General features: G+C 41.9%; 2 protein-coding genes across 2 annotated transcripts; one reads left to right on the top strand and one right to left on the bottom strand.

Moving 5' to 3' along the window:
* Positions 1-24,264: 24,264 nt before the first annotated feature.
* Positions 24,265-52,520, bottom strand: EXOC5 (exocyst complex component 5). The gene is made up of 18 exons (XM_059850571.1): positions 52,360-52,520; positions 47,682-47,773; positions 45,205-45,352; positions 44,643-44,837; positions 40,433-40,497; positions 39,961-39,989; positions 39,706-39,815; positions 39,178-39,222; positions 38,929-39,069; positions 37,759-37,841; positions 37,102-37,311; positions 35,789-35,936; positions 33,524-33,632; positions 32,722-32,842; positions 32,244-32,330; positions 29,913-30,021; positions 28,370-28,585; positions 24,265-26,622 (listed from the first exon to the last, which is right to left on the bottom strand). The coding sequence occupies exons 1-18, from the start codon at positions 52,384-52,386 to the stop codon at positions 26,434-26,436; spliced, it is 2,124 nt and encodes a 707-aa protein (XP_059706554.1). The 5' UTR covers positions 52,387-52,520; the 3' UTR covers positions 24,265-26,433.
* Positions 52,521-52,536: 16 nt separating this feature from the next.
* On the top strand, positions 52,537-62,564 carry AP5M1 (adaptor related protein complex 5 subunit mu 1). The gene is made up of 8 exons (XM_059850573.1): positions 52,537-52,688; positions 57,212-57,857; positions 59,193-59,420; positions 59,882-60,021; positions 60,738-60,823; positions 60,925-61,040; positions 61,282-61,378; positions 62,394-62,564. Exons 1-8 carry the CDS (start codon positions 52,621-52,623, stop codon positions 62,474-62,476), a joined length of 1,464 nt encoding a protein of 487 aa, XP_059706556.1. The 5' UTR covers positions 52,537-52,620; the 3' UTR covers positions 62,477-62,564.
* Positions 62,565-72,089: the final 9,525 nt, after the last annotated feature.

Genomic DNA, 72,089 nt, shown 5'->3' with positions numbered 1-72,089 from the left:
CATTTCTGTGGGAACAAGACCACTTACATCTAATTACAGTTTCTGCTCAAATTAACAGGACAGAAATGACAGCAAAAAAAAAAAAAAAAAACCAAAAAACACAACAACACCAAAACCAAACCTGAAACAAACAAACCTACCCCAAAATGTTCTCAGGACTAACTGGGAAACTTTTTGCTGTCATGGCTTGGGAAGCAGTTGATGCTTTCCAACAATGGCTTTTAAGTGGTTTTAAGTTCATGTGAACTGATTGCCCAGTTTGTCTCATTGTTAAATTGTTAAAGCACCAGCAAAAGGGAGAGAAAAGGGAGAGTTCTATCACAGAGATCCCCTGCTTGTGAAAGATTTGTTAAATGGCCATGCAGTCAACAGTGGAATTGGGACCAATGTGGCATAAAACATTGTTTTCATTATTAAACCAAATGCCAATTGCACCTTACAGTATTTTCTGTGGAACAGAACTTCTACAAAGCCACATTTTCCCTGGTGCTGCACAAGGATTGGAACAGATGTGTGGAGTTTTATACATGAGCACCTCTGTCTTTCCCTTCTTTGTGGGGAACCCAATTCCACCCAAGGGTAAGAAAATCTGCAGTTCCAGGTGACATTCAGGCCACCCATGTCCCACCCCTTTCTTTGCATTCCCTTTAGCATTAGGATCACATCAGTTGGCCACTGGGTGCTGAACATTTCTGCCCTTCAAAGCCCACAGCAGCTGGATTATGTCATCATCACAGAATCAGGGAATATCCTGGGTTGGAAGGGACCTACAAGGATCATCAAGTGTGGTGATTGTGAGGTCCCCAGGATGAGCTGAGAGATGAGAATTTGACTCCAAGTTCTCAGAAGGCTGATTTATTATTTCATTATATTATATGTTATATTATATTATATTATGTTATGTTATGTTATGTTATATTATATTATATTATATTATATTATATTATATTATATTATATTATATTATATTATATTATATTATATTATATTATATTATATTATATTATATTATATTATATTTATTATATTATAGTATAGTATAGTATAGTATAGTATAGTATATTATAGTATATTATAGTATAGTATATTATAGTATATTATATACTAAAAAAAAAACTATAGAAAGAGAAAGGATACATCAGAAGGGTAGAAAAGAATGAATAATAAAACCCCATGACTGACCAGAGTCCCGACACAGCTGGACTGGGATTGGTCATTAAGTCAAAACAATTCACATGCTGGGTAAACAATTCTCCAAAACACATTCCAAAGCAGCAAAACATGGAGAATCTGAGGCTTCCCATCTTCCCAGGAGAAGAAATCCTGGCAAAGGGATTTTTCAGAAAATATCACGGTGACAATCAAGTCCAACTCCTGGCCCAGCACAGGACACTCCAAGAACCCCTCCAGAATGTGCTGACTGGTCCAGTCACAAAATGGAAATGGAGGGGAGAGTTGAGCAGGGAGATTCCTTCCCTTAGTGGCTCCAGTCCCATGAGGGGTCTCCATGTCCTGCTGGTGAATCAACACCCAATTCAGGCTCCCTCCCTGCCAAACAGCTCATGAAATCATTCTGTGCTATTAATCATTATTGATTTATTTTCCTGGTCCAACCTTGGGTAGTTGCTGTCTCTCAAGTCTCCATCAATGAGTGGTAGATGAAACAACTCACACCATTCCAGAAGAAAGGGGTTAAATAAACAATTATAGCTTGTCCAGTCAATGGAAAATTCTGCTCCTTTCTTAAAAACTTCCTCTTTCATAGCTGACTTTCAACAGACCAGCTCCTAAATTTTCCAAGTTGTTTCTCCCCCCAGTTTCACAGTTTTAAAATTTTGATAGCCAGGCCCAGATCCTGACTTGTCCCAAGGGGCAAAGTAAAATCACAGAAACCATCAGACATTTGTTTTGTATGTGCCAGCTGACTACAGAGAAAAAATTTTACAAGCTGCAATGCACAAAAATTTGACTTTTCCTTCCATTTCAGCAGCAGAGCCCTTAAGACATACCAATCAAAGTAAAAATCCTTGTCTGGAAATATGGTCTTCACCTCCCACTGGACAGACCTTAAAAAACATTTCAAGTCTGAGGTGAATAAAAGAACAGGAGGAAAGGTTATACAACATGGATCTAGACCAATCTGTAAGGAAAAATAGGAATTACCTTTAACTGCAGCTTTTTTCACCTGTCCTGCCTTTCCTTCAAGAGAAAAGAAAAGCTCTCCATTTACTCCCACTTTCATTTTATGTGCTTTTTAAACAACTAAGCATAGTTCTTGTTCCCTGGATTTAAACTCACACTGGTAGTTCTAAGAAGAAACCAATACCTATGAACCAGATTTAAAATAAAAAAGAAAAAACATTTATCTTCAAGCTGCTAAAGATTCAAAGTTATTTTGTAAAGGACTAGCTAAATGTTGACTTTTTTCCTGGTATTAAAATACAGAGGATATGTACATGTATTTGTATAACACAGGAACAGGCAACAATCAATTTGAAATCAGATTGTACCATCTTAGTCTTTTCCAGAAAAGAATTTTTTTTTTCTAGCCAAATATTAGGGATATAGTCAGTTGGTTCCAAGGAGAAATTCCTGAAATAACAGCCACTAAGTTCACAGATTCAAAGTTTTATCTAGAGGGAACATGATAGAGAACACGCAGCAGAGCAGATTTTTCACTCGAGACTCGTTCCAAGAGCTGCAAAGCTTCAAGAGTTTCCAAAATGTAGGACAGAATTCCTCAGGTTATTGCCTTACACACATGTCCACACAGCCAACAATTAAAAATTCACAAGAACATCTTGTCAGATGCCTCAGCATTGGGTTTGCTTCTCAGTCTGAGCCTAATCTTACCCTGAGCATTCCTTATCTCAGGAGGGAGAGAGACTCGCACTTAAGATGGGACTGGGCAGCAAAGTCCCAAGAGTTCAAGTCCTGATCCTGCTTCTGAGTTTTGAAGGACTTGTGTAATCCCTCCAAGGTGCAGCTTTCCCTGTGGAGAATGGGGATAACACCACTTGCTTTTGGTTGCCTGTTCAGTCTTTCCAAACCCCAAGTTATTTAGAAAACAGTTTCTCAGCATAAATTTACCTTTTGCTTTGTGGAGCAGGACTTCCAATGCCATTGGAGCCCTTAAGCAGTGATAGTGAAAGCTGGTGAAACAGTGCCAAAGGAGATCATGGTGTGCCCAGCTTTTCAAGCCAGGTTAGTCAAAAAACCCTCCAGAATGTTTCAAACAAAAATGTTCATGTCTTGCAGTACACAGTTCAGCTACATTATTTCTTCCCAGCAGGATTCATCAGATAAGAGCTGCTGCTTCTCTCACCCTGGCACAAGGCTCCTGGGTCTGAAGGGATTTAACCTCTGATAGAAAGCTTGAGCACCAGGAAGGCATCACTGAGGAGGGGAGACAGTTTAGTGGCTCCTACCATGACAAAAGCTGAACTGTATTGCAACCAAACATTGATTGGCCTGATGGAGAGGCTTCAGGATTGCATTCTCTAGCAAAAATCAGCCAGGTGTCAGGACAGGTGATCACAGTAGGTCCCCTTATCTCACAAAAATTTGGCCAATCCACTGTGGAAAATTCTCAGCTCAGTCTCGTGAGCAAGCAGTGATTTCTTATTGTATCAACACACTGAATCCCAGAATAGTTTTGTGTGGAAGGGACCTTAAAGAACACCCAGTACCATCCCCACCATGGTAGGGACAGCTTCCACTGTCCCAGGTTGCTCCAAACCCTGTCCAACCTGGCCTTGGACATTTCCAGGGATCCAGGGGCAGCCACAGCTTCTCAGTTCACTCTGTGCCAGGACCTCTCCACCCTCACAGGTCATGCCAGGAGCAGCCTTTAGGAAGCCTTTGCAAAATTCTGAGGAACAAATACCCCCCAAACGCTGCAGGCCATTTGGGGAAATTCTTTTGCACGTGAGAAAAAGGGCTGTGGTGTTTGGAAGAGTACAGCCTGCAAATTGTTCACCCTGCTCTGCTAAGCCTCCTAAATGATCTGGAGGTATCCCAGTTAAGCAGAACTGCAATCCCTAATAATAATAAGTGGCACTCATTGCCACTAAGCATCGTTGGGCTTACATGATTTCCCTTGTAGATGTCTGGATTAAGGGGTTTTGCCAACTAAGCACCTCCTTTTTCTGATTCAGCGGCGTCTGCGGAATCATACGTATCTCACCACTTTACGTATCTCAAATGGCAAATGGAAAACAGGCTGGGTTTGTGAAAATAAAAATGCAGTTTATCTCTTGCACAAGTTTTCAAAGCACGTGAGCTCCTGGGGCACGTGGAGTACATTTCACCCCATCCATCCATCCCTGCATTGTGTATACAGAGCTGTTGCCACATTTCTCTTCACAGAGAAAAACAAGGCACAGTTCTTCCCAAGGATTTCTGAGATTCACATTCTTTGAACCTCAGAGAAAGGGAAAACACAATTCTTATCACTTGCTGTGCCTGTGCTGTGCCAAAGTAGAATGCAATATGGAGATTGTTTATCCAAAGTGAGGATGTTTCGTTTCCTTGGCCTATCAGGGCCAAGAGAGAGTGTGTGTATTGGGACTGTAGGGGGACAGTCACGAGATTCTGTGTAGTGTGAGCAAGTGTGTGCAGAGTGAGTGCTTGGCAGGTTCAGTTTATATGAAATGTACACAGTATAGTATAATAAAATAATTAATTAGCCTTCTGATATCCATGGAGTCCTCCTCATCATTCTCTCTCCCCTTGGTCGGAGTCGCCTTTGATTTACAACACAGAGAGGCCTCACCGTGCACTTAACCTGGTCTGATAACATTCTTCTGAGCCAGGAATCTCGTGCTGAGCCCCGGTATAATGTCAGGGCACAAAGGAAAAGGGGAAAGAAATAAACAAGTCAACCCCAAATCCAGGCACCTTGAAGCAGAGCTCTGAGAAAACCGTGTGTCTCAATGGAGAATCCTAAGGCTGGTACATTTTGGCGGCGCTCAGAGTGAGCAATGCCCCTTTCACTGGGCACTCAAAGCTCTAGAGTCACATCTGTTTGTGCTGGCGTGAGATTGGCACGCTGCTCCCAAGGATGAAAGCTGGAGTGGTGGTGCCAACCTGCTGGGAAAAGCATGGCTTTCAGGATTTTTGCCTTTCTTTCCTTGTGCTGCAAGGATTCTCATGCAGTGCCAAGGCGGCGTGAGAGGCGAGCGCCACAAGTTTTCTTTGGAGGATGAGGGGAATGGTTGGAAAGGAGGAGGAGGAGGAGGAGGAGGGGGTGAGGAATGTGGTGAGGGAGAAAAGCATCGTGCGATGCCTCAAAAGGTTTTAGCTTTTCTATTTTTCAGATTCTGTGCTGCTTTAGTGTGTAAGTTTAGGCTTCATATGAGGGGATGGAGAGCTCTCTGTACAGAGCAGGGAGACAAAACAATTCCTTCTCCAGCTGGGGACCAAGGACAAATGATCCAAATCTCAGGCCCAAGAGCACAAACAACGTGGGCTGAAGAGACAAAACAAGAAGAAGGATGGGACTTCATAACCTAAAGCTGTAATTTGACAATTAATTGCAATATTCAAATGGAGCAGAACTTATCAAAGTGAGAGACCCCATGACCTGTGGCCCATTTTTGTGATCATTTTGGTTCACCTTGGGTGCAGCCCTGGCTGGGCTCTTGTGCTGCCCAAGGTGGATCCATTGAGGCCTCCTAATAAATCCCTACTTTAGCTCAGTCTAGCCTCTGCTCTAAGTCAGCCTTCACAAGGCATCAGTGTCTAAAAGCTGAACCTGTCACAGAGTTCTTTCTTTTTTGGTGATGACGAAACAGGTTGGCAAATATCTGGACCACAGATGGCCACGAAAGGTTTGCCATTAACTTCTGCAGAGGCAGCTCCTGTGCCTTTGTGCCACGTGCCCCCCAGCTTTGGGTGGGAGTGGGCCTGATTTAATCTTCAAAAATTGCTTCCTTTCAGGTAAGGCAGATCAAGAGTCTCCTCTCCAGACTGCCTGGAGAAGAGAGGGCTCAGGGGTGATCTCAGTGCAGCCTTGCCCTTCTTGCAGGGAGCCTACATGAGAGGGGGAGAGGGACTTTGGACAAGGGCCTGGAGTGGCAGAACAAGGGGGAATGGCTTCAAACTGCCAGAGGGCAGGGCTGGATGGGATATTGGGAAGGAATTTTTCCCTTTGAGGTTGATGAGGCCCTGGCACAGGCTGCCCAGAGGAGCTGTGGCTACTCCTGGATCGCTGGCAGTGTCCAAGGCCAGGTGGGATGGGGCTTGGAGCAACCTGGGATAGTGGAAATTATCCCTGCCCATGACAGGGTGAAACTAGATGGTCTTTCAGGTCCCTTTCCAACCCAAACCATTCTGGGGTTCTGGAATTCAAGGATCCAGGGTCCCTGGGATTTCCTGACAGACCAGGCTGGGTGGGACAGGGCTCTGAGCAACCTGGGGCAGTGGAAGGTGCTCCTGCTGTGGGCAGAGGGAGGAACAAGATGGCCTTCAGGTCCCTTCTGACACACCTGTTGGACCCAATTCAGGCACTGATGAATCTGGGGTTGCAAAGCCAAGCCTGCAGGCCCTTGGTGCCATGAGACTCCCTCAGCTCATGTGAGAGCCTTGGTGCCTTTGTCGTGGACAGGGAGAGTTGGAGGCTTCTCAGTGTGGCTGAAGAGTCATTTGCAGCTCATGCTTAAAACAGTTAACACTGTTAAGAGTGGGGTGACAGAAGAATAGAATAATTCTGGTTGGGAAAACCCCCTAAGATCATTGAATCCAGCTGGTCCCACAGCACTGCCAAGGCCACCACTGATCCATGTCCCCAAGTGCCACATCCACAAAGCTTTTAAGTCACTCCAGGGATGGGGACCCCACCACTGCCCTGGGCAGCTGTGCCAGTGCTGGACAACTCTTTCTGTGAAGAATTTTCCTACTATCCAAATGAAACCTCCTCTGGCACAGCTTAAGGCCATTTTCCCTTGTCCTGTCCCTGTTTTCTGGGAGCAGAGCCTGACCCCCCAGCTGTCCCCTCCTGACAGGAGCTGTGCAGAGCCACAAGGTCCCCCTGAACCTCCTTTTCTCCAGGCTGAGCCCCTTCCCAGCTCCCTCAGCTGTTCCTGGTGCCCCAACCCCTTGCCCAGCTCCACTGTCCTATTTGCACTTCATTTCCAGGTCAGTTTGGATTAATGGGAATTCATGGTATGGGCCAGAGTTTGAGTTCTAAAATAGGAATTCATCCAGGAATACGTGTGAGACCCAGGTCTCAAATATGACTCCCTGAACACCAAGTGGAAAGCAAGGCCAGGAAAACATTGCTGCACCTTGGAACAGCAGGAAAATAGCACATGGCTCATGAGGCCAGAACTCAGGGAGGCTTTCAGTGCCTTCATAAGGGAAGATTAAAAAAAAAGCAAAAGAAAAATAATTTGGAGGACTGAGATTACAGCTAACCTCATTCTTGTGCCTTGTAAAATATCTGAGAATAATTAAATCTGCTCCTTTTCTCTAATTAGCCTTGTGTCTCATTAGAGCAGTTCATTGCCATGTCTTTATTTACTTGATTTATATCTCCTCCACACCTTTGCCTTCCCTCTTTCACCTAATCTTAACATCTCTCTTTTCCTTCCCTTAAAGCTCTTTATTTTAGTGCTTTGATGTTATATTGGCTTCCCCTTGACATGTTTTGTTTAAAAGAAAAACAAAGACAGAAAATCTATACACAAAACAGAAGTCAACTACATCTTGACAAATCAAGCTTTTAAAAAGTCAGAAAAAGCAGATTTAGAGATGAAAGCTCATTCTTAACCCAGCTTCCTTCTTCAGAGACCTTAATATGATCTCTTTATGTAACTGTTTGCCAATTAATTCAAAATATAATGCAAGCTGCAATTTTGCTTAGAGACACGCATTCATTAGGGTTGGGGAAAGTATATAGTTCTCAGGCTTTGATTGATTTTTTAAATCTCATTGAGACATACAGAACAAGACATCTTTTAAAGACATCAATTGTCCAAACAGCCACGGTTTACATCTACAAATTTACAAGAAACAGATGGTTTGCACATGGGTGGAAAACAGAGTTATCCTAGAAGAATGGTAGCAGCCTTTAATCTGAGAGTGATGACAAGTCCTGCTCAAGTTATGACCTACATTTGGAGAAAACAGCAGTTCACCATCAGAGAGTTTGCCTTTTCCAACACACAGAGATCAGATTCCTGAACATGGAAGATCATAACCTGTCAAAGCTGCTCTGGACACTCGTAGTTATCACTTCCACCCCCTGGAAGGTGCCCTGGGACTGCACCTATGGCATGAGGACATGTGGCTTTACAGGCAGACAAATCCCTAAAACCAGCCCTAATTCAAATAAGAAAGTTTTTTGCCCCTTACCCAATTTATTTCTCAATTCAGCTTGAGAAATAAACATCTTGAGGAGACAGTGGCTGCAGGGACAGAGGTTTCACAGCTTTCCTGATTTCACACCTAAACAGTGTGGCTACCCCAACTTTGTCCATCTGATCCTTTCTGACATTCTCTGGGATACAAGGAAAGATAATAAAAAGCTCTAAGCTGTGGAATACATTCTTGAGGTTCACTGGCATGTGTTCCAGGTACCCAGAGTACTCATTAAACAGGAAAGGGTTTTACTGAGCTCATCAGGTTTAATTGTCAAGGATTCCTGAGTGGATTCAGGAGTCCCAACCTTGATGCCTTTCAGATCTCTCCACTCCTGACTTACTGAGAGTGATTTTCAGTCCCTGCTCTGCTTTGCCTCCAACAGCAGCACTGATACAGGGCAACGATGCTGCAGCATTCAGCTGCAGATGCAGCCCAAGATCTCATAAAAAATGGAGCCCCTGCCTAGAAAAAAAATTGCAGGCACCTAAGTCCTGGTATAAACCAATATATTCTCTGCATTTTTCACATGTAAGTGATCTGAAACATCAAAACTCCTACCCAGGCATTTTGGGCACATCAAGTAAGTCTATTAGTGCATAGAAAACTGAAGGTAAAATAAATGCCTCTTTGAGCTTTATCACCCACAGGATTTGTTTGGAGACCACACCAGCTCAGCAGGCATAAAAATAACCTTCAGACTTTACCACGGTTCTGAAATACGTGACAAATTATGCTAGAAAGGTACAATGACACCTCTTGTGACAGAGCTCTCTGAGTGTGGCAGGACTCAAACTCCTTGTGCCACAAATCTCAGGTGAAACAAGCCAGGTGGAAAAAGACAATCTCTTGACCATGAGAGGGGGGTGCAAAGCAAAGAAAAAGAAGAAAAAGGAAAGCATGTGGCTCTTGGGTGAAGGGGTCAACAGCTGGCTCATGGGGTAGGAGAGCAGCACGGGGCAGCAGCATGGCACTGATAGAATATCAGACACCAGATTATCATTTCAGGGTGCAGGAGCCTGCTCTGAGGTTCCCACTCAATGCAGAAAACTATCAGGGGGGTGACTTTAGCAGAGGAATAATTGGATGCCAGAAAACAACCTGTTCCATCACAGAGTGCCCTGTGCTGGCCCAAATCTGATTCCGTTGAAAATAAAAGAAAGAATTCCTAAAAATCAGCAAAACCAATAAAAAGATGACAGTATAGATAGGTTCCTCAAGGGTCCCAGACAATCAGCATCCTAGTCCTGTCCTCTTTGCACAGACAAAACTACTGAAGGGAGGAATTTGCTCTGTGACAGAGCGTGCTGGAAGCATGCCCAGCCCACCACAGCTCCATCCCAGTAGTTCAGCGTGGAGCCCCCGGTGCTATTCACCATCAAGAGAGTGAATTCTATAGCCCCCTGCTTCCCCCTGCCCCTCTGGCAGCCAAATTCCTACACTGGCCTTATGCAAATCCAGCCCAGCCCCCCTGCTCCCCACTCCTGAGCCCTGTGCAATATTTTATTGAGCTATTGTTTCTCCAGGACAGTACAGAAAACATCACGTATTTTTCTCTGCTGACAGTCTCAGACCACAAAGGAAAATATCCCTGCCCACACAGAGGAGGTCTGCAAGCACACAGCACGTGCAGCTCAAGCTGTGTCCAGGGAAATACAGGTTGGATATTAGGAAGAAGTTTTTCATAGAAAGGGTGATAAAGTTCTGGAATTGTCTGCCCAGGGTGGTGGTGGAGTCACCATCCCTGGGTGTGTTTAAAACAAGACTGGATGTGGCACTGGGTGCCAGGGTTTAGTTGGACTTGAAGATCTTGGAAGTCTCCTCCAACCCAGTGATTCTGGGAATTCTTAGGCCCCATTCCTGGTGCCACAGTCCCACAAGGTCTGGCACACCAGTCACCATCCAGGGCAGCCTGTGTGCCCAGCTGGGGCTACCCCAGGCATTGTCCCAACAGTGGGAGCCCCTTCCCAGCTGGCTGTCAGCTTCTCCAGCACCCAAAGGACAAAACTTTGCACCCAACTCCATCCAGCCATGGGCCTGCCATGGTTTCCAGGCAGCTGTGCTCCCTGCAGACCTGGGGTTCTGTCCTGGGGTTCAGAAATTTCACATGGGAAGGCTCTGCAGAGGGGTTCTGTCCCTGGGGTTCAGACACTTCTCATGGGAAGGCTTTGCAGAGGAATCTGCCCAGGCTGGATCCCTGGGCTGAGCCCAGTGGTGTGAGGTTTAACAAGGCCCAGGGCTGGGTCCTGCACTTGGGTCACAACAACCTCTGCAGCTCCAGGCTGGGGGAGAGTGGCTGAAAACTGCCCAGAGGGAAAGACCCTGGGGTGCTGCTGAGTGCAGCTGAACGTGAGCCCAGGTGTGGCCAGATGGCCAAGAGGCCAATGGCACCTGGCCTGGAGCAGGAACAGAGTGTCCAGCAGGACCAGGGCAGTGACCATTCCCTGGGCTGGGCACTGGCAAGGCCACAGCTCCAATTCTGGGGTCAATTTTTTGCCTCTCACGAGAAGAAAGCTGCTGAGGGGATGTGTCCAGAGAAGGGAATGGAGCTGGGGAAGGGACTGGAGCTGTGGGGGCTCAGTCTGGAGAAAAGGAGGTTCAGGGGGACCTTGTGGCTCTGCACAACTCCCTGACAGGAGGGGACAGCCAGGGATGGGTACTGGGCTCTGCTCCCAGGGAACAGGGACAGGATGAGGTGAAATAGCCTCAAGTTGCACCAGAAGAGGTTTAAATTTGGTGGTAAGAAAAATTTCTTCTCCAAAATAGTTGTCCAGCCCTGGACAGGCTGCCCAGGGCAGTGGTGGGGTCCCCATCCCTGGAGGGACTTAAAAACTTTGTAGATGTGGCACTTGGGGACGTGGGTTAGTGGTGGTTTGGCAGTGCTGGGTTAACATTGGATTCAGTGACCTCAAAGGCCTTTTCCAATCGAAATGAATAAATTATTCCCATGGCATCAGACTCTTCTGGGATCCTGTCAACTCCAGGAGATGGCAAGTGTGGCCAAAGCCATCTCAGAGCTGTGCCTGCTGAAGCAGTTCACTGGTCCAGCAACATTTTCTTTTCTCCCACATGACAAAATAAAAAGCAGGAGAGAATTATTCGTCAGCTCAATCCCTGTGTTAATCTAGTTGCAAGTATAATGTGATTTCCCTCCTGCCCCAGTAGTAGGTATTGCAACACCTTACATATGGATCATTTTAATCTAATATAATCTGGCTGGCTAGAAAGAAGGTTTCCCTCCACCACAGCTGCTTTTGATTAATGCTAAACATACATGCAAAGCTTCAATCAGCAAGAGTGTGCATCTTAGCTGCTCTGCATTTGGTAAATCAACAGTAAACCCTAGAAAATGCAGAAGATGCTGCAAAGCTTTACATGCTTAAGTTATATCCAGCTTTTTTCCCCCCCAGATGTTTCCTCTCTTTGCCATTTCTAATGTATCATATTTTATTACTACTTTTCTTTAAGCAAAATTGATTTAAAAGCTGCTGATCGCAGGAGGTAGGAAATGTCAGCTCACCTTTACAAAAAACAAACTCTGGGCAAGTGCTCATTAACTGCTTTGTCCTCTTTATTTTACATTCACTTGCTGCAAACTTCAGCAAGAGGAGAAGCATTTCTGCTGGAGCTGAGATCAGGCACAAATGTTATAATAAAAACACAAAGCCAATAAACGATAGCTTTTTTATCACTATTAAATACAAACATGTACTCTTATTTTACTATAATTATCAAACTAGGATTAATATAATCTTGTATATTGCTACCCTTCACGGTGAATTAAATTATGTAAAAAGTCCCCCACCAGTATTCTTACCCAGCAAGAAACATTTTAATTGTAAATTTCCCTTTTGGAGTCTTTAAATGACACACACACACGCATTAAAAAAGGCCACGACTATGGAAGCTGTGTATCCACTAATCTGTAAATAGACTCCCAGTCCAGGACTCATCTCTGAAATGTGGCATCAATTGCACAGGCTCCCATTTAGTTTTAGTTGAATAAAGCCACACTAGATACGCAAATAACATCAAACTTGCCGGATTAGAAAGGGGCACCTCATACTCTAAATCATGATTGTCAATCATCACCCAGGATTAAGGGATATAGTTTAAAAATCTAAAAGCAAGCACTTCCTTTTAACTTCTGCCTACTGTGCGTTTTGGATTATCGCCCAGAAGCAGCATTACTTGAAACAAGGCTGCCTCCCTTCTGCCACCGCCGGGAAGTGCAGCTCTGCCACCTCCTCACCTCGGCTCGGGCAAAAAAACCTCTCAGCAAAGCATGCAATTTAGATTGGAGATCTACTGCTGGCTGTGATTATATTTATAACTCGCTTTTCACTGAAGAATGGGGGGTTATTTTTGGCTTAATAAGTGCTTTCTGAACACAGTCCCCATTCTTACCACAAAGATGTAAGGCAGTTAAAAACCAGAGCAGCTGCTCTGTTCTTCCACAGAGCTGGCAGCCTCCCTGAACCACCGACTTCCCGGTGAAGGGTTTTGAGGGAATTACCTGGAATGCATTTCATTGTGCTCCTGAAAGCAGAGCAGCATCCCTTGGATAACTCACCTGTCCTGGGCAGTCACACTCAGCCTTCCATCTCTGTTCCCCACCTCTCCCTCCATCACTTTCCCCTGGTTGAGCTACAAGTTGTGCAAAGTGAGAGCTGCCACTTGGAAAGCCTCTCCTTGGCTGTCAGAAAAGACCATGAGATAGGGAGATTTGGTCAATAAACATTAATATTGAGTGTGCATGTGAGCTCAGTGAGCTGAGCTCAGGTTTGGGACATAAACCAGGAATAATTTGTGGGAATGATTAAGAGAAGTGGCTGCTGTTTGGGCCCTGACTCATAACTGATTACCTGATTTTCCAGGTTTGTGGTTTTCCTTATCTGATGTAAATTCAGGCCATTTCTGGCCTTTTGGTTGTTTCTGCCCAACAAGTGTGCTGCCAACTGATGTACCTGGACATGCAGGTTCTGTTGGAGAGCTGGACATGGATGAAGAAGAGAAAGTACACAAGAAATGGGGCAGAGAAGGAACATGCACAAACAAGGACCTGTTTGCTCTGTGTGAAGGCATTTCCAGCCAGCATCCTGTGTTTCCATTCCCCTGGCTGCTACCAGAGACAACACACATCCCATCCTGTTCCATAAAAACAGGATTAAGTCATCTTGCACAGCTCATTGAAGCCTTTTTCAAAATCAGTATTTTTGGAGCACCTTTTTAACTGAGATGGTCACCAGGACCTGGGGACAAGGGTCACACCCTCACTGATATGAATTCACAGTTGCACTGACTCCAACTTCACTTCCAAAATCTAAAGGAGTCAAAGCTCTTGCCCCTAAAGTGCAGTTTATGGCTGCAAACTGATTAAAGAAAATATACACTGGTTCTTTAAGCAAGAAGGGGAAAAAACTCAGCTAAGGCTAATCTTATCAACATATAACCTTTTAATCAGATTATCGAAACAACATGTTAATTTATGAAAAGTTCAGCATTCTATTAAATTGCAAACAACCTAGTGAATTGCAACCCAACAGGCTGCTTCATTGAATTCATGCAGCCACTCCTGGCAAAGGCATTCCAAATTTGAACTTAATTAATATTCCTACTCCTGGTTTCCATAGTTTCTTTTTAAACATGAGTACCAGCAGAAACTGGCAGTAACTTTACCCATATTCTCAATAATAACCCCCCTCTGGCTGTCAATATGTATGAAAGGAAAAATTTTTTGCATACCCCAAACAGCCTGTCATTTTCCTGTCTTTTGTCAAAAATATGTTGGCAACTTTTTCCCCCTCTTTTTTTGCTTACACAGCTTAAGATGCTTAACTGTTTCTCAGCTTGGGTTGGGAGTGAGGCACCTTCCCTCCTTGGAGCATTGACCTCAAATGACAGCCACATTGCAAAAGAATCCCCAAATTTAACAGAGGTATGGGGGGGACGACTTTCCTTGGAAAATCAGAATGTAAGTGCTAAAATGTTTGAAGAAGTATTTAATATTTTTCATCCTTCCTTTGGAACTTAAAAAATTACTTGTCTCCATCATGGAATGAGAACTTATTACTCTAAATACAATTTAAAGTTATTTTTCTATTCCTATACAAGCTGAATGTCAGAAACACAGAGCAAGAAAGCCTCACTCACCATGTGGACAGAAAGCAGGAGAGAAGCACAGCACTGAATCCCACCTGGGCATGGAAAAGGAGGAAAGGGACATTCCCAGCAGTGCCCTGCTTCCACAGGGATCTTTCCAGAGGGCAAAGCCCCTCTGCAGCTCCACAACACCTCCCTTTCTGCATGATGTGGTCCCCAAAACCATCTTCCACTGTTCACCAAAGGACAGTGGACACAACTGGACACAACAAGGCAACCTTGGGCTGGTTGTGACACCTATTTCATTCCATCAAGGCTGATGTCAACCACAATTTCCAGGATTCTGCAGGATAAGAAGCCTGCCTTCAGGGTACCACAGTGCAAGAAGGTGATGTCTTATGCTGTCATTCCAAATTCTGCTGTTGCATTGAGTTCAATCATCCAGGCTCTGCTAGCAGTTGCCTCCTGTGTTGCCAGACGGAGAAACTCAAAGCCACCTGCAAATCAGGAGGGGACAAGATGACAAGCAACTGTTTGACTGGTGAAGATCCTATTCTTGGAATAGTTCCTGCCTATCCTGCCAAAGCTGCCTTGGCTGAGGAGTGTGTGGTGGCTTGGGAGGAGGGATGAAGAGAGGGGAGGGAGTGCTGAGGATCAGAACTGCCTCCAGGTAAGGTAAACCCAAGGCAGAGCTGAAAGAGAATGGCAGGTCAGATGGAAGCACCTTGGAAGAGATGGAGGATGTCCAGCCAAACCCAGGATTTTCTTCAGAAGGAAATAATTTCTCCTTGATGTTGGTGTTGGCCTTCAGCTTTAGAGACTCTCCAACTCAGGGAACTGGTTTTTAAAAAAAATAAACAGATCAGGAAGCCCAAGTGATCCTTTGATGGGGCAAAAAGATGTTTTGTGGTTTACAGCTCACAACACAGAGAAGGGCAAATAGGATGGCTGGAAATAACCTTCCATGCTGCACAGGGGAGAAAAAAAAAAATCTCTTAATTCTTCAGCTGCACTGGGAAGGGCAACAGACATTATTTCTGTTATGGCCTGATAAGCCTTAGCTAGAAATGGATCCTGGAAAACAAAAGGGTGAAAGCAGTGAGGACATGTGAGGGCAGGTCATAAGCAGAGCCCTGCAGGAAAGCAGGCAGGCATGAGGTGCACCCCAACACTCTGCCTGAGCAGCTCTGAAATACCAAAAATCCTGAGAAACCACTCAGCCCCAGCATTGCAAAACTCTACCTAGGAAGGGAAGATCACCATGAAAAAAGAATCAGGATAGAGACTTGCAAGGGGAACAGGAGAAAGGCCATTGCTCCCAGAAGCCAGGGATGGAACAGATGGATGGCATCTGTAGATGGTCTGGGCTGCAGCACAGCTGAGGGAGCAAACGGTCAGAGAGCAGCTGCCACTCAGGCAGGCAGGGCTGGGACTGGGGGAGCACAGGGACAGGGGCCTGTTCTGCTCTGCCAAGGACCAGCAGGTGTGCAAGGACAGAGATGCCAAGCAGAAGGGAACCAAGCTAGAAGAAAACTCATTTTGTTTGAAGTTAGCCAGTGTCAGATTAAAGGAATCAAAGACTTGTTTAGAGTAAAGCAAGGAGAAATAAAGGAAGCGTTTTTCAGATTTCAGTCCAAGCCTTTTGTCCAGTTTAACCTCTTTCCTCTTACTCCTCCATTTGCTTGTTTTCTTCATCAGTCACAACAGAATGGCTCCTCCAGAAGAGGCTCATCCCTTGGCTTTGTGATCACCAAAGAGACCAAGACCAAAGCAATTTAGGCAGCAGTTTTCATGCCTGCACCCCCCTAACGTGCTCCTTCACACAGCACTGCCATGGGAGATAAACCCCTGAGCAGAGCCACAGCAGCCAGAGGGGCTGTGCAGCTCTCTTAAAGACAATTCCTGCCCACAGAAAGGAAGCATTTGCCTGCCATCAAATTCTCTGCTCTCCAGGCTTCACCAGACTTAGCAGGGAAGAAAAGTCATCTTGAGGTTCTTCCTGTCAACAGGGAAGACGGAATCCAATGTGCCACACGAGCTGAATTCATTACAGATGGTTTTCAGGGGTCAAATGAACAAGTGGCCATGGCTTTCTTGGCCTCTGAAAGTAGGTGAGGTTATCTTAGGCACTCATTTTACTCATTTAGTCATTAGGCATCTCATTTTAGCTGGTTTAAACGAGTGGCTTGCATCCCTTCAGAAGTGATGAAGCAACTGAGACTCTTCTAGGAAGCAAATCATCTGTCCTACTTTAGTTCCACGCCAGGATGAATCAGACTTTGAAACAGATCCCTTCTCTCTCAGTCCATGATACAGAGAGCCTGAACAACAAGCACAGTGCCCATTTCAACTCACAGAGTGGGAATTTGGGGATCAGTCCCCCAGGATGCTTCCATGCCTGGGGAACTGCTCCACTTTTGCTTCTTTTGGCTCCAGTTCTGTCTTGTGTGGCACTGCAGAGGAGCTGTGTTGTCTTCTGCAATCTTGTTCCATCACAGAACTGGCTCTGTTCCATTTCCCCTTGGAATCCACATAGTTCAACATCCAAAAAATAACTACCCACTGAATTAAAACAAAAACTTTTAAAATGTTGTCACTCTCCCATAGCTTTCTCAGCACATCTAGTTCTTTCTGGGTCTATTTTGTACAGGGAATGCTCAAGAAGGAGAGCTGTTCCTTGTCTTTTTTGGCATGAAGCAATTTTCTGGCACTGACAATTAAAAGCAAGTACACTCCAACTCAGAGCTGGAGACAAATGTAAGAGTGTGTGTGACAGCACAATTGACACTCATACCATTTTTTTTTTTTAATCAAGTTGACAGACTCTTAGGAATTTCTAAGAGCAGACATTTCCTGAGCCTGATTAGGACCTTAGTGAGTCCTGGAAATAAAACCCCGGGATGAGCTCTCTTCTTTAGCTGACATTCCTGTTGATTTCTGCCCTCGCCACGTGACTGAACCCTCGGCGCTACCATTGAATCATTATTTCCTGCCTTCTCTTTTTCAGCTTGGCCCCTCATGTTGCTAAATGTGCCATTTTCCCATGAAACAAAGCAGAAAAGTGCCCACCTTCCTGTTTCTTACCTCACATGGTGGGTCTGAATGGAAAACACCAACATGGAAGAATTACACGTTGTACAAAGAACGGCTCCGGCTTTCTCGAGGGAAACAAGCCCAGCTTTGGATCACTGCTGCACAAGGAATTGTCCCTCCAGTGGCCTGATCTGAAGGTCTCTTCTGGAATAATGTCCTAGAGGGAAGCTGACAGCTCGCTCTTGCCCTCCCCTCTCCTCCCTTCACACAACCAGCAGCATTATTTTTACAGGATTGTTGTTTGTAAAGACCAAATAAAGCCATTTCCTTTAAAGCAAAGCACCTTCACTGTGTAAAGGCTTCAAAGAGATCTTTGCCCATCATTACAGGGACTACTACAACCTTGAACCTATGTGTTCTTGTTTCCCCAAAGTCACTTTAATCTATTTTTCAATTTGCAGAAAAGAGAAGTCTCTTCTTGCTAACAAAAGCACCACCTTAGCACCCCTGTCACCAAAAAATTAAGTGCTATTAGCTAAAGACACTCAGCTGTCTGCTCTGAGTTACACACCAGTCATGGTAGGTTTTAATTTGATTAGTGATTGGGCTAAAAGCAGCTAAATAAAAATTATAATGCCCAAGAGCCACTTAGACTTGTTCAGACTCTTTAAATACCAAATCCCTTCAGCAACATAACATTATCTTTATAGACAAAACTGAGTTTAAAAGTACAAATCTAATTGATCTCAAGTGCATTGGAATTACTATATTTAGGCATTGGATTATGCACTACAGAAAGCCTCATGCTATGCAGGCAACAAAACTAATTGTGGGAAGACAAAGGTATGTGTCTAACGTGCTTATGGACTTTTAAAAATTCATATTTCCATTGAAGCTGGCAAAATTACAGCTGCTCACACCAGCAGTGCATTTGGCACTGTGCCCCATATGTTGAGCAAACACAAGCCAGCTATTTCTGGTCTCCTTCAGAAGACCCGGACTTCAAGCTCTGTCTCAAAATTACTACTTAAGGCTTTCACTGTTACAGGAAGAAAAAAGTAAATAAAAAAGCAGCAAGCTGACTCTCAACAGCTAAGCAAGACTTTTCTTCTCTTTAGTCTCAACCGGGGACTCAGTTCACACAGACATTTATGGCAGATGCTCTGACACTGAAGAAAGATGTCTTTCCACATTTAAAGAAGCTTTTCAAATGTAAGATGCTATTTCAGAACAAAGGAGTTGCCTAGACAAGAGGAAGGAGCAATCCATCCCCACAGCCACTTCTGAGATTGATATATATCAGCATATATACAAAAACCAGCCCCACACATACAAAACAAAGGGTACACAAGTGGAGATTCACTAGCCCAGTTGAACTTGTGTCTGGCTGGTCAGGAACATTCCTTTAAAGTCTTCAGATGGATGCAGGGATTCTGGCTGCTTTGAACTGCTGCTGCTTGCAATTTAGTTGCCTCCCTGCAGACAGATTTCCCCAGGAGGAAAAAAAGCAGCAAAATCCATTTTTTCCTCCCCCAAACACAATTCCAGATCTGCATGTCAGAACACAACAATTGTCAAGAAACACTGGCAGACAACATGATCCAAGATTACAGAATTATTTTAGTTGGAAAGGACTTAAAATATCATCTCATTTCATCCCCTGCCATGGCAGGGACACCTTCCACCATCCCAGGTTGCTCCAAGCCCCATCCAACCTGGCCTGGAACACCTCCAGGGATCCAGGGCAGCCACAGCTTCTCTGGGCAGCCTGTGCCATGGCCTCAGCACCCTCACAGGGAACAATTTCTTCCTAATATTGAACTTAACCCTGTTCTCTGACAGTTTAAGATATTCCTCTAAAACTTAGTGGCTCATTGCTGTGCAGAATTTCCTGCTTATCCCAGAATGTCTCCTCTCGATCCTTCTCTATAAAAGGAGATGCATTCACTGGTTAAACACACTAACTTTACCCACAGAGCCTTCCAAAAATGCATTAAGAAGGGAAAACAACAAGCAACATAGCAGAAGACAAAATAGATCTTAAAAACAGAAAAAAAACCAAAACACCTGAGCTTCATATAACTCAGAAAAATCCACTGAAGGAATCCACCTATTACAAGGGGCTGGGCTGGGTCTTGGAGATCTTATTTCAAGCTTTTCCCTGACAGGCTGGAGGGAGAAGGAAAGGATTTGGAAAAGAAATTCCATGGAAGAGCAAGAATCTTTCTAGGTTGAAAGGTGTTTTGTTGCTGTTTTTTTTTTTTTTTTGCTTAATGAGAAATTAAAACCACACATGCTGGGAAACAAAGTTGAGTTAAATTTAGCCCAGCTTTACACATTTTAACAATTCACTCTGCTGTCTGTAAAACACAGCAATATAAATATTGCTATCTCTGTTAAAATGAATTATTGACAATTTTAATACATGTTGCACAGTACATATTAATATAGAAAAATACATGTTATCAGCAGTGCAATGTTGACCATGTACTAATCCATTCCACCTGCTCAAATATTAGTGCAAATAATTATATATTTGTAATGCATCATTGCTGTCTAGTTTGAATCTCTGCCTCCAGAATAAATGTCTCTTCTCTGAAGTTGTTTGCTATTATGAGTAAAATGTTATATATTCATACTCAAATTGACTTTGGGTGGATAAGTAAAATGAGCAACCTTCAAAAATCCACTTGCCTAAGACTTAGCAAGTCGTTTTAATGAATTGTTTACAGTAAAATGGATGTTACAAAAATGTTTCAAATGCAAGCTGGTGTTCACTGGCTTCTCCACAATGCTCAAACATCAGTTAAATATCAGTGGAGGGCTCACAATGACCATCAGCAACCCAGGTGAACCTGAACTGTTTATCCTAACACCTGGAGCTTGGAATTGGCTCTGGACACATCTTCTCTCCACAGTCTCTTTCTTTAGAAGCAAAGAGAGGCCCTTGATGAGGCTGAACCCCTGACAGAACAATAACTCCTGTCCCCAACAGATTGATGCTGGGCATTCCCAATTTCTGGAAAAATCCCTTCACCCAGGATTTTTCTCCTGTGAAACTGAGAAGCCTCAGAGAAAAGGAAATCAATAATTATCTGATTGCTTCTCCTGTGTTTTGCTCCTTTGGAATGTGTTAGGAGATTATTTACCAACAGGTGATTGTTTCATTGGGTTCTGGTGTGAGTTGTTTTCACTCTTTGGCCAATCAGGGCCAAGCTGTGTTTGGACTCTGGAGAGAGTCACGAGTTTTCATTATTATCTTTTTAGCATTGTGTAAGTATTCTTTCTGTATTCTTTAGTACAATTTAGTTTAGTATTCTTTAATATAATATAGTATCATAAAATAATTAATTAGCTGTCTGAGAACATGAAATCAGATTCATCATTCCTTCCTGCCACAAATACAATATGATGCCACCATGCAAAAGCAGCTGCACATCCAAGACCTGCCAGGGCTCTGTTGTGCCAGGATAAACCCTTGGGATGGGGCTGGGAAGGGGCCAGGGCTGCCCTGAGGAGATCCAGAACCCAGATCAGCTGGGGTTCAGGTGAATCCATTTCAAGGGAAGAGTGGTGCAAACAGCCTCCTTTGGGGAGGAGAAACAGCCCCAAAGCTTACAGAGCCCCACTGTGCACACAGAGGGGACAAATGGAAAGGGCCAACACCTCTTAGTCTGTTCTCTCCTCTGTCCTTGCTAAATCCAGGTCTGAGAACAACAAAACACAGCCTGAGGGGCTTTCAGCTGCAGCCACTGCTGATGAAAGCCCCTCAGGACTCAGTAGCCTTGCAGATGATTTTGACTTTCAACGAGAGAGGGGAGGTTTTACACTTCAAGAAGAAAAATTTTAAAATTTCAGCTTTCAAAGAATGCTGCACATTGGGAGATCAGCAGAACAAGGCAGCACTGACAGCTGTGGCTCTTGGGATGGTCACACATGATCTAAAATTACATTTGTGGGGTGGGACAACTCTGACCCCACAGGGAGACTGGATACTAGGAAAAGGTTTCTCACTGAAGGGATGGCTGGTCAGGGCAGGCAGAGAATATGAGGGCTGGCCCCTCACAGCAGGGATGAGGACAGGAAAGGCATGGCAAGGGTAGGAATTGTCACAGCCTGTGGCTCAGCCATGTTCCAGCCTCAGCTCCAAGGTCTCCTCACTCCACAGAGGAAAAGCAGCAGTGCAGATGAGCAGGATTTGGGACTGCTACAAGCAAGCCTCAGATTTGGTTTCATCCCATATCAGGATGAACTGAAGTTACAAATAAATAAATTACTAAGAAAACTTCAATCAAGTATGAAAACAAGTAATTTTGATTTAAGCTGATACTCTTCAGAAAGGTTCAGCTTTGCATTTCATGTTACTTTCCTGGCACATTAAAGATTAAAGCTGAGATATCTGAGTTTTCCCCCATGGCTGGCCCCTTATATGAAGTTTCAATATAATGTATAGGTCAGAGGAAAAGAGATGGAACCAGAGACCTGCAGAGATGAGAGAATTTGGGGAAAGTAGAGGGATGAAGGGGAAAGAAGCTGCACTTCTCCCACCAGGCTCCACGTGGATGAAGAAGCACCAGATAATATGTAAAGGTCGCCAGGAAGCCACATTGCAAAGTTACAGATTTTTCCCTCTCTGGCAAAGTGGAACAGAGGGGAAGGGATAGTGAAGTCCTGAGATCTGAAAGGAAAACAGGGCACAGGAACATAAAGCTAAGAGAATAAAAGTAGAAACCAAGGTTTCCACACACACTGAGGGCTGTATTGACACAGGGCTGTGCCCCACACAAGAGAAAAGACGACAGGCAAACACAGCTGCTTCCCCACTGCAAGATAAGCAGAAGATGTGGCAGAGAAATCTCCTACCACCAAAAGAAATTAGAATGGAGGAGAAAAAAAGACAAGCAAAGAACTGAATGTAACTGGGCAGGAGATCTGCCTCCCTCCCCTCCTTAAAACAGGTGTAGAAACACCAGGAAAGAAAAAAAAAAAAAAAGCCTACAACATGCCAGCCTTGACACAGAAGCAAAACAGAAATCTGTCTCCATTTACAGCTACCACAGAGGAGGTGGTGGGGAGGAAATAATGCCCAGAAGCCAAAATCCAGCAGAACATGAGGACAAGAAAGGTGTTCCTACCTTTCTGTTGTCCTCTAGGAGAGAGCTGGTGGCTGGCTGGTCCTCCCTGCTGCTCCTGGGACAAGAAGAGCAAAGGGTAAGGGCTGCTACCAGCATTTAAAGTTAGACAAGCAATTGTTTAGATATCTGCTTCCTTTGTGCAGAAAAAAAATCATAGCCTCAAATTGAGTGGCTCAACCCAAGTGCTAATCTGAATTAAGACAATTATTGCTATGAAAATTTAATCCAAAGAGCCACCTCCTGCTCTGGAGTGTGTCATGACATCCAGAACTGAGACTGTTTACTGCCATGCACATACTGGACCGAGAAACCTGGAAATTTGTGTTTTGAAGGACAGGACAAGGTGTACCCAGCCCAGGAAGGGACCCAAGGGGCCTCATCCTCACCAAGGTACTTTGCAAGACACAAAATCTCCCCCAGAAACAGAGCAGTCAATTCAGGCAACACTCCATCACATCACCAATGAATTAAAATGACTTTGTGAAGAGGAAAATAAAACCAAACCCCAAACGTAACCCAAGTCCTCTCCCCATAGCCAGGATAGCCAGAATTTCCCTCTGTCGACACTTGCCACCCTCAAATCCAGCAGTCACTCACCTTCCTCCAGCTCACTGTCGTCCTCAAAGATAATCACAAGCTCAGCTCTGTGGTTCTGGACATAAATGAAGACAAATTCTCTTCCCTCCATGGAGGCTGCACCTTGCTGATGCATTTCCACTCCCATATCAGCACCTGTCCTTCAGAGCAGACACACACTGGGTTTGGATTCTCCTCCTGTTGGATCCATCTCTCCAGATGAATGAACAGCTCCACAGCCAAGTATTTCAGCCAGCCCCTCTCCTCTGGAGGCTGATTTCATTTCAGGGTGGGACACAGCTGTGGAAATTCAATGCCAATCCTGCTTTTCCTCCCAGGTTGTGTGTGTCAGGTTTCCATCATTCCTATTTTGACCTCCTCCTCCATGTGCTTCTTCATTTAAAACTGCTCCTTCTCCATATCCTTTTTTAGTTCATATCTTCTTCACTTCTTACCCTCTATTTCTCTATCTCATATTTCCCAGCACTGCTGTTTCCCCCTTTTTTTTTTTTTTTTGCACTATTTGTGAAAGATTGTTACAGAATTCCTTCCTGCCCTCTGTGCACACACAAACAGAACAAAATAGCAAGTGACCTTGATAAATTACAGGACTTGAAAAAAACCCACAGCTTCTTTTCCAGCCTACAACAGTTTACTGCAAAGCCATTTTCACCAATTGTAGACAACATAATTACACACACACACTCTCTCCCCCTCCCAGGCTTGGCTGCCAGCCTGATAAATAAATGCCTATGTTGTAGGAGGGAACATTAGACAGGCAATACTTTAACTCATTATATGAATATTAAAAGGCATATTTGTATTTTAGATACTATTTTATTGCATTCATAAGCCACTGGAAATATTTTTCTAAATTATATGCTGTAAGAGCTCTAAACTTAAAAATGTGTGAAAATTATAGTTCCCCCCACCCCATCCCAATCCAACTTGTATTATAAAATAAACTTACTGACAATGCAGCCTTCTCCAGAAATAGAAACTTCCAGTGTGTGCATGGGGAGGTTTTTTATAGGAAGGAGAAAGCTCACACCAGTGATAAATTTGGTCAGTAAAATTACTTTTATTCTTTCTTTTTTCTTTTAAATAGAAGGGCTTATACAATTGAGTATAAATATCTTCGAGGAACATGGAAATGAAAAGAAAAAAGTATCTGGAAGGAATTATTTTTATTGAGGAAGAGTTTACATATCTAAGTGTTCACCTACTTTTTGCTGCCTCCTGTTAACAGGCATAATGGAAATATTGCACTGAGCATATGCATGGAAAACACAGCTAACAAAGCAAGGAATATGGTAAATACATTTCATACAACCTTAAAAAAATTCAAACAGTCATACAACAAATTCTGAAGCACTTCTGTGATCTGCAATTTCAAGATGATGTTCACTGTTCTGAAGTGTTAGCATATTGACACTTTTTTTTTTTTTTTTTGTAGAAAGATTTTGTATTGGTTCATAAAACCACAGCCTTAAAATTGTTGGCTTTCAGTTACAGAGGTAACAGAGAGGTATCATCTGAATTCACATCAGAGCTTTTGGAACAAAAATGGCAGCAGTACAAGCAGGTGCCTCCTCCTGTGTCCAAACCCCTCTGTGGCTTTGCCATGGCCAAGGAACAGAGCAGAGCAGCCCAGCAGAGCAGCCAGACTCCCTGGATGCTGTGAGCCAGGCTGGCATCCATTCCCTTGTTTACTGACAGAATGCTCCCCTAAATCCAGAATGAAGCAGGAGAACCCCAGCTAAGCAAGAGAAGTTCAATATTGACCCCACCTGGGAATTCTTTACCAGAAGAGGAAAATACAATTCTCTGACCAACCCTTAAAGTGAATGGATAGAAATGCTGCTCTGGAGATGGGAGACAAAGAAGTTTCCATAATGTGCTGAGCCCACAGTAGAAGGAACGTGTTAGAAAGGATTTGCTCCACTGCAGTTCCAACCTGGTTTCCACAAGAGCCCACTCTGAAAAAAAAGGTCTATTTACAACAATTTCCAGCTGCTTGTGGAAAAGCCACCCCAGAGGTTTCAAACACCACTGCTGCTTCAGTTCACTGTGTGCACACTGTGGGTCCACGTCAGGAACTCCTGAATAAACCCTGGAGCACAACAGACACAGAGTAGCCTCTGTCCAATATGAAAGTTATGATCAGTGGAAGAGCAGCTTTCACACACTTCAACATTTTATATTGCTCAGGCACTGAGGATCAATTCTCTTCAGCAGGAGAATTTGCCACTCTAAGTTTTTGCTGGAGCCATTCCTGCCACATAGCAAAAACTGGGCTACATTTTATCCTTTCACTTCATTAGAATTTGAACTTATTTACATACAAAATAAGACAGGAGAAAAAGTTCTTTTACAGTAACCCAACAATGGGCACCTCCCCTTGCAATAAGGATGCCTTAGGCAAGGCAGCTGAATTCACTTCAGGAGCATATATAAAATTCAGTGTGCTGGTATCAAACAGAAACAATAATGTCAGATCATACAATGCCAGTACATTCCAGTGGGCCCTTGACTATTAGGTAAAAAAACCAAAACAAAGCCAAAGAACCAAAAATAAAATTTAAAAAAATCCAAAACTTTTCACCACTTTAGTTCTGTTTAGAATGCTAGACAATGAATAAATTATATCTTTCTGGGATAGTGTTTTACTCCTACTTCTCAAAGAAATTCCAAGCTAATTAATTAGAGCAAGAAATTACATTGAGCAGGATAACGTTTTAAATGAAAGATATGACTTAGAAACACCAATCAAAGATAATTTGATTATGATTAGCTGTGCTGAAGTCTAAGTCATTAAAATTGATGAAGAATGTTTTTACACTGGTCTATTCTATGTAATCCATTACCTAGGCTATGCTCTGTAGTTCAAGTCTAACAAATGGTATCTGATCATTCAATATTGAACACTAAAATACTTTCAATGCACCATTTGCTCTCCTACACCAACATGTTTCCAATTAAAAAAAAAAAAATCAGTAGCAAGTAGATTTGTGAAATTCTTCACTGGGAGAACTTGAGCTAACATGAAACATCATCCAGATTTTTACCTGCTCTCCTTCCACATGGCCAGGTTTAAATATGGCTGCTGCCTTATCCTGAACAATCACTGTCCCACAAAAGTTACACCCATGGTTGGTAAGAAATAATTCCCTGTGCTTTCTAACAACTGAGGCTGCCCAAAGGTGCAAGGTTTCCTGCCATGCTCTCAGCTGAAGTGGCGAGCCAGACGAGCAGACCTGTAGTCGACACGCAGCTGGACAAAGGAGTGAAGGATGTTCTTGTCCAGGTTAGCAAGTTGTTCTCCTGAGCAAACCTGCTTCAAATTATCTGGGGCTACAACCAGAAGGTTGCAAAGTGCATGCAGGGTATCAAAGAGCTGTAAGACCAGCGCAATCTGTGGGCAAGAGGAAACAAAGGAAAAAGCAGAAATTAACTTAGAGTTGCTTGAAGTCTTATAACAAAATATCCATCAGGTTGAAGTCTTGTAACAGAATATCCATCTACATCTATCGCTGGCTGGGGCCTGTGTACAAATCACAAATGGGATGGGACTGCTAGAACGTGCCTTGAGCTGTTTTATTTTCCAGCACCAGCCTCCTGACATGGTTTTGACAATGGGAAGATGCCATCAGCTCGCATCTCAGGCAGCAGACCAAGAACTCAATGTTACAACTTATAAAGTAAGTTTTTTGACCAATCACACAAAGCAAAAGCACATTGACAGTAGCTCCATCCAACCCACTATAAGCACATGTACCTTCAGTTAAACAATGCTTGCTTATTTCAAATACAATACCTGCTTGTGAGCCTTCAAACACAATGCACACAGCTCCATTATTCAGCTTAGAACTTCCAATATCTCACTAGATATACTTTTCTGCAGCTTAGGGAGTTATTCTAGACAAGCTTTAATACACAGACCATTGTTCTCTTTGCCCTTACTTTTCTACTGCTTACATAATTTTTCTGCTGACCAATCTTACGGCTACTGCTCAGCTCTAATCACAGCTCTGCTGTCTCTGAGGCTCTCAGAATCTCTGCTGGTCAGGATGACCCTGAGATGCATTAGAAAGTCTCTTTTTCCAGCCCAGCTGTCGAAGAAGGAGTGAGGATTCCTCTGTTCTGGTTCTCAAGGTTGTTTATTGTTTCTTATCTCTAACATTCTTTCTCTGACCCACTGGTCTGTCTGGCAGGTCGGGTTGAGGCACACTGCCCGTCCTTGGGGCAGTGTTATCTTTTATACTAAAAACTACATGTACATAATTTACAATAATTTCTCAATACCTATCACCTCTGTTAGACAGTGAGCTTCTACTCTAAACCAATCTAAAAGTGCCAACACCACCCAGAAGATGGAGGCTAAGAAAAAGAAGGAGGACAAGGCACACCCAAATTCCTCCATCTTGGGACCCCAAGCCCCCATTCTAAAAACCCCAAAATTCTACTTTTCACCCTGTGATGAACTAACTATCATTCCACTTAAACTTTTGTGAGTTGTAATTCCTCATATAAAGTTGGTAATTTTTTCCATGGGTCAAAATCAAAGGCACAGGGGTTTTGGTCTCTGTGCCAAGGTCTCTGAGCCCCCTAGCAGGGGCTTGAGCTATCCAGGACAGCCAGAGGGATGTCCTGGGTTCCAACATGAGGCCTGCCTTTTGCAGCTTTCCCAAAACCCTCTGATTTTAAGGATTCCCACAGTATCTTCAAAAGATGAGGAGAGAGAGGATTTAGCACCATCACTCCCTCCTGATGGACAGGTGTGGTGGTGTTCACAGGGGTCTTAGGACGAGGGAAGAGACAAGAATGTTGACTCCATGTTTCAGAAGGCTAATTTATTATTTTATGATATATATTATATTAAAACTATACTGAAAGAATAGAAGAAAGGATTTCATCAGAAGGCTAGCAAGGAAAGGAAAGAATGGAATGATAATAAAATCTTGTGACTGACTAGACAGTCCAAGACAGCTAGACTGTGATTAGAAACAACTACATGAGACCAATCCCAGATCCACCTGTTGCATTCCACAGAAACAGATAATTATTATTTATATTTTGTTCCTGAGGCCTCTCAGTTTCTCAGGAGAAAAATCCTGGCAAAAGGATTTTTCAGAAAATATCATAGCTACAGACAGGCTCACCTTGAAGTCTTTGGCACACTTCCTGTACTCAGCCACGTCACAAATGGCCAGCATTCCCCCCATGCAGCTGTAGGAATATTGCTGTAGGTGCTCATAGATGAGGCGATGGAAACGAACCCCGAGCTCCATCAAAACCGTGTCCACGTTCTTGCCATCCATGGAGTTCCTGATCTTTTCCACCTGTTTCCTAACATACCCACACACTTTAACACAAGCCTAGATTAAAAAATAGAAAGAAATAAGTAAGAATTAGGTAATGTACTGTGGTGGTGTTCACAGGGGTCACAGGACGAGGGAATAGATGAGAATCTTGATTCCATGTTTCAGAAGGCTGATTCATTATTTTATCATATGTATTATATGAAAAGAAAACTATATACTAAAACTATACTAAAAGAATAGAAGAAAGGATTTCATCAGAAAGCTAGCAAAGAAAAGAAAGGAATGATAATAAAATCTTGTGACTGCTCACAGCCTCGACACAGGTGGCTGTCATTGGTCATCAAGTAAAAAATTTCACATGCTGGGTAAACAATTCTCCAAATCACATTCCAAGGCAGCAAAACATGAAGAATCTGAAGCTTCTCAGCTTCTCAGGAGAAAGATCCTGACAAAAGGATTTTTTCATAAAATATGTCTGTGACAATCTACTTTCTTCCACATTGTAAGTTGAACATCAGTTACTAACTTTGATTAATCTCAATGATGTGTTGTAAAAGTTTGTTCTTCAGTTAATAATTTTCCACATTTCTTTTTATTTGCCACGCAAAGATGCAAAAATAAAAGTAGAAACATGGATGCAAGAAAATATTCAAATAAGTTATAGTTCACACCAGTTCAGAATAGAACATTTTAATCTGGATTTTTAATTTAGTGATCCAGCAAAGGGGTGTGTGATTAAAAGCCTCTTGTGAGTCACAATCATAAATCCAAATTAAGAGCCATACAGAGATTCCCACCCTTCCCACACTCTTATTTCCTACTGCTGCACTTCTCCCATTCCCACCTGGCTGCAGGAATCTAGGGAATGCTCTCACTTCTTCCCACTGAGTTTTTCCCCTACTTCTCCCTGCCTTTTTCCCTAATGTGAGCCACCCCAGCAGCCCCCAGGCTGGGATTCAGACACACTCACTGGAGAGAGAACACTGCAGCAAAATGTTCATGCTGTACCTGTGATGCTTTGCCATGTTCCTGCCATTCTGAGAGGAAAAACCACTCAGCAACTGGAGAGTACCTGATAATTGATTTTCTGAAACTGATAGCTTAAAGGTAATTATCAGCTAAAAGCTTTGTTCCAAATTTGGGCCTCTTGGGAGGGGAAAGAAGGTGCCAGTTCCTCCAGCACCCACTGATTTGTGTCTGACACTTGATAAAAACTACTCATGCTCCTTTTCAGCTTGAGAAAATAGTCCACAACAGAGTTTGGAGGTGCTTGGTGCGAGATAGAAGTAAATTAAGAAAATGCACATGTTGTCTAATGGGAGTTTGGTAAGGAGCATCTTGTGCCTGATAACACTCAAGAGCTGAGACTTTGGTTACTTACATTTGTATATTGAATCAAAACATTGTTTTCATCTTCTGGTTTGAAATCTGTCTTCTTCTGCTCTGCAGCCAAGATGTGTTTCATCTGTCCAATCATACAATTCAGTGTCCTTTAAAGTTACAAAGACAGATTGGGTTTTGAAGGAAACTTTTTCATTTCATTGACTTTTATATTTATATATACTGACACAATTCTGGACAAAACTAAGCAGCATGAAGCAATGAGGGGAAAAAAACCCAGCATCTAACATTTTTCTATAGAGGAGATTTTATGAAAGCAGTTAGAAAAAGGAGCATCAGCCAAAAAAAAATTCCTAAAAACTCTTTCCTCCAAGTTGAGTGTCTTGGAGCAGAGCATGCAGCCTGCTGCTTTTAAAGGGGACACATGAATTGTGAGGTAATCCATTCAAATCCAGCTCTTCAGAGGAACTGGATAGCATCCTTCAGAGAGAATCAGAAGGAAGCATTCCAAGGAGTTTAGCAGAATGAGATCACGTTGCATATTAGTCAGAAGCAAGCCTCAGAAAACACTTGGGAAATGAAGGAAGGGTGAGGGCAAAGAAGAAACTTCTTCCTTTGCCAGAACTTGGTATTTCTCTTGCTCCCAGAAATCTAATGGAGTTTTACAGCATCAATTATTTCTCCTTTATAGGATTTATCTGTTCAGAACATTATCTAAGGTCAAGGCTCTGCTTTCCTTCGAGTCCAAAGCAAAGGTCAAACAGCAAAGCAGAGACAGAGGCTGCAAACCTCTCCCAGTAGCCACCTTGGCCAGGAACATCCCCCTGGCTCTCTTCTCTTCCCCTTCCCCTTTCCTTCACCCCCCCAGCCTTCCCAAACAAAACCATCAGGGACATTCCAGGCCTTGAAGGATTCAAGCTGGGGTGGGGTGGTGAAGAATACATGCAACCAGAGAGGGGAAAAAACTCCTTTTTTTCCTATATATAGAGCTCAGAATTGTATTTCAGATTGACTTTGTTCCAAGTCCACATACCAACAGAAATTTAAAGAAATAATATATTGCATTCTCCTCAATTTCCATTTGGAATAAATACTCCCAGAAGGCTGTTTACACAACATACATACTGAGAGAAAACCAACTGAACTAATTCTGTTTGGCTAATAAATCACTTTTACTGAGATAGATAATTGCTGTGAATGGTTTTCAAGAAGCTGCACTTGGACTTTTCCAGATTAGATAAAGGTGAAACCATCAACATTTCAAAAATTTGCTTTCTTTTTTAAACTCATTCCTTTAAGCAGAACAATCAATTCTCAACAGCATCAGTGGTACCATAAAGCAGCACAAAATAGCCCCACAAACACATTTTACATGTAATGCTCATCTCGAAACTAATCTCTCTTTTTTATGTGCTGAAACACAATTTTTTTTCCAATTCCTCATCCACAAACCTTTGAATGTACTGTCTTCTGACAAGAACTTGTTCTCCTAAGTCTTTAAGAAATTAATTATTTAGCACAAACAGATACAAACCACTGTAATACTGATGACTGACCTGTATCTGTCTAGATCTAAGCTTATAGCCTCAGTGCTTCAAGTGCTTCCAACTTCGTGTTTAAACCTCTAAGGTCACCTGCAGCAGGAGCAGTTAAAATCTCAATTGCCACCTTACACCCCCTATTTCCACCTTCTCCTTGCACTTGCAGAAAATAATACCTCAAATCAGAAGTAGGGCATCACACACCAGCTCCATTTCCTAATATTAAGCTCGTTAGTTTATTATTTTCCTCTGCTGCAAAACAGCTGTGATTTTAATTTGCAATTTTTATAGCTATCCCCTCATTTTTATTCTGAGAAATAGAAAAAAGATTAAATGAGTCACAACCTCAAAGCAAGTCAATGTCAGAATCAAAATTATTCCAGGTCTCCAGACTTCCACGACTCGGTCTAATCCATAGCACTGCACAGATCCCAGCAAATCATTTAACCTATTTTTGTCAAACCTTGCTCCTAATGGAAATCCTGCAAGTGCTTAACCTATTTCAATCATCATTTCTCCCTCTTTCAAAGTAGAAAAACACCAGTTTGAGACAATAAGGTAACAGTGAATTATTGCACACTTTCAACATAAGCAAAATCCATTAACATCCTTCCTGAAGCATTTTTGGGTCAGAAATCTGCCATGGAAAACATGACCCTCTAACCACACAAAATGTAAATTTCCTATGCACAATAATATAAGTTTATTTATTTAAAAAAATTAAAATATCAATTTTCAGTTGAGGAATAATTAATGTTTAAAAGGCCAGTTAACATATATCACAAAGGTGTGGTTTAAAAGATTAAGAGAAAGTTTTAATCTCTACTTGCCTATCAATGCCCATATCCAGCTTCACTTCCATTTGTTCTATGATATCCTTTTTCTTCTGAAGGCATTCAGATAATTTAGGAGAAGAACTGCAAGAGTATAGAAGATATGTGACAGTATTAAAATTTCAAAACTAATCTGTCTGCTGGCTTTGCTGCTTCCAACAGGATCTAGTGAAGATTTCCCACCCCAGCAGGAAAAGGGCACAGCCACAAACCCCCTTGAGTCCCACCTGAAATGCAGCAGCAAAATCTCCATGGAGCAACATGTCTCTCCTTCCTATCAGTATTCCTGGAGCTCACCCTCTCCCATTTGTTTCCAAAGGAACCAATTTGTTTAAACTTCCCTTCTTCCCCCTCCCACAATATCTAGTTGAACTACTCCAAGCATAAACTTCTCTTAATAAAGATGAAAAATGAAAAAAAATTGCTCTCTTCACCAAAAATAGACCAGAGGAAATGTTAATCAAAACAAAGGTACCTGATCAGTGGCATCAGATGATCATTGAACTGCTTGTCAAATAAATGGAAAATAGTATTGGCCTGGTGGACAACATCCAAGAAATAAAGATTTGCATTCTTTGAATCAGAAGAGGGAATGCCTGAAGCAAAGGAGGTTTCATTAGAATTGTAACGATATGCAGCTCTTATCATTAGCATGATGACTTTTTAAATATGCAGATTTTTTCCATGAATGCTTAAATCACAGGCTTAGAGTTTCAAAAATTTACCACGGTGCCATATATAGAATTCTTCTCATAGCTATATTGGTAACAAGCATAAGAAATACCTCACTGGTAACATTTCTGATGGCAAAACAGAGCAGTCAATTTAAGAACTCCTTCAGAATGTGAGTTTGATGCTGTCTTACAAGACAGGCAGGTTCTCACTGTCAAGATTTTAACTTCTTTAAACAAGCAGTTTTCTTATTTACTGTCATTTTAAGCACACAAATATACAAACAAGCACTGAATTCCTATAAACATTAAGATTTAATACAAAAATATTCTCCTGTTATGACTCAGAATACAGAGGTAGGGAATGCTGATGTCCCAATTTCTATGATAAAAATGTTTCTAAAGACAGAAGCACGTTTCCATCTGTGCATCAATTCCCCAAATCAAAGTTACACTTTAGAAGCCATTAAATGTCAACCCCCAAACACACAAAACAGATTTAATTTAACCAACACATCCTGAACAAGGCCAATCAATAAGGCACAGCCAAGATCATCTGCACAGAAAGGCCAAGGAGATGAAATGCTCAGGAAATACTGTACTCACCAGCAAGGCCTGTTTCTAATGCATAATCGATGTGTTCAGTACATAAGAACTCTACAAGCATAGAAAAAATTCTGAAAGCATTCTTGGGTAAGTCAGAGGGATCAGAGAGCTTTAAAGAAAAAGAAAAAAAAATATCCTAAAGGTCAGTTCTACATAGATTTGAAAGTTTATTGGATATTGCAAAGGGGATAAGCTTAAAATGTAACAAGTATTCAGAATAATTGGAATTTTACTCAAAATGAAAAGTGTCCATACAGAGAATTATTCAGGAACAGCCCATAATATCAACAAACCTTTCAGTATTTACAAGTAAACTGAAGCTGCCACAGGAGGCTACAATAAGCAAATGTATTAACACTTTCTAATAATAATAATAATAAGGGTAATAATAAAAGAAGATATTAATTAATAGTCCTTACAACAGTTTTCCAGATGCAGTCTCAGGAACTGCCTAACCTGAATGCCACTGGATGCTGGAAAATGCATACAGAAGAGATTACTCTATGTATACCCTGTATTTTTATTCTTTTAACACTTTCCTGACACTGGCCACAGTGAGAAGCAGGACACTGGGTGAGCTGGAGCTCCAGTTTGAATTCTCTTAGCACTGCAGCAAAAATAATGCCTCTGAACCTGGGCTACATTTAGCACAGTTCAGCTGGAGTCAATGGAGCATGAACACTTTTATTAAGTGCAGCAATGGTCACATTTACACTCAGCATCTGGACTTTGATGAGCTGTAAGCAACATGGGATTTCGGACAGCAACCTGTCAGTAAATCCCTTCTCTAAAGAAAAACGTGACAGGGCTTTTGTACCTAGGAAAAACAGCTTTGGTTCCCAAGGAATTAGGTGAAGACTTTTATAAAGCTTCAAGGAAGAAAGATTACTGCAACTGCAGGTAATTTACACAACACTCACTAATATTTCTGCTGTATTTCCCCCCAAAAAACTCAAAAACCCAACAACAGAGATTTCCAAACAGTGAAATGTTTCAATATATGGCTACATCAAAATTACCAATTTAATTTTCCTAAAGCAGTCACAGCTGGCAGAACCCTGCACACATCTGCTATGTGACATAAATACCACAATTAGTTAGCCAGGGACTAAGTTATCTTTTGCACAGTAAGTTGCTTTGACCACAAACCCCTAAATTCTAAAATTGTAATTCTGGAAATCTCCTTATGTGCCAAGATCCATTGGGGTTTACACTCAAATACAATTCTTCTAAAATAATTTATATTAAATCTGATCCCAACAGAAAGGCAGAAACAAAAGGTTGTGCACATGTAGGAAAAAAAAACCAGTTTATATCAAGAATTTAACAACTGCTTCTAGCAACTATGATATTGAGAAAAATAATGATCCACCTGCTTGCCTTACAGCACTGATTCTCACCCTGAGGAAGGTGGTGATCCCAAGGGTGTTCAGGTAGAAGTCTTGTGTCTGTACCCTGCTCTGTCTTTGACCCCACTCAGTTTAGAGAATATTAAAACATCTAAATTGCTGAAGTTTCTCTGCCATGAACTCATTGAGAATGTTAAAGGACTTAAAATTTCCTAGGAATCAGTGCATTTAGCTAATTAAAAAAAAAAAAAAATCACATTTAAGTCTGCAATTAAATTTCAAGAGTTTTCATTTACACCAAGTACCAGACAAATATGATTGGCAGGCAGTAAAACCAGCAATTTAATCAGAAGTAAAATACCTTTTTCATGTTAGATTGAAGCATTTAAAGAACTGTAGAGGGTTACCAAGGTAAATAATGTTTAAAACTATTCCTCTCAACATTTTGTTGGTGATCATTCACTAATGTAAGAAGAAATTGCACTTGAGGCAGGAAAACAACTGTTGAACTATTCAGTGTATTTTTAAAGCAGGAAAAGAAAAGCACACTAAAGGTTTATCAGGTTTTGGGTCTAATTTAGTAAGAAAAGCACTGCAGCCAGTAGGCTTAACCTTCCCCACTTCTTCCAAAAACAGCCAGCATTAATACTCACAAATTACAAGATCTACAAGGAAAAACAAACCCTCAGCCTCCACTGTGGCTCCATGAAAAACTCAAGTTCAAATATTTGAAATATCCTTTCCTTTTCAAATTTACAATAACCAAAAAAAATTACAAATTTTTACAAATTTACAAATTTTCCTTTCCAAATTTACAACAACCTTCCTATCACACCTCAACCAAAAACTTAAGCTCAAGACTTAATCTCACACACAAAATGATACCACTAAGGGAGGTCACAGGAAGCAAACTTACCCTGTGACATCTTTCAAAAGCTTGCTTGGTTTCTTGCAAAAGGTTAACCACCACTTCTTGTGACAGGAAAGTTTCCCCATGTGTGTCAATGCTTGGCCCCAGGGGTAAGTTTGTTCGTTGCCTTAGTCTCTCTTTGAGGTCTTGAATACTGGAACAAAGACAGACCCCAAGAAGATTTCACCAGGTGGAAGTTCTGGCACTCAAACTCAACAATAATTTAGGATCTTTTAGTTGTTAACTCAAAAAACAGGACCCAAGACACAGTTTAGGATGTGCAAGCATTAAGACAAGTCTTGCAAGCTTTAAAAACAAAAATTGGCAGTAAATGCAGAACTACCACCTCTGATACCATGGTCAGCTGAGTTCTGGAATGGCACGTTCACACATGGGAGCAGCTATTCATTCCCCTTGTGGGATGAGTGATTTCACTGGAATCCTGCAGCACTTCTGCTCTGTGGACAGATTTAGCCTCCATCCTCTCTGTCACACTGCACTTTCCAAACACTAATGAGAGCTTCCTATCTCATCCACACCCACAAATCCTCTCATCCTCATCCATTATCTCAGCAGTTCTTTATTTAGTCAAGCATGCTTCGACACATTTCCATGCATAAAACAACCCATACAGTTACGCACCACAATAAATTTAATTTTCCCCAAGAAAATTAAATTTTCATCTTTGCTTTTTTTAAATTACTTCACTGCTGCTTTTTCCATGTAATTCCTCATTCCTGAACCCAGCAGCTCTTTGAAAGGTGCAGTAGCCTTAGCACTCTGCTTCACACGAGTTTCAATACTTCCTATCCCACCTCTCACTACTCCTTCATTACTTTTTCTACCCTGAGGATAATGAAGTCTTGTTTTACCTTTCTCTAAGTCCATTGCATCTTCTGGGCTCACTAAGAGCTTTCTCACTGACATTGCTATGGGTCTTTTCCCCTTCCTAGGTCTTGGGAGGGGACCACAAGACCTGGGCAGGTGAAAAAAAATGTATGCTTTTAGATACACACATATACATGCTTTAGGTACCTTAGTTTTGCTTCAGTCCTTTTGTGGATCTGGATCCTAAGTTGAAACATAGGTTTAACTGGTATTTTTCATTTCCAGTATGTACAAATACCATGCACTGAGTACATTTCACATGTACTGAGAGCAACACACTTTTGAGCAGAACATAAAGTGAAAGCAAATTATAAAAAGCTGTAGGTCTTTGGCAGCTCATCACTGTGCATCTGACATGGCAAATACAGCCTTTCTCCCCTCACCACCTCCCTTCCACTTCAAAATTATCAAACTTCCCAAAAGGAACTTACCCTCCAGTGCCAATGGACCTCTTCTGGTGGTTTTTGGAATCATAATAGCGCTGCAGAATCATTGCACTCCTACTTTTCAAATAGCCAATTTCCACCTCAATGTAATTCTCCAAGTAGGAAATGAAAATGGCCTTGATAAGCTTAGACAAGAAAGTCTGCTTATCAGTACCCAAGTTAAATTCCATCAATTTGCTTGACAGATTAGTGGTTCTTTATGCAAAAGAAACAAAGAAGGGAAGGGGAGGAAAAGGTTGAATGTGGATGAATTACAGCATTACACGTTTGTAAAGTACACAGCACAACAGAACCCAGATGGTGATTAAGACTTGGAGCAGTTTCACATTTAAGTAAAGAATTTCACATAATTCATGTTTAATTACACACAGCACCACTGCAATCAAGTTGCCAGTGAGATGGGGAGGACTGGCTTTTGCACAGTTTTAAAATTACTCTTGAAGATCACAATAATACCCATTGAAAATAATAATGGCCATTTTAAATTTTCCTTAGGAAACCCATCATTGTAAAGGTTAATAGACATAAAAAATTTACAGCTTTTATGAGAAGTTTACATTTTTGGCTTCTTTTTCTTGACAATAGATCTGTTTATCTTCCAATAGCTTCAATCCAATAATTTCATCATTGATATATACATACCTTGTATATAGATCATAGAGGTTTTTAAGATACTGTTCTGCATCTGATTTCCTGTGTTCTTCCAGCTGGTCCTTCACATAACTCTGCAAAATTTGGTACATCTGTTAGAAGATCAACTGACAACCACAGGTCATTCTCACTACTTCCTAGATTATATAGAATTTCCTGCAAAGTGTAGATCTTACTTAAAGGAAATTCATCTTTCCTCGGTTTTACATCTCTAATTTACACTTCCTGCATTAGCCACAGAGGGGGTTAAACACACTTGTAGAAGAAAATTATTTAATAATACAAAACAGTAATGTGTGAAGCAAAGACAAAAGACAGATGGCTTTGAAAATATGTCTGACCAACTAACACAAAATCCCCTCTCTTTAAGAATCCAAAGCACCAGAGGCCTCAGAGCATTTCTGCAGTTCACAAGGCAAAGGAGATGGTTGCATATTTGCTTATCATAATACATACACAAAGCAGATACAAGCTTAGAACCTTCTTATCATTGAATATTTGGACAAAAATATAATTTAGCATAAAATACTAATTCAAAATTGACACACAAAACTGGGGTTGAAACACAAGCTCAATCTCTACACTATGAGAACAACATCTACAGGGAAATTGATTTTTGCAAGGAAAGTCATGCTGTTGACTTTAAGAACTTAAGTGGGTGTATTTGCAGGATGAAAAACTTAGTATTTTCAATTATTCTAGATTTTCATAAATACTGCATTAGCTGCAAGACAGTACTCACAACATAAATGATTTTCACTTACTCAGTGATAACCTCACACACAACATCCAAATCCAAGAATGAGCAAATTAAAGATATGAAATGTGGAAGTTCTGTTCCTGACATATTCTTGGTAGGGGGCATAGAGAAGTAATCAAACTTGTGTATGACATCTCATGAATTACCCAATGAACACAGCAATTCCCTAATAATTTTACATATTGAGTTTGAGTATTTGCAGTCACCCTGGATTCAGAGCACAAGGAGATTTATTTGATATGGGCTTGATTATCTGTCCTAATTATTACAATGAGTTGATTCTATACCCTTATACAAAGATCACAAATACTGTAAATTCTCATTAATTGCTATTACTAGATAAAATATTTTTTTATTAAGAGGTTCCTCAATGAACTTCAACATGTTAAAAGTTAAAATACCTGAAGTTTAACTTCAAATATATTTTGAATGAGTTTGGCTAGCACTGTCTCTGGATTGCTAAAGATTTCTCCAACTTGCTTATTCACTCTCTGGCAGAGAATGGCTGCATCTTCAAAGACATCATTCCTCAGGAATGCACCCTAGGGATTGAGAAGCACATTTTAGAATGTATTTCCAACAACCTATAGGACAACATAAATCAATAATGTAATGTAAATAAAGAAATGATGTAAAACAAACTGCATTACCTCTTGACACTGTTTTATGTACACATCAACACAGTGGGAATAGCCCTGTGGAAGGAGCAAAACAACTTAGTGTTAGAGCAGGGTGTTCATGTTTTCAGTACTAAACAAAACCAAAGAAATACAAAGCTTGTGGAAAAGTTAATTAAAAAAAAAAAAACCAAACAGAATTAATTCAAAGCACAGACTTTTCCAAACCTCTTTTTCTTACATATCCAACATAACTCCACTTACCACCACTGTACATGGATACCTCAAGTTTCAACATTTTTTCTCAAGCATGAAAGTCAGGTCACACCCATGCAAGAAGAGATTATCTTAGAAAGTTCCCCACTGATGCTGCCCCCAATCCCCCTCATCTGTCTCCTTTATTCCCCTGCACTTGATTTCAGATTGAACACCTCAGTCCTGAAGTGACACATTATCTGACATGAAGGTTTGCCCACACAAATACCTTCACTCAAAACAGGCACTTATTGTACCCTGGGTCGGTTTTATTCACATATTTAAATTAAGCCCCTCAGCTTTTACCTTAAAGTGAAGCAAAACTGCTGCTACTTCTCTCATCCTGGAGATTTCTCCTCTGCGCTGAGCACTGGTAAACTCTTGAATTAACTGGCACTCTAAATCGTGGTACTTACCTGGAGAGAAAAGGGGATAACAACAAAAACCCATCAGGCTACGTAAATCAGGCAAAAACTGTAATACTGACATATTGCTTACTTCTTTAATCATCTTTAACAATTCAAATACAGCAATATGGATTGAACTAGATAGATAACTTACTTGCTATCTTTGATTTCACTTCAGAAAACCTGTTAACAACAACAAAAAAATAGCATGATTAAATTCAAATCCACATCACATGAGAAATCACAGGCATCCTGGATCATGAACAGCAGGCACTCTGCTTAAAAATGAAAACATGCAGCACAAAGACGACAGAAAAGTTCCCTGATTTATATCCCTAAAAACCTACAAGCATCTAATTCAAATCTAGCATTAAGTCAGCAAAGCAAAATTATCCCATTAAAAGTCTGTTAAGCAGTTTAGGATGTGTATGTAAAGATGATCCTACAACATGAGTGCGTGAACACAAATTTGAGAATAGAGGAGAGAGAAATAAGCACACAATCCAGCTCAAAAGCTCCATGAATCCCTAAGCACAGCACCAAAAGGGGAGACAAGGGAAGCATCAGAAAAATCATAGCTGTGCGAAGATTTGCTTTCTTAAAAAGATGTTCAGATAGATTTTTACCTGTCAAAAGGCAGTTCCTGTGCAATCAAATGCAGTTTCTGAATAATATCAGCTGCCTCTTTAATCTGGTGAGAAGAAAACATGACAGAGTCATTAAAGAAGGTCTGATTTTGGGCTGCTCCTTTCCTCCCCCTGCACTGTCCAATTTTCATGCACAAAGTTCCTATCTCTAAAGCTGGTTGAGTTGACATACCCGTGGAAGAGATCAACCCCTCCAAGTTCCCATATGTACTTTTAAGATGCTTAAGGTATTTTTCTTTAACATAAAGTAATATAGGTCAAAATATGATGAAAAGTCACATTACATGTTCCCATTGGGGATGTCTGTGGAGGTGTGTGAGCTGTCTGGACAAACAGCTCACACCAAAAAGAAGCCATGACCATGCTTGGCATGGAGAGGGGAGAAAGGGAAAAAAGGGAATGAAGCAGAGCATTCTCCCAAAGAAAGATAAATGTAAGATATATTAGAAATTATAAACTCTGAGGTCCAAAGCAAAAATCAAGATGGAAGTCAGGTAATTACAGAGCTACAAAATAGGAAGAGCTGCATGAATACAAAAGTTAATAAAGAGGTAACACAGCATGCCAATCTGTGCTCTGCTCTGGGCAGCAGAACCTTTTATCCACTACTCTTCCACTGTCAGTCAGCACAGGAAGTGCATCTAAGCAGCGCTTAGTGTCTGCTTTGTTAGGCTGAATAAAACGATGGAAAACCCAAATTTCAAAGTGTGGGGAAGGCAGCTGGTTGCAACTGAACTTGAGTGGATTTAAGCAGTGCTGACTGGGCCAAAGCTGACACAAGTGGAGCACATCTGATGAGGAGCAGTTGAGGGAGCTGGGGGGTCTCAGCCTGGAGAAAAGGGGGCTCAGGAGGGACTTTCTCACTCCAAAACTCCAGGGGACAGCCAGGGGGATTTGGCTCTGCTCCCAGAGAACAAGGGACAGGACAAGAGGAAACAGACTCAAGTCGCCCCATGGGAGGTTTAGATTCAGGTTAGGAAAAAATTCTTCATGGAAGGGGCAGTCACTGGCACAGCTGCCCAAGGCAGTGGTGGAGTGCCCATCCCTGAGGGATTTAAAAGCCATGTGGATGTGGCACCTGGGGACACGGATTAGTGGTGGCCTTGGCAGTGCTGGAGGAAAGGTTGGGCTCAAGGGTCTCAGAGGTCTTTTGCAACCTGAATTATTTGATGACTAAAAGCTTTATAAGCTGGCACAATGGAGAACATGCAGAATTTGCAGTTTATCTTGTTCTTCCAATTAGTGATGATCCAGGGAACTGAAGTGAGAGGGAAGGAAGTAATGAAATCCTATTCTGCCACCACTTAGAAGAGGCTGGATTAAAACTTTTCAAGAATAGAAGCAGACACACAGGTAAGAATAGAGAGCAGAGGGATCACACCAGGGCTGGTTGTTCAGCAAAAATAGGGGCACTCAAAGTGTATCCATTCTGACTACTAAGAGCAGCTTATGTTTTGAACTGTCAGCTTACAATAGCCTCTTAAGGCAGAAGCTGCTACACTCCTCAAATAAATCCAATGAAAGAGCAGTTATTTCTATTAGCTTGCAGCAACATTAATACCTAACAACTGGGATCTATACAATTGTCCATATATTAGCAGTTATTCACCAAAGCTGCAAAATCAAAACAAACAAAAAAAAAACCAACCAAGAAATCCCACAAACACAACATTTTCTTTCTTTCCTCTTCACACAATAGCTGTTAACTAACTTAGATTTTATTGAACTCAGGACTTCTTCTATGCACAAGAGAAGCCATGACAAATCAATTCTCCACAGTTTCTGCTTAAACCCGGACATCTTTAATTTTTAATTGAATTAGGCTTCTGTAAACCATTAAAACCAAAATAAATATCGATTTTGTAAGGGCTGTAATGTACCTGGGAAAAAACAACGGAAAAATCATGGAGAAATAATGGCAAGGGAGAATTTTAACACAAAACATGCACAAGTGAAAAGGCAAAATGAAATATTATTAAGTACAGAACATAAACAGAGAAATGGACATAAGAGTAAAAGTAAATATATTAAGCAGGACAATGTTATTAAATAATAAACAAGTGAGCAGCTGATCATTTTGATAGTTTAATTGTGTTGGAGTGATTTGCTCACTTCAAATATCTTCAGTACAGCAGAAAAATTGGTTACCAAGCAGCACAAGGGAAATTCTAAGGATTCAGAGGGTGAAGACACAATGCACAGAAAGGGAGAAGCCAGCAAGGAAAACCTTCACAGAGGTAAGGCAGCAATTGCTCAGTATGGCTGGGAGAAAGTGGGAAGCAACAAACAGAGTGTAGGGAAAGAAAGGAATCCAACAGATTTTAAGAACAGACACTATTGAGAAAAGTATCAATTAGAAGGTAACTACTATATTCTTTTTTGTGCCTCTCCTTTCACAGTATCCCCTCAATGTCTCAAAGAAAAGTCTACACTTGTGAGGGCTGGCAGAGCATAAAAAATCATAACATCCTCTAAAACATTATCTAAAACCCTCATCAGTTTGAAGATCATAAGATACTGACAAAGCACTAAGGCTTCATATTTAAGAATGTTTGTTACTATCTCACACTTTAGAAGTATTTTTAGTACAAAGATGCATTAAGATGTAACAGCTCCTGTCTGGGCAGGCTCTTTCACAAACCACTTCTTCAAGTTATTGTTTAAAACAGGGGGGAAAAGTTCAAGAATCCACCTGGCTGAAATTAGCCCCAGTAAGATAACTTGTATCCAGAAATTCTTGTTTGTGTTCCCACACCCTTCCCCTCCAGACTGGCCCAAGACTTCAGGCCTTTACATTGTCTTCCTCCAGATTTGATGAGTATCTTATTATTCTTTGGGGTGTGCAGAGATTCATTTGTTTACAAATTTCCAGGTTCACCCTATTTATCTACCAAATTTTTCTGGTTTTCCAACAGGATGTATCATGAGACTTTAATTTACAAATAAAGTGAAAGTTGAATTCTTTGAGCCTCTTGAGGCTCAAACAATTCTCTAACTTATGTTTTGTTATTCATCATGCTGCCATTAAATACTTTTAAAATGTATGTTTTATTACTCCTTAGGAAAAAGGAAAGGAAAGAATTTATGCAGCTCTGGGAAAGGCTGTCTATAGAAGAACTTCCCTTATGCTGAAACCTTTCTGTTTCCCTTGGAAATCAGGGAAGTTTTTCCTCTGCTCTCTTGAATTAGGGCAAGCTATCAACTAGTAATTACCATATATCCACAGACCATGAATCAAAAGGCACTGTGCAAGTGACTCCTTGGGAATACAACTATATAAAATGATTAGCTTTTCATTTCCCTGAGAGACACCTCCAGCTCAGTGGGGAGGGGGTGACTATTAACCTGTTCTCAGGCCTTCCATGAGCTGCATTTCAAGCACATTTTTTTTTGCTGAATGTGCAAATCAAGTGTTTGCTGTTTCCACATATTATCATTTTTTTCCTGACTACAACCATAGCACTGCACAGAATTTAAGGAGGGAAGGAAGATTCTTCAGGATACATCCAAAAAACCCGAACAAACCCAAAGCAACAACTTCATTTAAACTGCATTGAGAAATCCAATGTGTCCTTTTGCTTAGAGCTGGATTCTTTTCCTTCAGTTTATTTCTGTTTGTCACACCACTCAGATTATATTTGCTTCATGAACATTGTCTTGAAGCACAAGAAAAACAAAATGCTTGAACATTTCTTTGAAGTTTTCCTGCCTGGTTCCTCTAAATTCCAAGGGTGGAGACATAACCACAGGACTACACAAAGCCCAACGGCATGCTGTGACAAAAAGGTATCCAAGGCCAGTGGACTGACCCAACAGAGCAAAGTTGCACAAAGAAGTTGCATTCAGAAACGTTCTGCTTTACAGGATGGATCTGAGGCAAGGGGTTCAAAGGAAACAGGCAGATATTGTATTGCACTCCAAAGTTGCCCTCCCAGCGTTTCCCAAATCTCCGATAATTTCATAAAATGAAAAATGCCAACATTGCCACATTAAGCATCGCTGAATACAAATGCTTTATCAGCAATCTGCAGCCCAGTGTTGTTAATTTACATTTCAGAACAATGAAACTTTAACAAGTCAGTCACTCAGTGGTTTGAAGTCTGACCATGGTAAGTCATGGTAGCAGCTTGTAATTAGGGCAGTCCCGCTTATTGCTTTGAACTGCTTTCATCCCGCTGACAGCTCTTACCTTTTCAGAGTTTGTAAAAACATCAGACTTCAGCTCTCCATCCAGAAACTCATTAAAGTATTTCATCAGCTTCTGAGCCTCCACAGCCCGTTGCCGTGGCGTGTTTACCCCCTCCAGCTGGTCGCCAAGGTGACAGACCTTAGTTGCTACATAGCTGATGTGCTCATCCAGTTCTTGGAAATGTTGGAAGGCAACCTGGAGAACACAGACACTAAACTCATGATTTCCATTTCATCTACTTCAGGAAACACAAGAGTTCCTTCAGGAAGAAGCCCAGGGAATGTAGGTGCTGCATCTCAGAACTGCTAATTAGTTAATTACACACAACCCAAATAAATCTTAGAGTTTTTCTTGAAATGATTGTGAAGACTGCCCACTTTCAGCATTGCTAACACTCCTGAATGGAACATGCAGATGAGCTTCCTTTGACAGGAGAAATTGCCACCAAACCCTCTTTACTCTTATCTCAAACAGCAACACCCTGTACCAAGAAAAGTTAAAGGAGCACAGGATGCTTTGAAAACTTGCACAGCTTCCCACTGACTCTACCCTCTGGATTTACCTGGTTGCTTTTCTGCAGCTCTTGTACTTTCTTGGCAAATTCCTTTGCTTCCTTCTGGCACTGTTGTTCTAGTTTCTCCACCTTCCTCTGAATCCTTTCATCCATTACCTGTAATTCTTGGATATGATTTACAAATTCTTCCAATAATCTGATTTAGAATAAAATACAGGAAAACAGACTTTAGTTTGAAAGACAATGTCTTCTGAAGAGTTTAAAACACCTCAAAAAACAAAAAGCAACTTGCATACAAGGCTGATCTAACCACGTCCAACTTAGAAATGTTTCTAGACTGAAGACTTAAAATAAATAAATAAGTAAATAAATAAATAAATTTAAGTAAAAAAAATTAAATAAATTAATTTAAATTTTTATATTTAAATATTTTAGAAAATAACAATATTTTTATGTATAACATTAAATATTTTAGAAAAATTCTGTATCTAAAATTTTGTTTTAAACTACATAACCCTGGTTGTGTACCACCCTATGACAACATAAAAACTGTGTGCAAAGGAGAGAGGAACACCAAAATATCAATCCCTCAAGAACGTGGCTCTATCACAGATAAGAAATCCCCACATCCCCATCTTCCCTAAATAAGTCTCATATGGAAAAAGAAACCTGAGGCCACTACAACCCTTCAGTGTAAGGGATACAACATAAAAATATTCTCTACTCTACATGTTTCTGTAAAGTTGGCAATCAGCATTACAATGAGTAATTATTAACAAGTAACTGATACAGCCATAATTTCATAATGTTGTTCTGACTGACTTCACTTCTTCCTATACCCATTTTAGAGGGTTTTTCTGCCCTTTCCCATCATTAACCTTTCTTTCAGGCTCACATTTTACTCCTCCCAATCATCTGAATGCATTCTTGAATTCCCTCTGTTCTTTTCATTCTATTCTCAACATCTCTCTCTCTCTCATTCCTGTTTTTGTTCATTCTGTCCCATTTCTGTCATATTTTCTGCTCTTACTTTTCTAAATATGCCAGTCACTGGTCAAGGAATGGATTACTCCCAGATCCTCCACAGCCATAAAACTCATGCTAAGAACTAAAAACATCTGAAACATTTCAGAACTCTGCTGTCCAGGTTTAATGTCAGAAGAGCCTTGTAGCCCAGTCAGTTACTTGAGGGCACAACTTCTTAAAGAAAACTGGACTGAGGCAGATGTTGGTGACTCCTCTCCTTCACTCCCTGCTTGCCAGAAGCCCAAGAGCAATCTGCACATTGCAGCAGATTTCACAGAAAGCCACAAGGAACACATCTAAGTTTACAGAAGTATATTGAAAATCAAATTTAAACAACAGTGACACAAAGCATTCTTTCTAACAAAAGCCTAGAGAAATTCAGGCAGTCTCTATTAATTTTAACAAACTGATGCAGGCTGGGGTTTGTTTTTTAAACAGGTTTTGTGTCAACTATGCACTTATTCAGCAGCACTGCTCAATATATTGAGAAAGGAAAGAAGAAGAGGCAGCTGCTGCTCAGGTTTTCAGAAGAGAAATAAAGACTCCAATATTCTTTCTAGCAGAAAACAGAAAAGAAAAAAAAAATAGACACTAAAAGATGTTTCTTTTCCAATATTAATTTTGGCTCCCTGCCCAGTACTAGAAGATGCCACAAGAAAAATATTTATTGTTGCAGGTTTGTCTGCTTGTCCTGAAAAATATGGAAGGGCCTCCCAGAAGTTCACACAAGCAAACCAACAGAAATACAGAAAATCTGTTAAACTGAGTAGGAATTTGTGCAAATCATGAACTACCCTAATGTATATACTGGGCACAAGCACAGAGAAAGAGCTCCAGAAAACAAAGTTGTGCATTTCTTCCTGCTTCAATCACACCTAAAGCTCTGCACAGGATACAGGCCTCAGACTGAATGTCAAGAGTTCAGCATTTTGCTAGAAATTCAACAATATCCTTTTTCTTCTCAGATGCCTCCAAAGAGGCAGAGTGCTCCAGAAGAAATGTCCTTTGACTGTGTCAGGTTAATTTGCTGACATTTTAGTAAATCAGATTAGTTTATCATGAGATCTCATCCCTAGAGCTGCCTCTCTTGCTGTTCTACCTTTTTGTGCCTTTTATTTACAAACTAATGTGTCTTAAAACAAGGCAGCTCAGGAAACTAAAGTAAGAAACTCATTAAATTGGCTTAACTATCATGGCAGTGAAGCTTCATAATATGCTGAATCCAGCAACTGTCTGACAAGCACAAACAATATCAATTTTCCTTCTTTCAAAAGGTCTCAATCAGAAAGTGACTTTCCCTACTTGTTACTGAATAATTAGTTCTGAATAATTGGCTCATAATCACAATTGTTAGCAATTCTCCCACAAGAAAACATCCTTGGACACACAGCACCACTACACATGGGCTTGTGTGGAATAAATATCTTGAATATATATGGAATAAAACAGTACAATCAGAGATACATCCACTTTGACCATTGTGCAATTTGATTTTTTACCTTTTGGGATCGAAAGCTTCTCCACCTCTGGAACCTCCCCCAGGTGTTCTCCATGCCAGTCGTTCAATGTATTCATCTGCCACAAAAGGCTCCTGGCCACAGAAGAAAAACCCTTTACAATGTGCCACAGCAGGCTGTTCCTTCAGCAGGTGCTCACACCTCATTTTGAAAGTGTTTAGAAGCTTTACTATAATCAAAAGTACAGTGTTGGCAATTACTCCATCACCTCTTGGGCTTACATATTTATTGTTGAGAACACAGCTTTTAATATGATGAGTTGGAACATCAAGTTTAGATATTATCAGACTGCTTGCAAACAATGTGCTGCAGGTCTGTGAAGAGCTGGCTCTAAATGACATTATTTGCAGCTGAGTTTGTGGCTTCTCATTCCAAAGTGAGCCCTGCAGCTGATTTGAGAGGTTACACCATCCTGAGCCAGCCATCAGCAAAACACATCAGAGAATTCATCTGCCTACAAAAATTATGTGGCAAAATAAGGGTTTTTACAATTGTTCAACTCTGTCACACCATGGCATCACACACAGAACTGACCAAAAAACCCAGCATGAGATGCCACTGGATGCAAACCAAGTGCAACTGCAGAAACAGAGCAGATAAAAATGAGGAAAAAAGGCATAAAAACAGAGGATAAATTTGATTTCCACAAGTAGAAAAAACAGGGTATGAGTGATACTAAAACTCAAGGTTACACAAGTTTCTTCCATAATATTTGCTGGTTCTTCCATAAAAACACCACTCAAGGGTAAAGAGCTAAGATCATTTCTCCACCTTGCAACATTTTCTGAAGGCAGAGGCCTCATTTATAAACCCAAGACCTTCAATTTTAGCTGGCCTAATACTTACATCAGCTCAAACATTTCATCACATAGTTAATACTAAATTACTCTAAACACAATCCAATTAATAAAAATAATATTTATCACTTCAGCAGCAATGATTAGATGCTAACATCAGCAGTTCTGAGACCAGTAAGAAAAGAATTCTCACAATCACCAGGATTTTATAGAAAGCTTTTGAATTATGAGCAGCAACAGTTCTAAAAGTGTGAAACAAGTCAAAACATAGCTGGGAGTGGCTCTGGCTAATAGGAGCATTTGATGAAACAACTGAATATGCCACCACTGCTTTTGGTAAAACTTGGTTGAAAAAAAATGAAAATAGTAAAAAATAAACAAATCTCAACGGGTATTACATTGGTTACTGTATCAATATGTCTGAAACTTTGTCACAAGGAATAAGGAGAGGAAAAACAGCATGACAGAGTTAGTTTTGAAAGTAAAACCAAGGGTTGAAAAGCAAATATTGCCTGTTCAAGGTCTGTCTCCTCAGAAACAAATTATCCCCATCCACCTCAGAAACAAATTATGCCCTAACCAGTCAGGCCCAGCCTCTAACCAGGAAGATAAAAGGTTTTTAAATATACTTTGTTACACGCTGAATCCTGACAGACATGGCAGAAATTTTATCACTCAGCAACTCCTCCTGCACAGACTGACTCAAGTAACTGTGCTGTGCTCAGCCTCCTTGGCTAAACTTCAAAAATAACTGCTTGATACCATATAAAAACAATTTCCCCACAAGTCACTCATCTCTTTAACCAAGTCCTTCCTGATCCACAACGTGAAGTTTCCTTCACAAGAATCCTTTCCATCAAAAGCCACAATGCCATGTTTTCATGTCAAGTGTAAATTCCCTCCTTATGCCATCTTGGTATCTCAAAGTTTGGAACACTTTTGTAATTTAATTATAGGTGAAATGAGTCATTCAGTGCAGTACCATTCCCTTCAGGGGAGACCTCCAGCTTCCCAATTACCTCAGGGCTCCTTGCAGGATTCCTCCCTGATATGAAAATCCACATTTTTTCCTCTGAAGATCCTGTAATTCAGCTGAGGCACCACTCTGGTTACAAGGATACTAAAGCCAAGTATGGAAGAACCCTGAATAAAGGACTTACTGATACTCTGTGTGTGCAGATAACATTTTTTCCATTTCTCCCTTCTAAAAGATAATTCACCTACATACACATAATGACTTCGAATATTTTTTCATTTTTGTAAAACATTTACAAAGTTTTTCTGCAAGCCTCTTCTCCTAAGGAAATCTGATTTAGATGCCTCAGAAGCCCAAAAAATATTATAATGCCAATCTTTCTCCACCCATTATGCCTCTATACACCTCTAAATATTCCTTGTGTGCACCTGTACACAGACCACCTGCAGCTCCCTTCCTGGAAAATACCTGCTCTTCCAAGAACACTTACACAGGAGACCTGTCCTTCAGTTTTTTAATCATATAAACACTGTTCTATATTATTTAAGAACTATTAACTGCAGTGGATATTATGTGCAGGATATTGATCAACAGAGAAATAAAATTAGGTTTTTCTTCCAATTTTCCATAGAGGGTATGCTAAAAATAATCTGCTTGATTTATATGGAATAAATGAAGTTCAACAGTGTCTTTCTAAGACATGATTTTCCAGGTTCCACTGCAGATCCAAAAGTTTTTACTTTAGTTTGTACCTTCCATACACATTTGCTGTTTTAAATGCTATCTTGATAACAGGCTTACTCATAGCTGACAGCCTAGCTCCTATTTTAAGTCTCCTATCCTGTTCTGCAGAAATTGCTGAAAATCAGCTATTACAAATGTCATTTGCAAGTCCTTTGCCTGTTATCAGATGAGCCCCAACAGTCAATTTCTTCAGCTTTGAACTTCCCTCTGGCTCCAGATGAATTAACGTGATCCCATCCATTCAGCCAATACTCCTGATTTAATAGGAGATTGCCTGAAGTGGGTCATAACCTGGTTTGATCTGGTGTTTACAAATGAAACTACACTGGACACAGCCAGATTAAAAACCAGTTCAGAAGTATCCACTGCTAAATTATGCTTTAAGTTATATGAGGGAGAATTCAGTCCATGTTGTGCACATTTTCAGCACAGATCCTGCTACACAATTTCCCATATCTGTACTGAAATTTACTTAAAACACACACTCATGAAAATATGGTAATCAAATTCCAACCTCAGCAGACAGCTAAGGGTTACTCCCATAACAAGCACATTTTTACGTTCTTATAGAAGGCAGAAATTTCAAACTGACCAAGTAGGCAACATTAAATTAGTGGACATTAACAAAAACTCTCTTGCCTTTGGAGTGAAAGAGAAGTGAAAGCAGGAGAGACAGAAATACTGGATTCCATGCTGGAAAACCATAATTTCTAACCCCAAACTTCAGGCAATAGTCTCACCTAATTTGCAATTTCATCTTTATTGGTATTGCAAAATGGAGAAAGTTGTGAAAACACACAGTTTTCTTTCCATATCCAAATTTCCAAAAGCAGCCAAAGCACACAGTTTTCTTTCCATATCCAAATTACCTCACACTCAACACCCCACAAAGAACAGAATGGCACTGTCATCATGTTCAGAAATCAAGGGGCTCCTAGAATGGTGCAGGGAGGGTACAAAACCTGGCATTCAACTACAGGAACACAGTATTTTAGTCCTGCTATTTTTTAAAGCTATGCAAACCAAAAGATGTGAGTCATAACACTCATGTGCCATCACAATGATTCATAAATTCAAATGCACACAATGCATTTACATAAACCCCAGATACAGGATCTTCCAGAGAAACAGGAAGACTCTTTCCTGAAGGCTGGGCAAAGCGAGTCCCAGTGACAACCCACCAGAAGAGCAACCAGCTCTTGAGTGACTTGGAGAGCAAATACAGCACACCTGGGGATGTCACCATGTCCCTGTGAAGAGGAAGTGGGGACACCACACACTTTCTGTTTATCACAGGTCACATTATGAGAGCTCATGGTCCAGGCCAGAAGCTGAAGCCACAGAATCACAAAAGGGTTTGGGATGGAGGAGACCTCAAAGACCATCTCGTTCCAACCCCCTGCCATGGATAGGGACACGTTCCACTATCCCAGGCTGCTCCAAGCCCCATCCAACCTGGCCTTGGGCACTGTCAGGGATGGGACAGCCACAGCTTCACTGTGCCAGGGCCTCACCACCCTCACAGTCGAGAGGGTGATATCATTCTTCCTAATATCTAACCTAAACCTGCTCTCTTTCAGTTAGAAGCCATTCCCCCTGTCCTGTCACTACATATTCCTGTAAAAAGTCCCCTCTCCATCTTTCTTGCAGGGTCCCTTCAGGAGGGAGATGATCCTCGTAGGTCTCTTCCAACTTCGGGCATTCTGTAATTCCACGGAAAGAATCTGACAGACGCCTGCTATTCCTGCCCTGCTCCTGCGTGGCCTTGGCTGAGCCATTCTCCTTCCGTGCCCCGCTTCCACCGCGGGTAAAGGGAGAGCAAAGTCATTTCTTTATTCCACCCCAGCCCCACTGACAGCACCGCGCCGGGGTCAGACGAGGGGGTGCCTTCGGCAGAAGGAGCGCAGGGCCGGGCCTGGCGTGGCCCTGTCCCCCGCCCGCTGCCAGCACCCGGGAGCCGGCCAGGAGGGAGGCCCTGCAGCGGGGCAAGGCGGGCACCGCACCCCGCGGAGCGGCACCGGGGCTCCGCCGCTTCCCCAGCCCCACACACCGCCCGCCCTTCCCCAGCGAGAGGCCGCCGCATCCCCTCAGCCAGCCCAGCCGGCCCGGCCAGCGCCGCCCAGCCCGCGGGGCCCGCACCCACCTCGAAGAGCTCGGCCGTGGTGGCCATGGCCGCAGGGAGGGAGGGAAGGAGGGCGGCGGCCCCTCAGCGCCCCTTCGCCGCCGCCGCCGCCCCGCCGCTGCCGCCCATTGTGTCCCCCGCCCCGGCAGCAGCAGCGGCGGCCGCGGCGCCGCCTCCGCCCGCCGGAAATGGGGCTGCGCCGGGCGGTCACGGCGCGGCCGCGGCTCCTCCCCGGCCGCCATCGGCACCGGCGGCATCACCGCCACTGTTGGCACCGTTGGCATGGCCCTACGGGCGTTGTGGCTCCTCAGGCACGACCCCGCGGCCGGCGGCGCCGTGCTCTTCTCCAGGTAGCGACGGTACCGGGGAGGGGCGCGGGCACAGCGGGCTGGGCAGGTCCGAGGGTCGGGCTGGGTGCCCTGGGGAGTCCCGGTGATCTAGAAGGGACCCGAGTGCTCTGGAGGGACCGGGTGCTCTTGTGGGCAGCGGATGCTCTTGGGGGTCCGGGTGCTGTGAAGGGAACCGGGCGCCCTGCGGAGAGCGGCTGCCCTCAGGGGACGCGGATGTTCCTGAGGGGGCCCAGATGCTCTGGGGGGGTCTGGATACCCTGAAGAAAATCCTGGTGTTCTGGGGGGGTTCGGGTGCTCTGGGGGTCTGGAAGCCCTGGAGGAAATCCTGCTGCTCTGGGGTGCTCTGGGGGACACTGCTGCCCTGTGGGGTGGATGCAAAAACACCAAAACCATCTGATACTGAAGAAATCCCTCGTCTTGTCCCAGCGCCGCTGGATGCTGTGCGTTTCTGACTCCGATTTTCCAAAGTTCAGAATCAGGGTCACGTAGTGTGCTCTTAACTAAATATGGCAGCTTTTTCACAGCTTCTGCATTTTGCACGTGAGTTTCCTTGCTCTGTTCCTCTTTCTTTTTTGTCACTGTAAACTTTTTGCCCGGCTCTTCTCCTTCCTGACATGGTGAAGGACAAGGCAGTGATTGTGAAATACTGTCAGATTAACATAATGGGCAAAATAGAAAGCATATATTATTGCTTGTATTTTACTTATATTCTCTTCATGTTGTTCTGTAGCTGTACATAAAATAGAGTATTTTCAGACAGAAATTCAGCTTTCCATTTGATATTAATTTTTTGCATATAAATACTTTTTTTTAAGTTATTGGAGGACTTTTAAGCTATTGAACACTAAAGAGTCCTCCAAAGGAACAGTTTTTATTCCGAATTCTTGCAGGTATAAAGGAAGACTTTGGGCTAGGCAGGTTACTTTTGTTGGGCTGGTAAGATTTGTTACCCTTTTTTTTTCTTCTGTGACTTCAGAGAAATCCAGACAATGAGAAGAAAAATAAATGGGACTAGGGAAAGTTTGTGGGGAAAAAAAACAAAGACGTGGATAAAGTGACCTACAGTCCTAGTCTGAATTCAGTAAAACCAAAGAGAGAACCTAGGAGTAAAAGAAAAAACAACTAAGAAAAGTGTAAGTAGACTATCTTCCATCTTCAGGTGCAGACAGATCTCTCCATTGGACACTCCTCTGATTGTTTTAGGATTAGTATTATGGTCCTTGTATTACCTACAGGACTAGAGATGAGGCCTCCCCTCTACAAACACAGATAAAGAGAAAGCCTTGTCCCCAAAACCTCAGAGAGTGTAATCACCAGGGAGCAGGGGGGGCTGGTGACAGCAGTGTCTGAAGTGACTTGTCACACAGTGAGCGCCAGAGACAAGGAGTAGCACTCCTTTGAAAAGGGCAAACTATCCTTGATGCTTCAAGTGATTTCCAGACTTAGATCTTTCAAGTTCCCAGAGGAAATAATAGGGCTGTGGAAGCCCCAAGTTTATCCTCCTAACTGACCTTAAATTCAACAAAGCACGCAGACAATATAAAGAATGCCCGGATCACATGGAAACTGTTGGTTTCAGGACTTAGGCACTCAGCTGGAGATACGTGAGCCCTGATCTTTGACCTCAGGGAAGACATCAGGGACATCAAAGCGTTCATTCCCCACCCCACCCCCCCTTTTTTTTTTTTTGAGCTGATCATAACTTAATTCAGGCAACAAGGATGGTCTCGCTCTTGAGTCACCGAAGCTCATTCATCCCTGGAAACTTTCATCTCTTTTTTTTTAAAGTTTGCATCACTTTCTAGAAGGGAATACTGGAAAACTGGGATCTGAAGGGCTAACTAATGATCTAATGACTCAGCTGGTAAAATTCAGTGGCAGGAGGAGGCTGCTGTTGTATGGGGACAGCTTCAGCAAATGGAGCAGAGAGACTGAGACTTGACTAAGACAAAACCAGACTGAAATATCTCCTCTTCCCATGTTTTGGAAATGTTGGCCAAAAATAAGAGCTGCTCACCAAGGTTACACATAACTTCTTATCAACACCCTGGCTCTGCAAAGCCTCATAAATTTTAGAGCTGTAAACCCTCTTTGTTTCTTTGCTCTTCAGGGTAAAATGTGAGACCACAGGGAGGTGTTTTGCTCTCATCTGTATCCTGTTTACGAGTTTTGTAGCTCTGGCTTTGCTCTATGTTTGCTTTTCCCTTACCAAAAAAAATTAAAACAACCTCAAGAGCCCTTGATGCCTGATTAGGAATCAAAAAAAAAAAAAAAAAAAAAAAGAAAGCACAGTCACTGAAAATAAGCCTGAGGAAGTGTAGCTGCCTCCAGCTACTCATTTAAGAGAAGATGTAGGTGGGACTTAGAGGCCACAGGATAAGATCCATGGAAGTGCTCAGGAGCAGGAGGGAAGTGCTGCAGATGGAGGTCATAGATATAACAAAGTCCCACACTGCTGGGGTTGCAAGTTCCATGGCAATTTAGGAAGCAGGCTGTCAATGTGTCCTTAAAAAGATGTAAAAAAAGGACACCACATGAGGGCCTTTATATATCTGTGCATTTTTTTTTCTCCCATGTTGGCGTACAAGCATGGCTCTGAGTGCAAACAAACATCTGAGAACATCTGCTACAAGATGATCCATAAAGTGATTTAATTTTGTGTGTGTGACCTGTGAGGGGCACTCTGAGGGTCTGTGGATAACTACTGAGGGAATCCACAAAACAGAATGTAGGAAAGCCTGACTGTCAGCAAACTTCATGCAAGAGACACTCAGGAGAGTCTGCAGTTCCAAACCAGTGCAAAACCAGTGCATTCATGGAAGTAATACTTTTTTCTTTTCTCAGCTATTTATTAAAAGACAACTCCTCAGTTCCTCTTGATGGATGATTTAGGTTACCTTGAAAAGAAATTAATCCTACTCCCCTTTAAAAAACAATACTGCTGCAGGACAAAAAAATCCCAGACAGAGTTTTAAACAGTTAATATGATATTCCTCAAATATTATCTCTAGAAAATTTGAAATTAAATATATGTATTGGTACAACATAGCAATTCCAAATTGTACAAAACCTCTGTCTGTGACATTATCATTACATCTGAAATACTTGATAAAATGAAATGATGAAAAAGTCATAAAAGCTTTAAGTCATATATATTGCATGTATATATTGCACACATGTGCTGTGTGGAATTATTATTATTGTTATAGCAGCAAAGCTGTAGCTCTAGTATACTCTATCTAGGCAAAAAGCTGTTGTATTTGCATTTTATTACATAGAACATACATTTTCTTAAATATCTGAGAACTTGTCTTCAGTGTGATCTCACCTCTTAAAAATATTTTGAAGTTCTGCACTGGTGGGAGTCATTCCTTAGTGTCATACAAAAATCCTGTTCTGTGGGACAGCCAGCATAGATGGACAGATTCACATTTTATTTTAAAAAATAGGTATTTACTCATGTAATGTACTTACTCAAAGTTTGGACTTGCTAGAAAGAATCCTAACTACTCATGGAATGGTTTTATTGACAGTGATTTATGTTCTGATCCCACCACTGCTTCTATCAAGTTGCTGCAAGCTTCCATGTACACGAGGTTATTTTTAGGCCCAGAAGGTTTTGAGGAGTTGTTTGAACAATAAAGAGAAACCCAATATCAGTCATCCCAAGATTTTGATAATGCTTCTGCAGCCAGAAGAGGGCTTGGGTGGTTCTGCCCCTGGAAGCTCTGGTTTGGGATGATATTTTGGGTGGCACAAAGGCACCTTATGGGTTTTGCCCCTCTCCTTGGTCCCACAGGGGGCTCCCCTGATGGGGGAAACCCTCCTGTGACAGTTCTGTGCCAGGATTGAGAGATGCACAGGACTTTTTCAGTATTCATCTTGTTGTTTATTGTTATCTTATCAACATTTCTGGCACACTGTCTACACCAGACTTAGTGCACAGGAAAGCACTGCAAAATGGCTACAGATGTACAATTTCAAGGTCTTTTAAAGTTGTTCCATCCAGTTAACTACTAAAATGTACTTTATTTCCACCTTTCTACCAATAACTCATCCCTTGTCTGTCCACATAACCTCTGCACTGTGGCTTTCCTCACCCAATCATCCTGTGCCACCAACACTGCAGAAAATGGAGTAGATGAAGAAGAAGCATCCCAAGACAACGCCTGAAATCCTCCATCTTGCTTCCTATCTCCTTCCATACTAAAAAACCCCAAAACCTAAATTTCTCACTCTGTGACAAACTACACTATTCTCTATTACCTATCTCACACTCTGGTAGACTCTAATCTATCCTGAAGTCTTGGAAGCCCTCTCCATGGGCAAAGGTTAAAGGCAGTGCTTCTCTGGGAGTCAGGACCCCTCAAAGCAGACAGAGGAATATTCCCTGTGCCCTGGGTTCCAACAGCACGTGGCACTGAGAAGCAGTGCTTCTCTGGGAGTCAGGACCTCTCAAAGCAGACAGAGGAATATTCCCTGTGCCCTGGGTTCCAACAGCCACTCCAATTCCCTCCCTGCAGGCGCTACCCCACGGTGGAGCTGCGCGCTGAGACTTTCAACGGCTCCACGCACGTCCCCATCCCCTCGGACAGCGCCTTCCTCAAGGCCCTGCTCTTGGAGCTGAGGCTGGTGGATGAGCACCTTTTCGTGGAGCAGCGGGACACCTGCACCAGGATCAACCACTCCTGCGTGCATTCCGTGTCCACCACCGCGGGCGAGCTCTGGCCCGTGCTGGCCTTCCACAAGAGCGGCCTCATCTACGCCTGTGTGCCGCTGGTGGAGGGGGGCCTGGAGCCACGGCCGCCCCTGCTCACCGTCAGCGGGCTCTCCCAGGGACTGGCTCTCTTGCTGGGTATCATGGACTACGTCTCTCCCAGCTGGAAAAACGAGGCTGAGCTGAGCACCAAGGTGGGGCAGCTGCGAACTCTGCTGATCCAGGCCTGTCCCCTGGGCACCCCCCTGAACACCAACATCCGCAGCCTGAACAGCTCCTTCGAGGACATCCAGGAGATGCCTGTGGATAAGGAGCAGCCGGCCTGGAGATCCAGCACCTACAAGGGCAAACCCCAGGTCAATGTCTGCATCACTGAGAAGGTCAAGTGTATGCAGTATGACCAGAGGGATGTGGTGGACACGTGGCAAGTTTACGGAGCTGTGAACTGCAAGGTGAGAGTGTTTGATGTGCAAAGCAAATACTCATTAGATGTAAAATGATGTATTGAGTTGAAAATTTTTCTGATTTTTGTTGTCTGAGTCACATTCAGGAGTTACTGGTACCTTTGCTTGGCCACACTGCCCTTACTTTAAATGAACCACTGAAATGCCTAAATTAGACAAAGTATAACCAGGCTGAGATGTCTAAATGTCTTCTACAAGTGTCTTTACATGAGCATTTTTAATTATATTTCCTGCCAAATGAAAGTTTAATCTTCTGTCCTTCCTTATTCTACTACAACAACATTTTGATCCCACAGATGCTGGTGTTTCATGACATAGGAACAGTTGATAAAGAACCTGGTGAAAGAAACTGGTTGTATAATTATTCTGGATGGTTTGTATGTGACAGTGGTTTTCATTGTAGCATCCCAGAATGGTTTGGGTTGGAAGGTACCTTAAAGATCATCTCATTCCAACCCCCTGCCACAGGCAGGGACACCTTCCACTAGACCAGGTTGCTCCAAACCCTGTCCAACCAGGCCTTGGACACTTCCAAGGATGGGCTTCCCTGGACATTCTTTAAAATTAAAATATCTGATTGTTTAATATTACAAATTTGGGGCTATTTACTCAATGCATCCATAATAATTATGAAAGATATTAAAATTTGTAACTATAATTTGTACTGTCATTCATTCTTTGTTTTGAATTATGCTTAGGAAGCACACAATATTATCTTGGCACACTGTATTTGGAACTGCCAATGTTTTACAAGAAGAGAGACCTGCTAATAAAGTGGGAATTTAATTATTTGCATGCAGTGGGAATCTCATCTCCAAAGGAGGCCAACCTAAATGCTGCACTTCCAAAGGCTGGGTCATTTCCCACCTGCCATGCTGGTAGGGATTGTGTGGGTGAGCAGCTTCCTGCTCTCAGAGGGACAATTCCCAGGTCATTTTGCAGGGTGGCTGGATGTTCTTATGCAAGAAGAAAGCCCAGGTGTGATTGTTGCCTGCTGGGGATGAGACAAGGGACACTCTGCTGTGACAGAGCTGGCATGAGACCACAGAGGCCATTCAGAACATGCTGGAATCCATTAAGTGGATGTTGTGAAAACAACCTAATTAATTAAATTGTCAGTAAGTGTGTGAGGCCGATGTCTTAGTACTGGTGGTTAGTATTAATGATCAAAGCCAACTGAAAATTGGTAGGGATTTGATTTCTTTTTAATGCTAAAAATGTGGTTTATCTTTGAATATGTTGTGACTCAATTGAGGTATTTTAGAATAATGTCTTGACTCAATTGAGGTATTTTAGAATAATGTCTTGACTTCCTTTGCCAAGTGTGACATCGAGGGATCTGCACCACACGTCACCCTCAGCCTGACGCTGCCGACGAACGCGCCCCCGCTCCAGGACATCGTGGTCCATCACTGTGTGACCTCCGTGGACCCTGCCATGCTCCTGTCCACCAGTGCTGAGCCCCTGCATGATTCTGTCTACAATGGACCCTACAAATTCCCTTTCATTCCTCCTTCAGATTCCTTTGACCTGTGTTACTACACTTCCCAGGTAACAGCACACTCCTAACTAACATTTCTGTTAGTGTTCAAACAGAAATGAAAACACCTGTGTGGGCATCAGCCCACATGGGCATGCTGGAGTGAGTTTGAGTCCAATATCGAAAACAGAACATTATATAAAATGGTTTTTATGTAATATACTGCGTGGAAGGCACTTAAGGACTTGAGTTGTCTGACTCACCTTCAGGAGTTATTGATATCTTTGGTTGGCAATGCTGCTCTTACTTTAAATCAGCCACGTAAATGTTTGAAGTAGGGAAATGATAGCCAGGGAAATGTCAAGTGCATGCCCCCAAGTCTCTGTTACCACAAGCAGCCTGAAGAGTTTAGCACAGTCACTAATTAATGTTTGGGGTCTTTTTTAAAGTACTTTATCAAAGAACACAGTATATAACTGATCTTGTGGTGATGGTGTTAATATATCTTGAGAATGAATATAGTTTTTTCCAGGTTCCTGTTCCACCAATTTTGGGATGTTATCAGCTCTTTGAAGAGGGGTCACAGATAAAAATAACAGTTAATTTAAAGCTCCATGAAAGCATAAAGAATTCTTTTGAGTACTGTGAAGCTCGTATACCTTTCTTCAACAGGTAAGAATAAAGAAAGCCTAAATAAATTTCTTCAATTTCTTTGTTATCTTCCTAAAGTGAACTTGTCAGGAGTCAATATAACAGGTTATGCTCCCTCAGGGTGCTACCAGTGAACACCAACCTTGGTGAAATGAGGTGGAATACAGAATTATACCAGAATATTTGGTGATATTCCAAACACTTCTTAGTTGCTCATCCTGTTTTCCTGTGGTATCTTCTCACATGAAACACTGCCACAATCCCCCAGGTGGATTAAGCTGGAGATCACTTCCAGCCCAGGTTTACCTGTTCTTTAAGACTGCTAATCCTAGCTGCAGATCAGCTTATCAAAAATATAGTTATTTCAAATTAAAACGATAGTTTTCATCTAAGCCTCTCTGACAGCTGCCACGACCGTGCTGCCACCTAATTATCATGAAAATTCAAAGATGGATTGATACAAAGTTGCTGATGCTGATCATAGTGTAGTAAAACCCTATCAGTGAACTAAAACATCAACAGCTCCTTTATGATTACTGGGCTGAGAGCACAGTGATTTCCTCCTGCTCTGTAATTTCTTCTCATAAATTAGCAGTGTGCTCAGATAGGTGTGATTGGTCTGTATGCACATAAATAATGTCTGTCAGCATTTCCTGGCTTTCTGTAACAAAGCAGACATTTACAAATGCTGAATGATAGTAATTGCAGTGGTTTCATTTCTCCTCTCTCCCATGCAGGGGCCCCATTGCTCAGTTAGAGTACAAAGTTAGTTATGGCCAGCTGGATTTGGCCCGGGAGAAGAGCCTCCTGGTTTGGGTCATTGGTAAGGACCTCCCCCCTGTGACTGCCCTTCCATCCCCAGCCCCTTCTCTGCAGCCTGGGCACAGCTGTGGGACATCTAATGGATGCTGTCTCTGCCTTTAGGACAGAAATTCCCCAAATCTTTGGAGGTTTCATTGACTGGAACTCTGTCTTTTGGCACCGCGGGCAAAGAGCACCCGACTGATTATGTGTGCACTGGGAACACTGCTTATGTCAAAGTAAGTCACGGGCTCTGGGAAAAGAGGCCTTAGTAGCCAATTTTTATTGTCTTCAATTGAAGATACATTGATTTAAAATCTCACATTCTCAGCATGGATTTTTGTTTTCCTGCCTAGAGGATCTGACATCCTGTCACTTTGGAGTACCCTTGCACACACAGAGCATATGACACAGATTGCCAGGATTTGCACAGCAAGGGTGACAATGTGCATCTGATTGTGTTTTCCCTCTCTTTTTTAGCTGTATTTTAGGATCCCAGACTTTACACTTACTGGATGTTACGTAGACCAGCATTCTGTTCAGATCTTTGTTCCAGGGAAGCCCAAAATTACTGCATGTGAGTTGCTAAAATTGAAGTTATGAACTGGGTAACAATGACTAAAATTACATAACTAAAGTTGGACTTCTGTTCTCTGCTTTTGAGTTGGGTTTTTTGGAGATGTTTAAAGCATCTCTGGAGTAGGGACAGTCCTCTCCCTTTGAAATGAGAGCTCTTACAAAGTCAGCCTCTCTCTGGGGCTCTCTCCCCTCTGCTATGTACTGGTTCCTATGCTATCCGTAATGGCAGAACTTTTTTGGAGGACACAGGGAATGATCCTCCCTAATCTGGCCCCTTCTTTAGGACACCTTTATCAGAGACATTTGGGGTGAGTTGGCAGTACCCAGGTACAGAACTCAGCTCCTGCATGCAAGGTGACACTGCTGCTGTCAGTGTCACCACACCAGCACCTCTAGGTGGATGTGGCTCTACACAGAATGTGTGAAGCAGAACCCAAATCTGCTTTTTGTTAACACATGAGCACTGCCAAACCTACACCAAAACTACCCTAAATGGCACACAGAAAGCACTCAGTAAACCTGAGCAGCTCTGTCTAAGAGAAGCATTTTTATTTGTAGCTGTCTCTCTGTTGCAACTTCTGCCAGTCATGGTAGCAGAACTCTGTAAATGCCTTTTGAAAAGCATGGTCTGCACTGTTAATTTTGTGACAGGTCACACTCAGCCCTAAACTGTAACACAGAAAAAGCAGCATTTTCATGTTTTATATTGAGTGTGCCATTTATATTCATTGAACAAAATCCAAGCCATCCACCTGCTTTTGACTTAACCTCTGTTTGAATTTTAAGCTCATGACTGATACATTAGTAAAGGTAATTGAAGCTGAGACTTTAAATGTCTCATTATCAGAAACGATTTTCAAATAATAGTAAGAGTCTTACAGTTTAAAGAGGCCATTATACCTTTTCTGTAAACTGTTAAGGATGGATTAGTAGTCACTTAACTTGGATGAAGGAATGTCTGATTGTGAGGCACCCTGTAATGCTTATTTTTCTTGCCTGTTTTTTCCCTTTAGCCCGGGAATTGATTTCTTCTGATTACTACATCTGGAATTCCAAAGCACCAGCACCTATGGTATACAAACCCTTACTTGACTAATGTACTTGGGGATAATTTTAATATTTAAACAAAGCACAGTGTTAATGAGATTTATGTCATGATACAGTAAAATAAATATTCTTCAGCACTTTTGCTTTCTTTGTGTTCTTAAAAAAATTCTGTTGATGGAAAATGAGAGAACATTTGTCTAAAAAACATAAGTTGGGTTTAAATGGTTGAGTTCTGGCTGACAGCCTCGAGAGGACAATTTGAAATGTACTTGCTGTGGTTGGTTTTACTTTGCCTTCTAACTTTTACTGGTTCAAAATATGTCCCTGGTGTTACAGGTACAGACATTGAGATCCCCAGTTACTTCTCTGGTTTCCCATTGCAGGATGGGAAAGGTTTCAGCATCCTATTCCTGTCCTGAAGTCACAGGAATCTCATCAAACTCCAGAGACAGTTCAAAGCAGAAGTTCTGTTATTTTTACAAGATGTGTACAGAATACACACCAGTCAATAATTCACAAGGGTTGTCAAGAGGAGGAATATGGCATGAGCAGCACTTCTGAAAGTGGAGGCAATTTTAAGGAAGGAATCTTTTTTGCCTCTGCCAGCAGAAGTGGTGAGTTCCCTTGCACCCAGGCCTGTGAGCTGCTTGCTCTCTCTGGAAGCAGAGGTGTGAACTGGGTTTTTCAGCTCATAAGCCTGGTTCTGAGGAGGCAAAATCAGCTAAGTTTGCTGGAGGTTCCAGAAGCCTTCACTGAGCTTTTTTTCCTGGAAGAGTAGGTGGAAAAAAGTCTCAATTTACAGATGCAAACCTCTAATTTTGAGATCTGCAGGATCACAGGAAATGGACTTCAGGAGAGTTACCGGGAAATGTGGAGATTCTGAAGGGCTGGTGAGGAGGTGCCAGAACCTGGAGACAGCACAAAAGAGAAGATGCTGATTCCTAAAAGGGCTGCTCCTGCCCTGCCTCATGTTTCACTCTGCTCTCTGGGGTAACTCAGATCAGGGATTGTGCAAGGAGGGAAGTTTTAAGCTATAAGCTGAAAAATACTTAGATTGATGGTATATTCTGATGGGTTGGTGGAATGTTCTAGAGGGTGGATTCCTTCTTGAGAGACACTGTTGAGCTGAAACTGCTGTGCAAACTTAGAGCTGTGCCCTGTTTCACACAGGTGTTGTGTCTGTTTTGTTTAGCAGCAAAGTGAGTTTGTGATTTTGCCCAGGACCCTGCTGGAGTTGTCCACATGCCTGGACACCACAGTGTGAGTGGGGAGAGGAGCTCTCTCTGCTGGAAGGGTTTAGAGCCTGTTCTGGACACCAGGCCACAGGGTTTGGCTTCCACCTAGCCATGAGAAAGGTGGGAGCTCTGCTCTGCACAGCAGCACTCTGCAGGAGTGGCTTTTCTTACTCAAACAGCCCCCAGTAAATTCTGGGAAGCAATGGCACTGCCTAAATTAGTGGCATTTTAGGAGACCCTTTGTACTTAATAGAAGGGGATTCTTCTAAATCCTGATCCCTCTTGCCCGTGTCTCTCTCATGGTTAGGGGAGTTGAGGTGCTCAGGAATGGAGGGCTCTGGCTTTGGTAAGCTAAAAATGCCACTGATTTTACAGAAGCTGTGAAAGGAAATTATGAACTGCTTTGCACACACTCAATAGGGCAGGTTTGGGGGGAGGGAGGGGGCAGGTGATGTTTCCCTCCTAGCCCTGAGCAGTTTTTCACAACCTCACATCAGCCATCACCTGTTTAGATTTGTTATCCAGGTTTGCTCTGTAATTGCTGCAGTGCTCTGCTCAGGGACAACTCAGTAGTGAGAAAAGTGGGGGAAGGAGCCCTGTCTGCCTTTGTAAGAGTGGAGAGATCTCTGGGCAGATGTGAGTGTGCAGCACACCCTCTTCTTTGGGAAGCACCAGGAATGGGGAAGGCAGCAAAACACAGCAGGTTAAAGGCACACAGCAACACCCAGCATTGTGGGACACCCATGCTGGGGAGAAACCAGAGGGGGAGCTTCTCCTGGCCCAAATGGATGCTTCATGCTCATGGATCTTTCCTAAATATTACTGAGGTAGGAGAGTAGTAAACTCAGTTTAGGAAACTCACTAAGTTAGGAGACACTGGGTACAGATAACTTGGGAAGAGTCCAAGGAGTTACAAATGACTAAACCTTTCTGTTCCCTCTGTAGTTGCCCAGATAATTTCACTGTTTCTTTATGTGCTTTGACCACTTGTCTTGTTTCATGAAAGGAGAAAAAGCCCTTCAAACCCTCAATCAGGAAGATTGATGTAGAGCTCACACGAGCCTGAGGACTCCCAGGGCAGAGTTGGTACCTAACAGAGGTTCTGGTGGGCTCTAAAGGTCATCAAGTTCAGTGGCATTCCTTTAGCTCTTTAATAAAATAAACAAGGTTTTAATACAGCAATTTCCTTAAAAACGGGTTAAAGGAAAAAACAAAAAAAATTCTTTTGGTACAGAGTGCTGTTTCTTCCACCAGAGTCTTTGCTGCTTGAAGTGCTTCTATTTATGATTTTGTCACAGGCATAGATTATATGAGACCTTTGTGAAGGTGACTTTGCACCAAGAATTTCCAAAAGAAATGACCAAAGAGTTCTCCAGACTTTGTATTGTGTTTCAGAGGGCCAGAAGAAAACTAAGATGCAAAGAACTGAAAACAATAAATGTAAGGACTTAAATAATGGGTTGCAAACCTGACAATTCCCTCCTGACAAAAAAAAAAAAAAAGGTATGAATATTAAGGAGTTAATATGGAACTCACCTCATTAGTGAAATTGTTTCTTTTCATTAAGATTTGGAAGTAATGTAAGAAACAGCTATTAAAATTAATTTAAAGCAAGTACACACTGTCAAAGCTTTTGAGTGAGACTGAACATTAGTTGGCAATGAGAATTGATGGAACAGACCTCCAAGAAATTAACATAATGCAAAATCCATGTATAACCCACTAAACAGCAAAATGGCTGAGGTTTCCAAATCCAGTGGTGTTGGGGAGCCCTCATCAAACATGTTTTATTTAACACTTGTGGAAGGTGTGGAGGGAAATGGGGGATTTGCACTGAGGTTCCCAGAGGCTGAGAAGCTGCAATTCCTGCTCCTCTCACCACAGAGGGGAATGAGTCCCCCTAACACAGTTCTGAGTTGTCAAATCTGTCACTGATCACTACTCAGTGATTTGATGGTTTTCCAATTTTTTGGAAGCCCTTTCCTCCCCCAGGGTATTTGGTGACAGCTCCAAGATGCTTTATGCCAGTTCCTCAAGAACTTTGGGTTAAATCCTCTTCCTTGAGATAATTTGGAAGTTGTCACTTTTTTCATGTAATTCAGCCCTTCCCACCTCTGCATTTTTTTGCTGTTTTTGCCAGCATTAACTGCCATGGCCATTTGTTACAGTAAACACTGAAACAACGAGGTGTTACACATTCCATGGCTGTCCCCAGTTTATTCACACTGTCCCAGGAATTGGCCACACTTTGTCCTATTTGTACAAGCCCTGCTGAGATTTCAGCCAGAAGAGAGTTTCTAAATCCATGTTTGTCCCTCACTACTTTTGCTGACTCCCTCACCACCACCTCTCTGTTCTCTCATCCCTAGGGACAGACAAAATAAAAGGTTTTTAATTTTTAACACCTTTTCAACACCTTTTATTTCCCCACTTTTACAGTGGGGAGGACCAAGCCCACACAAAGCTGCATGCATCCTGAGAGCACCATGGTGGGAAATCCCTGCAGCCCTCGACCCCAAATGAGACATTAAATGAGAATTTTGTGCATCCCAGTTTGGGAAGTGCAAGTTTCCCTGGAAGAAGTGCTGTAGCTCTGTATGGCTATCAGTGGGAATCCCACAGGGCCACCTTAGGACTGTTTCTAAATTTCATTCCCATGCCTGAATTCCCCTCTTGCTACCACAATCTTGCCACACAAACCCAATACAACAATTCAGGTGCAGGGAACAGAGATTTAACTCTGTGACTCCCCTGGACATCCTGGGGACCCCCAGCACGGGGATAGGTGCCACTCACTGACCACCTAAAATTTCCTAATTTCCCCAAATCTCCTGTTGCCCCAAGATATACCAATCTGCTGATTTTTGCAGGAATGAGGTGGTAATTCAATAAGGTGGGAATTCATTAAAGTGGTAATTCAATAAGGTGGTAATTCCCCCTGCAGGTGAGCAGAACCTGAGAGAAAAAAGGCTCTTTTTGCCTAAAAATGGGGATTCTCCCTCTTGTGAGTAGGCTGGCATTAAAGCAGTGTCTCTCTCCACCCACACCCAGATCCAAAGGACTGTGGGGTTGTTTCTGCAGCCCTGCAGCAGGCAGGACACCCAGCCAGTATTCCCAAGAAGTTTTCCCAGGAAAGCAGCATCCCTGGAACTGCAGTGCTGCACGTGAGCAGGACAGCAGTGCCACCACTCCATCCCAAATCAAGGGGGCCAGGGAGCAGCTGGAAAGGAGAGGAGCTGTGCTTCTCCCAAGGATTGGGATGGCCCATTGCTCCCCCAGGCAAACCTCACTGTCCTCAAAGGGGCTGGAGGGCTCTCCCAAAGGCTTCCCACTAAAGATGCACCTGTCCCCCAGGATGCCACACCCTCAACAAATCCAGCCAAAAAGTACAGGGAGATCTCAACCCTCAGGGATGTTTTTTCCCTAAGGACTCCTGACCCACAGTGCAACTGAAAATCAGATATTTTAAGGCACAGGCTTGCCCCCTTTTCTCCTTCTTGCCTTTATGAGGCCTCCAAGAAACCTGGCTGAGCTCTAGATAATTTTTTGAAAGCCTGGTGCCATTTGTAGAGACACATAACAGCAGACAATTAAACCCAACCCATTTTCTCCCCAATGAGATCAGCTGGTCACTTTTGATTTTCTCTAGAAATCTATCTCTTCAGGACCTTTCTTTTTCCTTTTTCTTTATTTTTTTGAAGTCAAAGTCTGTTTCCCGTTTGGTAGGTGACCTGTTTAATGTTTTCCCTGTGTCTGGGAACTCCTTAGTGTAATTAGCGACCTTTGAACTCCACAACTAATCCTGAGCTATTTTGTATTCCTTACTCATCTTTAAGGCTGGACCTTTCTTTTCTTTTGAGTCTGCTGCCACAATTAAAGAAGAAACAGCTGCATTTCAAAGGGATTCCAATTCCAGAAGCTTAATCGTGATTGACATGTTCTTATTCTAAGCTATAAGAAACTCTAAGAGTCCTTTCTTGGGTTAAAACTTCAATCATTTTCTAAAAAATTATCTCAATATGGATTTTATTCATTTTCTTTGATAACCATTCTTTGTGATTTTTTTAACTTGAAAGATGCTTTGAGTTTGTGATGAATATGAACTGCGCCCACCCAAAGAATGAATGGTGTCGGGCTCAGGCTGGGTGCAGAAGTGCCTAAATTCCATTTATTGTCAAAATCTGATTATGAAACCTGACGTCCTCCATGTAACTTGACATCATTCCACATGCCCCAAAGGAAGGACAGGTGGAAGCTCTTGCAAATGAACCCCAGGGAGGCAGGGGAGGGAGATGGCATAAAGCATTCTCCAGAAATAGATATATATTTTTAACAGCTTTTCCCAATTTTTATAGCACAGATTAAGAAGCCTTCCAGTGTTGGAAGGGCCTCTCTTCACTCTTGGAGAAATGAATTCCCAATGAAAAGTCACAGCCAAAAGCACCTGCCTTAAAAGAGGGATAATTCTTGAGGTTTAAAATTATTGCCACAACCCCACAACAAACCCTGAGTGAGGCTGTGGCACTTAAATCTCCTCCAAGGGCTGATCCTAGAAAATGATGCGAGCCTGTTGGGTCCTGTTATTTAATTATCTCCCTCTTACTTACATTTGAATTCAGTGTGACCTCAGAAAGATGGGCTTAGAAAGGGAAAAAAAAAAAAGGCAAAAACCCCAAAAATCTGTATGTGTGTTCGCCCAGATCCACGTGATCTTTGGCACACGGATCCAGGGGCATCACTGATGGTCTAAACCTGCCCAATATCATCCCAAAGAACCCCAGGAACAGCAGCAGGCAAGACCTGGTGTTCCTAAGACAAAGGTCAAATAAAAAAAGGATGTTAATAAACAGCCCTCCGTTTAAAGGGACTTTTTTTTTCTTTTTTTTTCCCCTTTTTTTTTTTTTTTTTTTTTTTAAGGATTACATCTTAAATTCCAACAAATCAGATTTAGGAGTTACTGAAAGTGAAATTGATCCATCCCTCAGCCAAACTTTGCAATACTTTCCTGTTCTGACATCATTTAGATAGTTAGCTGCATTATCAGATTAAAAACCATTGTACAGGGCCGCTGAAAGGAAAAGGAGCCAAAAAGCTAAACACTGCCTGAATTCTGAACCTTTTAACCTGGCTGAAGTACGGTGGGGTCCCTGTTATGCAAATACCTTCAATCCTCTGCTAAGTTCAGTGGAAATAATTTTCTTGAATGACAGGTTTATTCAGCAAGGATTCAGTTGGCGATTAATCCCCCTTTGATCTAAGGTATTTCACTTAACTACCAGTTACCTCGTCCTGACAAAGTGCAACCGAGATTAGGGAGATCACCCGAACGCGGCCGGCCCGGCCGTTTATTCTCCCCAGCCGTTCAAAGGGAAGGGCCAGGAATGCAATCTATTCCCACTATTTGAAGATGGAAAGTGCTGTCTCCCGAGTTAGAAAGTCAATTGAATACCAAGTGGGGCTTGGTCCTGACCGAGCTCCCGACCCGAGATATTCCCACTCCTTGGGATATTTTTGTTCTGACCCCGCTCTCAGCCAGGCTTGCACTCTGCCTGTTTATTTCAGATCGGCACATGGCACTGTGGAAAAGACCTCTGCTTTTGGGAAAGGAGGATAGCTCCCAATTTTGAGCTGTTTTTGAACTATTTCCCAGTTTTGAGCTATTATTCCTTCATTTTTTGCTAAAAAAAACCCCTTTTGCACTTTTCCGGCTAGTATATAAATGTATTTTTATATAATAGATATAATATATAAATATCTAATAGATATAATATATAAATGAATTTTACATGTATTATAAATGTATATATTTTGAGTTATTTTTGAAATATTCCCCTATTTTTGAGCTATTACTTCTTCATTTTTTGCTAAAAAAATCCCTTTTGCACTTCTCCGGCGAGTATATAAATGTATTAACATATAATAGATATAATATATAAATATATAATAGATATAATACATAAATATATAAATATATAATAGATATATGATATAAATGAAAAGTACATGTATTATAAATGTATATATTTTGAGCTATTTTTGAACTCTTTCCCAATTTTGAGCTATTATTCCTTCATTTTTTGCTAAAAAATTCCCTTTTGCACTTCTTTGGCAAGTATATAAATGTATTAATATATAATAGCTATAATATATAAATGAATATTACATGTATTATAAATGTATATATTTTGAGCTATTTTTGAGCTATTTCCCAATTTTTGAGCTATTATTTTTTCATTTTTTGCTAAAAAATCCCTTTTGCACTTCTACAGCAGTTATATATATATTAATATATAATATATAAATTAATATTATATGTATTATAATATATGTATTATAAATGCAAATATTTTAAAAACGGATAATAGAGCTAACCACCCAAATTACATCAGAAAAAGAAAATTTTGCTGAGGGATGGGTTTATCTCACTTTCAGTAACTCTTAAATCTAATTGGTTGGAATTTAAGATGTAATTCTTAAAAGAAACCAAACCCCCTCCCTTATAACTGGAGGGCTGTTTATTAGCATCCCTTTTTTTATTCGACCTTTGTCTTAGGAGCACCAGGTCTTGCCTGCTGCCATTCCCAGGGCTCTTTGGGACCATTTTGGGACAGGTTTATATGGCTGGATACATATTTATACCTCCAGCAGGCGTGGTATAAAATTTTTGTGCCAAAACCTATTCATTCATGAAGGAAAATACATCACTATAGATGACAGAATCCTCCCCTAAAATAAAAAAAAAATCAGGCAACTGCTCCATGGCTGCCTGACATCTGAAATAAAGCATTTTTTACTCTGCTGATTCATTCACTGATGTGTTTTCCCTTTTTGCTGAATTATGACATCATTTTGGAGCAGCATCAGCTCCAAAAATGCTGCAGCAACCACGGGAGCAGGGTCCTGATCTGGGGCTTAGCTGGGTCAGCCCGTGAGAAGCTGATTACAGGATTGGGCACAAAGCTGCATTTCCCTATCCCAGGGGAAACAAAATCATTTGTGGGATTCTCCCCGCGGGGAAAGCGACTGCCTGGATTTCCACTCAGAACTTGCTGATTTTAGGGGGTTGTTTGTATGTAAATAGGGCTGAGAGAGGGGAGGGAAATTATCTTATTCCACTTTTAGGACTTTACCCATCCTGAGATATCAGGCAGCTGCTTAAACAAACTCCTTGTCTGCAGAATCTGTTAAAGCCAACCTCCTAAAGCAGAACTGTGCTTGTAAGTCCTTGCAGAACTGGGGCTGTGTTTGGGTATTTCTCCACCCCACGGGCAAACTGTAAACCATCCTTCATCTGTGCTGTCATTTTTTTACTCCCTTATGTGAAATAATTGGAATTGTTAAATAGCTGCTCTGCAGGGTGAGCTCTTCCACAGGAAGGGGTTGGAACTTGCCTTGGGGTCCCCCCATTCCAGCTGCATCCCCTCCTCATTTATTCCCATTTTATAGAATCACAGCATCCTGGAATGGTTTGGGTTGGAAGAGACCTTGAAGATCACCCAGTTCCAACCCCCTGCCAGCCACGGGCAGGGAAATTTTAACTTCCACTGAGAATTTCCTGGTGGGATTCCACAGCCTCGAAATCCCCCCGAAGGCTCATGGAAGGCCCCCACCACACTTGATCAGGTCAATAATACACAAACTAAGAAGGATTTGCACTCGAGACAGTAACAGCTTCTCAAGAGCCATTACACTGTAGTGGCTTTAAGAAAGAAATCCCTTTTAAGAAATGCCAGGCTCTGGAGTAACGTGATAGTCTGTAAGGCTTTAGGGTTTTTCTAGCAAATATAATGTTACATGTGATTTCCAAGGGAAGTTTACCCACTTAGAAGTCAGGAAAAAATAAGATGGGAGTGTTTTAAAATATTTTCTGTATTTGCTTTATTGACTATATGAACTCTGCAATGAGCCAGTGAGGGAGAGAAAATTTATATTTGAGAATAAGCCCAAATTGTTGTCTGCATAAAAAATACAGAGGGACTGCAAGCAGTCAAAGCAAAGAGCCACAAACCCCATGCTGGTCTCTAAAGTGCCTCATCAGTGACAGATAATTGATGACTTAGTTTATCTAAATCAAACTATTTGGAAAATAATTTTAGTAAATTTGATTTACATTAAATTATTTAGAAAATTGTGTTGTATCTGTACGAGATTCAGAAAATGTTCACTCCTGTTTTGAGCAAAAAGAAAAGTGGGGAGGGTGTGTTGCTGCTTTGTGATATTTGTGTGAGTCTGTGCTCATGTCTGCACAATAAATACATATATAAGTACATAAATAAGATGGGAGATGTCTTATGGCAAAACTGAATGGTGTTTATCATTTTTGTTGGCTGTTTTTCCCAAATCGAGCAATAAAAAATTTTCATCAAATACATAATATAGGATGATATTCTATGCTGATTACATTAAAAACTATTTGCTAATTATTTA

This window comes from Haemorhous mexicanus, chromosome 6 (assembly GCF_027477595.1).
Source record: "Haemorhous mexicanus isolate bHaeMex1 chromosome 6, bHaeMex1.pri, whole genome shotgun sequence".
Lineage (NCBI taxonomy): Eukaryota > Metazoa > Chordata > Aves > Passeriformes > Fringillidae > Haemorhous > Haemorhous mexicanus.
The sequence above is the reverse complement of the archived record's forward strand: the minus strand, read 5'-3'. Positions and strand labels throughout refer to the sequence as shown.

Bases quoted from the DNA above. Each gene is read 5' to 3' on its own strand.
- AP5M1 (XM_059850573.1), top strand. From the start codon at position 52,621: ATGGCCCTACGGGCGTTGTGGCTCCTCAGGCACGACCCCGCGGCCGGC. The intron at 61,041-61,281 runs GTAAGTCACGGG...TCTCTTTTTTAG, and splicing joins GGAACACTGCTTATGTCAAA to CTGTATTTTAGGATCCCAGA. The intron at 61,379-62,393 runs GTGAGTTGCTAA...TTTTCCCTTTAG, and splicing joins GAAGCCCAAAATTACTGCAT to CCCGGGAATTGATTTCTTCT.
- EXOC5 (XM_059850571.1), bottom strand. From the start codon at position 52,386: ATGGCCACCACGGCCGAGCTCTTCGAG. The intron at 39,223-39,705 runs GTAAAAGCTGAG...CTCCTTCCACAG, and splicing joins CAGTTTTGCTTCACTTTAAG to GGCTATTCCCACTGTGTTGA. The intron at 26,623-28,369 runs GTGAGCCTGTCT...TCTTGCCCACAG, and splicing joins AGTGTGCCAAAGACTTCAAG to ATTGCGCTGGTCTTACAGCT.